Source organism: Balaenoptera musculus, chromosome 8, assembly GCF_009873245.2.
Source record: "Balaenoptera musculus isolate JJ_BM4_2016_0621 chromosome 8, mBalMus1.pri.v3, whole genome shotgun sequence".
NCBI classification, from domain to species: Eukaryota; Metazoa; Chordata; class Mammalia; order Artiodactyla; family Balaenopteridae; genus Balaenoptera; species Balaenoptera musculus.
Genome location: NC_045792.1, coordinates 37,619,618 through 37,674,586, shown reverse-complemented (window position 1 = coordinate 37,674,586; position 54,969 = coordinate 37,619,618). Strand labels below are relative to the sequence as shown.

The 54,969-nt window shown below is 44.1% G+C and overlaps 2 protein-coding genes across 2 annotated transcripts; both read left to right on the top strand.

Moving 5' to 3' along the window:
• The first annotated feature begins 10,782 nt into the window (after positions 1 to 10,782).
• On the top strand, positions 10,783 to 12,768 carry LOC118899486 (lysine-specific demethylase 4D-like). Its single transcript, XM_036861274.1, has one exon. It carries the CDS (start codon positions 11,203 to 11,205, stop codon positions 12,766 to 12,768), a length of 1,566 nt encoding a protein of 521 aa, XP_036717169.1. The 5' UTR covers positions 10,783 to 11,202.
• A 3,186-nt stretch (positions 12,769 to 15,954) lies between these two features.
• Positions 15,955 to 45,131, top strand: ENDOD1 (endonuclease domain containing 1). The gene is made up of 2 exons (XM_036859952.1): positions 15,955 to 16,545; positions 40,773 to 45,131. Exons 1-2 carry the CDS (start codon positions 16,243 to 16,245, stop codon positions 41,973 to 41,975), a joined length of 1,506 nt encoding a protein of 501 aa, XP_036715847.1. The 5' UTR covers positions 15,955 to 16,242; the 3' UTR covers positions 41,976 to 45,131.
• Positions 45,132 to 54,969: the final 9,838 nt, after the last annotated feature.

Sequence of the window (54,969 nt, the reverse complement as noted above, 5' to 3'; positions counted from 1 at the left end):
TAATACCCTTACATGACAAGCAGCATAATAGAGCATGTATAAAGAACATGAGAAAGAGAGGGATTGATTTCTAGTTGTTTAATTGTGTTTAGAGTTGACAACATGAATCGACATTGGGGAACATGTATAATCCTAGATAGTAACATAAATATTAAAAAATCCCATGAAAACCATAATCCTCACAGCCTCCCATGGAGGACATGACAGAGGTGTACAAGGGTAAGGATGACCTGGCTGAGGGACAAGTACCTCGTGACCAGGGTCATCAACTCCAGATCAAAGGGGACTCCAAGTCTAGTTGTTACTGTGACATCACACTGTATGTGTCTTGTTTTTTTGTTTTTAATTAACAAATAAATTTAGGTTTCAACCTTTTCAGGTATTGAAGCCTCCAAGGAATTGGTTCTTAAGCTCTAAAATGTGCTCTTCTGACAATTTCTCTCCTATTATATAGGCTCACCTCATGGATTTGCTGTGACTTAGAGGAAAGGCCAGGCCTAGGAAGCAGACGGGCCTGGCTCAAATCTGGCTCAGGACTCACTGATTATGCCATCTTGGACAAGCATCTGAACGCTCTGGTCCAGTTCCCCACGTGGCACACTGAGGAAATAAGATTAAATAAGAAGATGTGAGTGAAGGCACCCTAGTAAGCTCTCTGCTTCTGTCTCAACCACTACCTCACTCCAAGCTACCATCTCTCATCTGGATCTTTGTAAATGTTTTCCTTCATTCATTCTCGGCCACTCCAGTCTGCCCATTTCTGCCCAGAAAGCAAATGTGATTGTGTCTCTGCCATTGAAAGATCAAAAGCCTCAACATGATTTATAGAATATTTCTTTCCAAACTGCCAGACATGAGTCATTAGTGGGTCATAGAAACAACTTTGTGGGTTACCAGCAGCATATTTTTTAAAAGGGAACAAAATAGAACACAACAGAAATACTAGATTGCAATGTCAATTTTAAGCATAAGGATTATTACGTGAAGCTTGCTTTCTCAATATGTGTCTGGTTTTAGTATTTTCTGAGAGATGAAATAAGTGCACCTGTGCAACAAAAAGAGGACAATGGTGGGGGACAGGGAAGGAAGCTATGTACACTTGAAAAAGCTAAGGGGACAGAAATGAGCTGTTAAAAATTAGAAGTTTGATAGGAGAAATGAAAAAGACAATAGAAGTAGGTTTACAAGATAAAGATGAGAAAAAATTTCAGAAGGTAAAGCATAGTCATAAAGGGATAGAAAATTGGAAGAAGAAAAGACACAAAAATTGGAGGTCTGGTCCATGAGGTCTGATATCCAAATACAGGAGTTAATGTACAGAGGGAGAAACTAGAGGAAGTTGTCAAAGAAGTAACTAAAAAGCTTTCATAAAACTAAAGAACCAGAATTTTGAGACGGAAAACATTTAAGAGCACTGGGACAAAGAAAAGCTCTTATAAACTAATAGAGAGGAACACAGCACACTAGGCCTAGGAATCATACTTATATCTCCCTTATTCCTCGTACCACACTCACAAAACAATAAAACAAGTTAATAAAACAAACCCAAAACCCCAGTTAGAATTAAAGGTATAATTAAAATCAAAATTAAAAGTACAATTAACATATAAAAAGGAAAAACTCCATAAGAGAATATTTATCTGTCTCTGGATGGGCAAATAACTTTCCTACTTTCTAAACATAAAGGCCATGAAAGGTATTACAAAGGAAAAGACCGACTCAACATTTAATATATTAAACGGATATATATACGAAAAACATTTAAAATTAAAATTAAATATAAATTAAACAAATGGCAAACTGGGAAAAATCTATGAACAGATTAAACACAGGGTTTAATATGGAAAATATTCACATGAGCAAGTAAAATGTTCATATACCGTGTAAAATATGCAGAATACTCACATAATACATAAAATGTTCATGTCAGTCGATGAGAAAAAACACTAGAACCATATTGGAGAAAAATGGGCAAAGGATATGAAGCAATACAAATGGCTAGCATTCACTGAAGAAAAACAAGTCAATCTTAGTTGTAATCTAAGAAGTATAGATTAAACCTGGAGCTACACTTTTTCACCAAAATTTTTCACAATAGTTTTCTTACCAAATTATTAAAGATAGTTTTTCAGAGTAAAGTTAACGGTGAGGATGTAAAGTGATATGTTTCTGGAAAGTTTTGGAAATACATGTTAAGGATTTTAAATGTTTAACTCTTGCAATGCAGTAATTCCATTTCTAGTTATCTAATCCAAGGAATTTCATTATTTCACTAATATTTTACCAAATATACTGATCTAGGTACTGAAATATAGGATATTTATAAGGGATTAGTAATACTTGTGGAAAAGTAAAAACCAAAATAACTGTCCAATAATAGGGGGAAAGTTGAGTCACGTATCTCCATCCAATAGAATTTATTTAGCCATCAAATATGATGGTTATAATTATTTTCAATAAACGGTAAGTAGACTTTCTAACGTGAGAAGAAATTCATTAAACACAGCATTTAGATATTGGCTGTCAGCGGAAACAATGGCTAACGTCTGAGGCATTCTGTCAACAATCCTCATTTGAAAGAATAGCTTTGAAATATGCACGGAACATGAAATACAAGAAGGCTTTCCTGCTGTCCTGAAATTGCTGAGCAATCTGTACAATAAGCAATCGGGACAATGGCCACAGTGAGAGGACTTATTAAACTTACTTCACTTCTTACCTTCCCCAGTTTAAAACACAGACACACACACACACACACACACACACACACCAGGAAAGCTTAGAGGAATTATTTTTGAAAGACTCCTAATTTCCAGAAATCCATCAAGTCTAATCATTCTGATAAAAATACTTTTCTTCAATTGTCAGAATTGTCAAGTTTCCTTAGAGGAAGAATTTCTGTGTTACTGGGGATACCAAGAATAAGGGTAAAATGGAAGAGTAACTGAAATGTAAGGGTACTTATTCTCAACTAGTACCTGTGGCTCCAATTGAAAGAAACATGGAGGCGGTTTCACAGTAAAAGCAACCATCTGAGACCCATAGAGAAGACATTTGCCTGGAGCACTGAAGGATCACCGTAATTGTACCCGGCAAATTCTGAGTTTTGATTTGAGCACAGAGTTACACTTACAAAATCAGAGTGTTTCCTTTGGATGCTCAATATCTGAAGACTAATGTGTATCTAGATTATTTATTTTATATAGATGGTAGCCCGGCCGCATACCTCTTAGGATCCTTAGAAATGTAAAAAGGAAATAATTTAGTTTATAAAACAAATATAGGGGACTTCCCTGGCAGTCCAGTGGTTAGGACTCTGTGCTTCCACTGCAGAGCGACGGGTTTGATCCCTGGTCAGGGAACGAAGATCCCACGTGCCACGTGGCAAAGCCAACAAAAACAAAAACAAATATTCAACTCAAGGCTTGTTTTAGTTGTTTATTAAGAATTCACTAAGAAATGAGGGCTTGTGTGATATTCATAATCAGCATTTTAGGGTTTATTAGGGGAAAGACCCTTAGCATGGTATTTAAATTTTTGACATTAATTTTCCTTGTAAATTGTTTCACTCTTCTCTTTTCATTTCTCTAGAGGAAGTTTTCATATAGAATGAAAATTTTGATTATATATTTATATAGATTTAAATAAAATCATTGTAGAAGAATTTTTAAGATTAAAAATTACAGTGAGATGGGGAGATTATCACATGATACAGGTGACATGTACTTGTAGATCCTCAGGGTCTAGCTTGAGTGGTGACAGCTATAAGGAGGAGAGGAAGGCAAGCTGGATCCTTGGGTCCTTATATAAGGAAGGAGAGCACAGGAAGCCTCCCTGGGGTATACAGGTGTCCCTGGGGCCTCACAGTAGACTGTTGTGGGATCCCCTGACATCACCGACTCTATGTCTAGGGAGAGGGAGATGTAATAGCCAACGGTAACTAGGATACTGTATTCCCATCCTTAGAAAAAATGATTTCTAAAGGAGGAAGTTAATTCAGGAGAGAGATGATCAATTTGTACTAAACAAGTTGGTTTTCAGGGGCTCAGTGGCCAGTCAAGAAGGAAAAGCAAATCAGAAATGCAGGAGAAAGTCAGTGCTATTAGAGAAGGCTATGGCAATAAATAATATCTTTAAAGATAGAGAGTGTGATACTAAAGAAAGCCATGAACAGAAAAAGGAGATTGAAAGGGAGAAAGAAAAAGAGTTAAAAGAGAGATGAGAATTGAGCTTTGAAATAAGACTGCATTTGTATAGTGGAAAAAGAAGTGGAACCAAGGAGAAAGAAAAGAACCAGAGAAGACTATCAGTACCCTAGAGGTCAGAGATATTTTAGGAGGAAGGAGGTGTTCCATCAATCAATGATGTAGAGAGATAAAGTGTAACCCATGGAGGCACACTTGGGAGACAGTGTGATGATTGACAGAGATCAATTTCAGTGGAGAAGTGGGGTCAGAATCAGAAGACGAGAGAGATGAGGAAATGTTTTTGTAAACGTAGATTTTTTTTGCTTATGTTTTGACATGTTCGGTATTGAAAGGAAGGTAAGAGAAAGGATGTAGCTTAAATCAGGAAACAGACTGATGACTGATGATTTAAGTCTTTACAGAGGTGATAGTGATCATTTAATTAACCGTAGTTTTGGAATGCATGGGAGGTGTCAATTTAAGGAGTTTAAATGGCAAGATTAGCTCTGGAGAGGGGGAGTACCTTCTCTTCCCCTGAGATAGGAGAGTAGGGAGAAAGATGTTGTGTAACCAAGAGGAGAGAGACTGCAATGTGCGCCAAATGATTTTAGTTACTTATTTTTCTAATAAAAATTTTTGGAATGTGCACCATATAGAGTACCAAGATCCCTTGGAAAATTTGATGATGAACAAGACCTAGACAATGCTCTCAAAGCAGTTTTATATGGAAGATAAGACAAGCACAAAAATAACTCTAGAGATTGAGAACACAAGCTATTAAGTTAAATATAAATTTTTCTACACCTCAGTTTCTTCCTTCATAAAATGGGAATAATGATAGTACCAGCTATGTTTCAAGCATCCCATTCTCTTGCTAGCTTACATTTCCTAGGGTTCTAATACAAGTATTTCACCTAATGGAAACATTCACCCCATGAATCAAGCACTGTTTCATTCTCCATCATTGCCCTCATGTTCTCATTTCCTTTTTTACCCAGGATAAATTTACTGGTCCATCATTGTAATCACTCTCTTATCCCTCCATCCAATCCATCAAGACACTTGTTCCTCTCTCCTTGAGATATACATGGATGGAAAACCCTAACCCGGATGAAACCTTACTATTTGCTTTCTTCCCATCTTTTGGGTCCCCTTGTCGATGGAGGAAAATTCCACAGAGTCATACAATATGAGTTCAGGAAACACATCAAGACCAAGGCACACATAGGCTCTGCATTTCCTCAGCGTCTACATGGAGAGGCATCCCATGTTGAGGAGGGTTTTGTTCTAGTGGAGGCCCCTTCCCCAGTGCTCTGCCTTCATATAGGGCTTTGATGACAACAACTTTATTAGGAAAGGGACCTTCAGACTGCTTGGGGTATTAAGCGGCCTAGATATCATGCCAGCCAATTACAGGAGCTGTCCAGGAAAGCCAGCAGCCCTGTACGTTAGAAGGCACCTGGGGACCTTGGGCCCTTTTGGATGCTATAGCCCTCCAGTCATGGAAGGAGTCTAGGCTAGCCTATTGTTCAGGCATCTTAGGCTGAACATCTAGGGTCATGTTTGAACAATGCTTCTCCTTCATAACAATCTATCCCCAAGGCCCTTGAGTGCTCATCAGGTGTTTCTGGAATAGGAAGAGAGAGATTATTTGACTTCCACCCAATCTTTAGAGGCTAAGTGAACTGCATTTGTCACACTCCCTCAAGGATGAACTAGATTGTCAACCACTTCCCCTCCCCACCATTTATTACCAACAAATTCTATAGAAACCTCGAGATTGTTTCTTTGATCCTTTGACATTAAAGTTGGAAAAAGAGAAGAGTGTTTTAATCCTCCATTACCTACCTTCTGCATGTTCCATGGTGCATGAGGCTCCAGGGCAGAGGTACACAGAGCTACTACCGCTCACTCAAAGGGCCCCTGCCACCAGTATTCGGGTCTGCAGCAAACATTCCCTTGATGCACTCTTACAAAAGCTACCAGCAGGGGTCACAGAGAGCAAGCCCTTCCTTGGCTCTTTTTTTGTCCCTGATCCCAGATCCAAAGGAGAAATGTTTTATGTTGAAGCCCAATTGTGCTGACCTCTTTGGGGAGAGGGGTGGTAGAGGATTGGGCCCCAGCCCCAGCTTCCTCTTGTCTTGAATGGACCCCAGATAAGATATAGGGAACCTCTGGCACCTCTTGCAGACCATAGGAGATGTGGGGAGTTTCTATTACTTGGAACAATGGCAGGCAAGCTGATGTTTTGAAGTCTTATTGGGGAGACTACAGGGTGAGGAAGATGAAATGCCTTTGTTCTCTAAAGGCATTTGAGCTCTTCCTCACCGATTTCTTTAGCATGGTTTTCTTCTCCTCTCCCTGGTTCTTGTGCTGACCCAATACTAGTGGTGTTTAATGCCCTGACAACTGTGCTAGCTCCTCCCATTCTGGCAGCTTTCCCAGGGAAATCCCTCTGGACCTAAAAGGACCCTGAAATTTGTATAATATTTAGATCTCATTTATTTTCTTGTAAGAAATCTTAAAGGAAAAATTTCAGGTAAAATACCTGTGTTTTGTGGGCTGATAACTTTAAAATGGAGGCCTTTTAGTAGACAGTTGGAAGAGCCAGTTGGATTCCATTGTGATGCAATCAGCAATGTTGGAGTTACCATGGCGCTGATGTGAGTATATCCGGAAGAGATACATGGGTACTGACCATCAGTTCAAGTTTCATTTGGAAATGTTTTGTTGAGAGAGTACCTGTTTTCCTGGAAGGAAAATCGTCTCTACTTTTATCCAAAGCAAGACAATCAGAGGAGAGTTCCCTGAAAAGGTGATGTTTGGGCTGAGGCTTGAGAGTTGCCTGGGTGCAAAGACCCTCAGACAAGAGTATACCGGCCTTTTTTGAGACACAGCCAGGAATGTGTTTGGAATGAGAGAGCAAGGAGCAGGGTAGAAAGGGGTGAGGTCAAGAGGTGATGGTGGGCCAGATCACTTAGGGACTTTTCAGACATTCGGAGGATTCTAAGTGGGGTGGAATAGGTGCGCCTGAAGTTTGAGGACAGGGGAAAGTGAGAGAGAATATTTGAATGGTGGAAATTAGGGGAGCTTAAGAGGATTAGGAAACAGTAATAAGGGAGCACTTGAAATTGGGTTAATGAGATAGTTTGCTTTGGTTATTTTTTTGTTTTCTTATTTGTACACATATATTTTCTGTCCTAAATCATAACTATTACATTTGCTCTACACAGTTCAAGTTGAAAGTGGAGTGTACATGGTGAGATTTATTTTTCACATTGTTTTCAATATGTTTTTTTCTTTTCACACACACACACTGTATTTTATTTTTATAAGGGATAAATAAACTGACACCAAGCATTGCAAATGGATGACCACAACTAAAGCAACAATGATTGCAATTACCCAACACGAAACTCACTCATACTATGTCATAATATTGACATTCAGTCCAGTAATCCTCCACTGTAACAACTCCTTTACTTTGCATTGGAAATTGATTTGTGTATTTTTTGCCTCTGAGCCCTTGTGGGATTTCTTTTTTTTTTAATTCAAACAGAAAGTCACAAAAATTAAATCATCCTCATAAGCTGACTCAGTCCCACCTAATTAATTTTTTTTTCATCTTGATCTTTTGTTAGCACTTTTATGAATTCATCAGTTTTCCATTAGTGTTCTGAACATGCTTATTCATTCAGTTCAGCAGTATAGTCAGTTACCAGAAACCTGTACTTGTCAGAGTCTTTTCCATGAATTTCTTGAAGATGAAACCCTTTTATAGGAACATTTTTGCAAAAGCATCAGAGTACACCCAGAACTGTCTGTAAATGACAAAAGACTTGAAAATGACCACGGTTAAAGATTGGATGAAAGTTCATAATAATGCAATTGACAAGGAAATTTAGCTATTTCTGAGATATACATTTTAAAGTAATAACTAGAATTATGACTTATAACATTATACCATAAGATATAAGATTTCTGGAAATTTCATGTAATGTCTGAAACCTTTATATTAACATATTTCCATACAAATAACCCAAAGAAAGTTTAGTATTAGTTGTTTTTTGTTTGTTTGTTTGTTTGTTTATACTGCAGGTTCTTATTAGTCATCAATTTTATACACATCAGTGCATACATGTCAATCCCAATCGCCCAATTCAGCACACCACCACCCACACCCCACCGCGGTTTTCCCCCCTTGGTGTCCATACGCTTGTTCTCTACATCTCTGTCTCAACTTCTGCCCTGCAAACTGGTTCATCTGTACCATTTCTCTAGATTCCACATACATGCGTTAATATACGATATTTGTTTTTCTCTTTCTGACTTACTTCACTCTGTATGACAGTCTCTAGATCCATCCACGTCTCAACAAATGACCCAATTTCTTTCCTTTTCATGGCTGAGTAATATTCTATTGTATATATGTACCACCACTTCTTTATCCATTTGTCTGTCGATGGGCATTGAGGTTGCTTCCGTGACCTGGCTATTGTAAATAGTGCTGCAATGAACATTGGGGTGCATGTATTTTTTCAATTATGGTTTTCTCTGTGTATATGCCCAGTAGTGGGATTGCTGGATCATATGGTAATTCTATTTTTAGCTTCTTAAGGAAACTCTATACTCTTCTCCATAGTGGCTCTATCTATTTACATTCCCACCAACAGTGCAAGAGGGTTCCCTTTTCTCCACACCCTCTCCAGCATTTGTTGTTTGTAGATTTTCTAATGATGCCTATTCTAACTGGTGTGAGGTGATACCTCATTGTAGTTTTGATTTGAATTTCCCTAATAATTAGTGATATTGAGCAGCTTTTCATGCTGATGCATCTCTTTTTCCTAACTTTAATGAGAATGTTACTTTTGTTTCACTGTTAAGAATGATCCTTGCTATTTTTTACCTTGAAATTCTTTATCTTACAAAAAAAAGTTTCTCTTGATGCTTTGCAAGTAAGAATTTTAAAATCATGAATGGATTTTCCATTTCATCAAATGCTTTTTTGGCACCTATAAGATGATGATATTTTTCATTTACTTTGTTAATATTCTGAAATATATCATTAAATTTTCCAACGTTCAATCATACTTGCATTCTATTTGGTCATGATGTATTATTCTTTTACTATCTTGCTGCATTTCATTGGATAACATTCCATTTTATGCTTTCCTCTATGCTTATAAACAAAAATGGCCTGTAGCTTTACTTTTTATTGTCCTTTTTTCGTTTGGCTATCAGAGAGCAGAATAGCCTCATCTGAGTAGCTTTCCAACTTTTTCTATACTCTGAAGCAATTTGCACAATAAGAGTTAACTGTTTCTTGAAAGTTTTCTAGATTCACATGCAAAATGATGTGTCTCCTGGACTTTCAGGGGTCATACTTTGAACCAGCTTCTTATACTGGGGTGTTATTCAAGCTTTCTGGTGTTTCTTGCATCCATTTTGGATATGTTTCCTCTCCAGAAATTTATTCTTTTCTCTTATCTTTTGAAAATGTTGCTGTCAAGTTTCTCCTAAGATTCTCTTTCGAGATTTTAAAAATTCTTTTGTGCACTATTTCATTCCTAGTGGTTTATTTCCCCCTTCTTTCTTATGCTCAGTTATGCCCATGGTGTATTGCTATCATTAATTTCTTCCAAGAATATTTTTGGTCATCAGTGTTCTGTCTTGTATGTGTTTTCTTTTGTTAATTTTGTCTTTATTCTTTGTTATTTTTTTACTCCTACCCCTTCTTTCTCTTTTTCTATTTTATAGTTTCTTCAATTGAATGTTTAGTTCATATATTTTCAATCACCCTTCTTTTTCCTTTTGGTACAATGAAAGATATCATTCTGTTTTAATGCTTTTCACCCTAAACTATAATTTTAAATTTATTTAAATAATTTAAATAAATTTTAAGAAATTTGTTTCATAGAAATTTGTGAAAATCATCATAACTTGAAGAATTATGACAATGAGTCATTCTGATGGCTGTGTAACCAGTACCTGGGTTCAGAACAGAATATTCACATTATTCTAGAGACTTCCTCACAGCCCCACTCACAACCTCTCTCTTTCAAAAAGGTAACCACTACTCTGACTTCTAACATAGATTATGTTGGTACCAAAAAATTTCATCATCTTATAGGTACCTTTTTATCTTTATATAAATGGAAGCATAGAATAGGTATTCTTTTGAGTCTGGATAATTTTGCTCAGTATTATGTTTATAGAATTATTCTTTTATTTTCATGTAGTTTTTGTTGACCTCATTCCTGTATTGTATTCCATTGTATGAATATACTACAATGTACTTATCCATTCTAATGTTGACTGGCATTTGAGTTGTTTCCAGTGTTTGACTACTGAAATCATGTTGTTCTGAACATTCTTGGACTTGACTTTCATTGCACAGACATACACATATCCTAGGCATGAATCATAGCACATGGGTAAGTTCAATTTTAGTGGATACTGTCCAAATAGGTTTTCAAAGTGAATGTAATGATTTCCGTTCTCCTTACTAGAGTACAAGAATTTCCATTGTTCACAACACCATTTCTTGTATTGTCAAACTTATGAAATTTTAGCCTTTATTTGAATATGCAATTAAAGTCCATGGTGGTGTTTTCTTTGTAGTTCCCTTGTAACTATTTCCAACCATCAGTTTTCAACCTGTCTCTATTCTTTTTCTTTTTAGGTTTTGTTTTCAATTCTGCCCTGAAGACACTGCATTTGGGATACCCAGCCAGGGCTGGGTGATTCACTAGATCTCAAGAGGACAGAGCCAAGTGTCAACCAAGGACATCACAGACTTGCAGGCTCAGCCGGCATCAGTCCTGAGCAAGGCTTCTGCCCAGCGTGGAGTCCCCTGGAGAATCAGCAAGCCTAAGAAATATTATCAACTCATTGCATTAAAGTCTACTGCAGGTTCCTGCTGATATATTCCAACCCATTTTTGAAAAAGTAGTGTTTTCCAGCATCCTCACCTGCCCAGAACATACATCAGAACTTGGGAGTTTCCTGCTTATTAATGAAAGCTATGAAGTCTAAGTCCAACTGGGCCCAGAACCCAAGTTGTAGAATAATGGTATTTCATCCAACCAAAGAAGAGTTTAATGATTTCGATAAATACATTGCTTATATGGAATCCCAAGGTGCACACCGAGCAGGCGTGGCGAAGATCATTCCACCCAAGGACTGGAAAGCCAGACAGACCTATGATGATATCAATGACATCTTAATAGCCGCTCCCCTCCAGCAGGTGACTTCTGGGCAGGCAGGTGTGTTTACTCAATACCACAAAAAAAAGAAAGCCATGACCGTGGGTGAGTACCACCACTTAGCAAATAGTGAAAAATACCGGACTCCAGCACACTTTGATTTTAAGGACCTGGAGCGAAAATATTGGAAAACACGCCTCTATGATTCACCAGTATATGGTGCGGACGTGAGTGGCTCCTTATTCGATCAAAACACGGAGCAGTGGAACCTTGGACACCTGGGAACCATTCAGGACCTGCTGGAGCAGGAGTGCGGAGTGGTCATCGAAGGCGTCAACACCCCCTACCTGTACTTCGGCATGTGGAAGACCGCCTTCGCCTGGCACACGGAGGACATGGACCTTTACAGCATCAACTACCTGCACTTCGGGGAGCCCAAGACGTGGTACGCGGTGCCCCCGGAGCACGGCCGGCGCCTGGAACGCCTGGCCAGGGAGCTGTTCCCGGGCAGCGCGCGGGGCTGTGAGGCCTTCCTGCGGCACAAGGTGGCTCTCATCTCGCCCACGGTCCTCAAGGACAACGGCATCCCCTTCGATCGGGTCACTCAGGAGGCTGGAGAGTTCATCGTGACCTTTCCCTACGGCTACCACTCTGGCTTCAACCACGGCTTCAACTGCGCGGAAGCCATCAATTTCGCCTGCCCGCGCTGGATCGATTACGGCAAAGTGGCCTCGCAGTGCAGCTGCGGGGAGGCCCGGGTCGCCTTCTCCATGGACGCCTTCGTGCGCATCCTGCAACCGGAGCGCTACGAGCTGTGGAAACGCGGGCAGGACCGGACCGTGCTGGACCACACGCAGCCCACGGCGCCGGACAGCCAGGTCCTGAACGCCTGGAGGGAGGTCCGCGCGCCCGGGGGAGCCGCTCTCGGCCAGAGGCACCACCTGCCCCGCCGCGCTCTGCGCCCCCGTGTGCCTGTAGCCGCGGGAGGTGGGACCCGCCACCGAGTCCCTGTGCGTGCTGTGTGCCGGCGCCCCTCGCCGGCCCGGGGTTCTTGCTCTGCCGCCCAGTTCGGGGCTGCGGCCACCAGCACCTCCGTGGAGCCCGGCCCGACCCAGCCGCCGACCCCAGGTCCATCGGCCCCGGATCGCCACCCAGCTGGAAGATGTGGCCCTCGTCGTCGTCCTTGGGAACAGGGCGCTCAGGAGCCAGCTGCTCCCCCCAGGGCTAAGAGGAGGCTTTCGTTACACACAGCTCTGGACCCAGAGGCTCAGCCCCTGCCTGTGGATGCACCCTCGCCGGACAGCGCCGCCCCGCTCAGCCCTGGGCTCCAGCATCCCGCCACGGCTTCTGGCTGTGGTTGTGGCCCCGTCCCCTAAGCCCAGGGGATGCCTTTCTACCCCACTGCTCCTGCGTGGGGATCCTTTGAGACTGGTCATATTTACATTTCAGAGCTTTGGGTATTTGCAGGTCACTAGTCTTGCGTGAGAGTGCCTCCTGTGCTGCCGCTGGACGTGCTGGGTCCGTGGTGTTTACCAAATTCTCCAAAGTTTGTTCTTCCTTCCAGACCCTGGAATCTTTGGACACTGCTAACTCCTGTGTCACAAACTGAGGTTTCATGCACTGGACACTCTAGTGTCTCTGGGAACTAGGTCCTGCTGAGGTCGCCAGAGCCCAATCTACCTCACACTCCCATCCTGTGGGCCAGCTCTGGATGCTGCTGAACTTCTAAGGAATCCTGGGCTTTGATTACTCTCCAGTCTCTCTCCTTTTCCTCTTCCCCCTTCCCTTCCCACTTTTCTTGCCAAACTAGGCCCTCTTGACCAATTAGGTCAGTAGAGACTAAGATAATAATTGATAATCTTTCTTCTTTGATGTATTGAAAATGTGTTCTCTGCCAGTATGGTAACTAGAATGTTAAAATCTGAGTTTATTAAATATATTAAAGGTAACCAGAATGTTAAAATCTGACTTTATTTTTTGTGTTGTTCAGTCAGTCAACTGAGAGGTGGTCGTTTTTCCTGCACTTTTCTTAATAATTATATCAAAACATTTCAAGCAAAACTTATTTTTATGAGCTTGTTCCCTTGTGTGATGTTGGTGAGTGAGTTTGGGGTTGATTGTTGGGTTCCAGCTGGCTGGCTGGGTTCGGGGATTTGATTTGCAGGCCTATCGGAAGGATGAGTTGGTGGAAATCACCTGGCATGTGGCTGATCCAAGTTGCTAGGAGAGATGAGCAAACAGAGGACAAAAAGTGCCAGCATGTGAAAATCTTCTCTCCACGTCTCCACTGCCTTCTCAATGCTGTATGTGTATTTCACATCATTAAGTCATTGACACATCCCAATAAACCAATCCACAAATAAAGGAACAAGACAATTTCAAGTGGGCATATGTTCTGTGAAGAGATTAAAGGGGATGGGATGCTAGTGCAGAATGGGCAGTGTGGTTCCGGTGGTCAGGGAATACTTCATAGAGCAGCAGACCTTTCTGAGTCCCAAGTGACAAGAAGGAAGGTCCAGAGCTGACTTCCACTTGGATGAAACAACAAGTGTAACAGCCCTAACATAGAGCTTGGTGTTTTTGTGTGGATAGAGAGGAAGCTCATTTGTGTCTGGGGCATAGAGAAGGGGGAGGCAGGGTCCAGGGTATGTAGGACCTTGTAGCTCATGTTTAATATTTGAGTTTTTTTCAACTTGAAATGAGAAGGCATTGGAAGTTTAAAACAGCACTTGACATGATATAATCTGCATATTTAACTAATCACCTTAATTGTTCTGTGAACCCCTTGGGGGCAGGAGAAGTAGTTAGAACATCTAAGTAATACAGGTGAGAATTGATGGTTACTGATTTAGGCCACAGTGTTGAAGATGCACAGAAGTGGCCAAACTCAGAATAAAGTTTGGAAATTGAAAATGATAGTTTGGATGCAGAAGGAACATGTGACTCCAAGTCTAGTTGTTACTGTGACATCACACTGCATGTGTCTTGTTTTTTTTTTTTTAATTAAGAAATAAATTTAGGTTTCATTTCAGGGGCCAAACATAGTCAACCTTTTCAGGTATTGAAGCCTCCAAGGAATTGGTTCTTAGGCTCCAGAATGTGCTCTTCTGACAATTTCTCTCCTATTTTATAGGCTCACCTCATGGATTTGCTGTGACTTAGAGGAAAGGCCAGGCTTAGGAAGCAGAGGGGCCTGGCTCAAATCTGGCTCAGGATATGCCATCTTGGACAAGCATCTGAACGCTCTGGTCCAGTTCCCCACATGGCACACTGAGGAAATAAGATTAAATAATAAGATGTGAGTGAAGGCACCTTAGTAGGCACTCTGCTTCTGTCTCTACCACCACCCCAGTCCAAGCTACCATCTCTCATCTGGATCTTTATAAATGTTTTTCTTCATTCATTCTGGGCCACTCCAATCTGCCCATTTCTGCCCAGAAAGCAAATGTGATTGTGTCTCCGCCATTGAAAGATCAAAATCCTCATCATGATTTATATAATATATCTTTTCACACTGCAGGACATGAGCCATTAGTGGGTCATAGAAACAACTTTGTGGGTTACCAGCAGCATATTTTTTAAAGGGGAACAAAATAGAACACAGCAGAAATACTAGATTGCAATGTCGATTTTAAGCATAGGGATTATTACATGAAGCTTGTTTTCTCAATAGGGTCCGGGTCCTGCTGAAAAATGTTTGATGGCCTGTAGCCTATGATCCCTGGAATTCTGTGTCTCCCGCCTCCTTCAGCCCTATTTCTCATAATCTTCTCCCAGGTCTCTGTTCTCTACCCACACCCACCTTCCTTAAATTCCCCCAACATATCACGTTCCCTTCTGCAGGGAGACCCCTTAGCACATGCTGCTTTCCTCTTTGCCTAGTTCATGTCAACCTCTTGGTCTCAGTCCAGACAACACTCTTCAGGCAAACAACTCTGAATCCCCGGAAGGGCAGGTTCTCACAGCTCCACGTTCAGTGTGTGTCATTATTCCTTTAATAGCCTGCTTCTTTGATTAACGACAAGCTTTCCCACTAGGTTTCGTCTGCAGGACCGCAGGGACCCTATTCTTGTTTACCACTGTACCCAGTCGCCGAACCCATGTTGGCCCATAGGCACTCAAGAAAGAAATAATGAATCAACCAACCTACCAACCAGTGATGTTGGCCGGTCTCGTTTCTTTCTTGGTTTTGGTTTTGATTCTAAGCCTCGCAGTACCAAGTAAACCACAAGAGCTGTCCTATTTCCCTAGGTTAGGAATTTCCTAGAAGAGGATTTTTAACTTGGATCTCCTGGCTTCTGATCTGCTGAAACTTCATCAAAGTTGTGTCCGTGTATTGGCGGATGAGCATTTCGTTGGGAAGGGGAAGACTGATTTCCGTCGGATGTCACTGGGTCTCCCTGCCCATCAGACCCAAAGAGCCACAGTTCTGAGGGCATCTCACGCCGCCTCTTTGCATCCTTGAGGATCCCTGGGGCGCGCTGGCGCAGGAGGCTTCTAGGCTCCCAGCCCCGGGGACGGTTCTTTCCCGTTTCCTCCGATTAAGCCGACCCGGTTCATACCTTTTAGTCTTGGGAGCGCGCGTCCCCGAGCTTCCGACCGCAGACTGCAGAAACCAGGCGGTGCAAGTCCGGGCGCATCCCCGCGCCCGGCCCCGGGCCTGCGCAGCCATCTTCAGGGAGGAGGGTGCGAGGGAGGCGCGGCCTCGGGACGCGGACCCGCCCCCGTCGCCGGGGCCGCCCAGCCCGGCCCGCAGAGCGCTAGCTCAGCCGCGCCGCCCCCGGCTTCCGACTCCGCCGCGGCCCCGCTCGGCGGCCTCGCGCTCTCCCGGCCCGGCCCGCAGACGCGCCATGGGCCCCGCGCGCTGCTTGGCGCTGGGCGGCCTCCTCGCTCTGGCCGGGCTGTTGGAGGGCCGCCTCGTGCGCGAGCAGGAAGCCGGCTTCGGCGAATGCGACCGATTCTTCTACGCTGGGACCCCGCCCGCGGGGCTGGCGGCCGCTGCCCACGTGAAGATCTGTCAGCGCTCCGAGGGCGCCGAGCGCTTCGCCACCCTGTACAGCACCCGGGACCGTATCCCCGTGTACTCGGCGTTCCGCGCCGCGCGCCCCGCGCCCCTGGGCGCCGCCGAGCAGCGCTGGCTGGTGGAGCCGCAGGTAAGCGAGGCGCTTCCCAAGCCCGGCCTTTGGGCTGGCCTCCCAGGGCGCTTTGCAGCCACCGTGAGCGGTAGGGCGGGGAAGGGCAGCCCCAGCCTTCGGTGCCAGGGTCGGGAAACCCGGGTTTCCACCCGCCCCACCGCGCCCCCGGAGTTACAGACCGCCTCGTCCCCTGTCAAAGCCACGGCCAGAGCTGGGAGATTTGCGACCCTTCGCGTAAGCCTCAGGGCTCCGAGGCCCCCAGTGGGAGGTGGTTCTCTCTGCACTTCAGAGTAGACATCTGCAGTGTCTCATTCACTTCCTGAATAATGAGGACTGTGAGACGGAGACCCAAGAGACCACTCAGATCTTCGGGACGCGTAGACTGGGAGCTCACAGGTCGTTGCCACAATTCTGTGGGATGGGTGGGTGAGTGGGCATTTTCATGCCCATTTTACAGAAGAGGAGATAAAGGCTCAGCGGGGCGATGAGACTGGCATAAAGATGGGGCAGGTCTTTTGGCTAGAAGTTCACTGCCCTTCCTACTAGGGAAAAGCTTTTCTTCTGCAGAGGCCACCTGAGCCTGAAAAGCCTTCCCTTCTGCACAGGACATTGAGTAAATTCGATCTGAAGTTAATGTTGGGTTAGGACAATGAAATAAAGGTATGGATTTTTAGAAATGCGATGGGATAGTTACAAATAGTAGGGACATTGACTACCTCCTACTAATGGGAAGAACAAACCTGTTTCTCCTGGCTCTTCATATCTACATTATTAGACCACTTGGAAATCGTGTCATCTCTCAGGGTTTTCTGTTCTGTCTGGTGAGAGTGACCAAACACTCCAAGAGGCTCCCAGAGGTCCTGCTGAACCTGCCTTCACACACCCTGCCCTAGGTCTGCTCAGCCAGCCTCCCGTGGAGAACACCGTGCCAGGCTCCCCTTTCCCAGCGACCAAGGACACCCGATCTGGGGGAGGAGCTGAACACTCAGCCCACCCATTCTTTTTTTTTTTTTTTGAACTGGTTGACCTTGATCTTTTTTTTGTTTTACTTTTTTTAACTGAAGTATAGTTGACTTACATCAGCCTGCCCATTCTTGATGGGCACAGCTGCCTAGGCATTGTGAGCAGGGGACTGGCTTTCAGCTGTTTTATTCAGAGCCCTGGGTTGTAATTTCTATAATATCATTCAGTTATTTCTGGCTCTAAGACCTTGACCAGATCTCAGGCCATCTGCACCTCTGTCTCTTTACCTTCCCCACAGCCTGTTGATGTCAGGACCTATGAGATCAGGCATGTGAAAAAAGCCTTTGTAAAGTATACACGCTTAAGGCATATATTAACCTAAGGTTAGTTTGCCCCCACCTGCACCCCTAGAGCTCTCTGTGTTTCCCCCAGTTCCCCAGTATGCATGTGATTGCAGACCTGTGAGGAAAATAGATGACCTGGTCCTTTCTCACCGAGGATCTCATGGATGGCTTGGGGAGACAGAACATACATGTGAGGAAGACGTGGGATGCATGCTGAACAAATTTCAGTTAAATCCAGAACTACCACATTTAGTAGTCACCCACTGTGTGCCAGGCACTTGGGGTGCCAGGGGAACAGAGTGGAGCTCTGGGACTCAAAGGCTTCCTGGTCTGCTGGGTGAAGAGGTGGCAACACCTCTGATTAGAGCCACGCTGCGTGGGTTTAAGCCTCAGTTCTTCCACTGACTTGCTGTAACCTTGGGCTGGTTGTCTTAGAGGTAATAACAGGGTGATTTTGAGGATTGAATGAATTACTCCATATAAGGTTCTCGTGCCTGGCATATCGGTCCTAGCTGTTATTATGACATAAGCAAAACATCCTCAGTTTAAAAAGGTAGAAGTCTTATTAGATTTAATCCGTCTTGGAGGTGACGGGGTAAGCCTTTGGATCAGGGTGACATTTGTGCTTTGCCTGGAAGGATGAGGCGGAGTTCAGAAGGGAGACAAGGACGAAGACATTCCCAGCAGAGGGGACATGCTGCGTGAGAAACGCATGGCCGAGTCAGGGATTAGTGTGTGGGGCGTGGTTGGAGCAGCTAAACCAGTACAAGTGAGTAGATGACTCAGTGAGTAGATGACTCAAGTGCTCAAAATAAAGAGGAGTGATGGAAGGGAGGGGTCAGGTACGGAGGAGTGATCAAGGAAGGTTTGGGGCAGGGGTGTGGAGCAGAGCCATTTATGCGGTTATTGAAGGAGCCCAAAGGAGCATGACTCATTCAGCAGAGAGGAAATGGACAGAACCTTCACATAGGCAGTGGAGACCGTGGGCCCTGGTAATGAGGGATAGGACTGGAGAGGTAAAATAGGATGGGGAAGGAGGAAGGAGCTGGTGGGGTGGGAGGGAATAATTCCACATGGCAGCTTGAGAGGTGAGAGGTGCAGTGGTTCAGAAAAGCACAGGAGGCCCGAGTTCCCGACTGGGGAGGTGGGAAGGGTCCAGTGGCTGAGCACAGCTGGAAGGATGCTTTTCTCTGCAAGACAGCCTTGTGCTGCCCATCCCTCCCCACCCCAGTGTCCAGTCAAGTCAGCCAGGAGCCAGGGGCTATTAGGAAGGAGGCAAGGAAGGAGAGAGGGGGGAGAAGCCGCCCGATTGCCATGCTGTCAGGCTCTGGAGCACACTGCAGCAAACCTGCCCCCCTGAGGCCTGCCTCCCAGCCAGTGTGCCCACTGCAGAAAGATGCTCAGGGCTCAGCGTGGACTTCTGGCTGCTTCCAAGCACTCTGTAGTGCTGAGTCACCTTGTGCCCACATCACCTCTTTAGGAGGTTAGTGTCACCAAGAGCCCCAGCAGATAGAGGAGGAAGAGGCAGGGGACCAAAGGAGCTGGGTGCTTGCCTTCGGTAGTTAATCAGGTAGGGCTGTTCTGACCCTGAGGCTCCTGAAGCTCAATTCAGCAGCTCGCAAGGCTGTCCTGCAGTTTGCCTTTGGGAAAAAATAAAAACAACCGAAAACCTCCTAAATCGAAGATGATAGAAACTTAGTCACTCGTGCTTAAAAGCTTTAGGGTGTTTTAAGCACTCTTGTGCTTAAAAACACAGGGACCCAGAATTCCACCCTACAGAATGCAGTTTACAAGGGCCCCGTGCCCTGGCTCCTGTCTTTAGCTCCGGTCTGTCTCCTACCCTTCCCCACCCTCATGTACTGTTCTAGCACTATCTAGCTGCCTGGAGTGCCTCTCATAAACCATTCTGTTGGTCACATTTGTCCCTTTGCTCATGCTGATTCCTTTTGCCCCAAATGCCCTTTCTACACTGCCCCCCTCTTGCCCCTCTCTGCCTCCCTACTCCATCCTTTAAGACTGCCGAGGTGTCACCTCCTCCAGAAAGAACAGCCCACCTGAGTGAGGTCCACTTCCTGAGTTAGGTCCACCCCACAATGCTCCCTGTAATTTCTCTATTTTTGTACATACCACATTGTTTTATAACTACCTGCTTGTGGGTCCGTCTCTCCAGTGGAGAGACTGAGGGCTTGCATTTCTAGTGCCTAGGACATAGAAAGCACTCAGTAAGTGTTGAATAAACTCATTTGATGTTCGGAGGTTCAATCAGGCAGCAGTGGGTGAGATATTCTGCTTGAGCTTTCTTGGTGGAGAGCTGCCTGCTTTAGAAGCTTGCTTCTCAGCTAGCCAGCAGTCACTGTTCCAAACGTATTCCATATGCAGAGCTGGAACCTTCCTCTAAATCCACCCCACCTGTTCTAGCTCCGGCCTTTGGAACTACCCCAGATGATTTCGATCTCTTTAGCATCAGATGACAGGATCCCTCATCTGAGAGGCCTTCTGAAGGACATAATGAGAACTTTAAAAGGAAGCAGAGGGACTTCCCTGGAGGTCCAGTGGTTAAGACTTTGCCTTCCAGTGCGGGGGGTGCAGGTTCGATCCCTGGTCGGGGAGCTAAGATCCCACTATGCCTCCTGACCAAAAAACCAAAACATAAAACAGAAGCAATATTGTAACAACTTCAATCAAGACTTTAAAAATGGTCCACATCAAAAAAAATTTTTAAAAGAAGGAAACAGAGAAGACAGAGGGGATGTTGTGGGTTTTATGTGGAATGTGGTCACCTTTAAATTGAGAATGGGGAGAAGGCAAGAAAGAGACGAGACAGTGTGTCCCTATTAGCAGGACAGAGATGGTCCGGAGGGTTTGCAGTCAAAATTGAGAACTGGGTTCTGGTTTAGTACAGGGAGCCTCAAACCTTTTAGTTGCTCAGCTCATTTCCATTTAATGGAAGAATTTTTGGATAAGGTACTAGTGATGCCTTTGCAAAGGATGTTGTCTATTCACTCTAGAAGCCAACGTATAAGACCCTGTCATGTCATTTAAAAAAAACAATTTTTTTTTTTGGCCATGCCACGCGGCATGTGGGATCTTAGTATCCCGACCAGAGATCAAACCCGTGCCCCCTGCAGTGGGAGTGCAGAGTCTTAACCACTGGACCGCCAGGGAAGTCCTCAAGACCCTGTCATTTTGTAAACGTGAATATTGGAAGGAACTGGTTTTATATTCTGCTTATACTTCTTTAATCTTACAAAAATACTGTGAGGTAGATCTTATTCTCTTCATTGTAGAAATGAGGAAACTGGCTCAGAGAGGTTAATTGTTGTGCCCAAGGCCACACAGCTTGGATTTGAACTCATGACTAGTTGCTCCTAGTCCGGAGCAATTTTGATGAACCATGGAGATCTTTGACTTCCCATGGATCCACTGCATTAATGGTCATAGGACTTCAATTCTCATCTTTTATATGGAAATCTTAATTTCTACTCCATTTCTCTTTCCCAGCAGTCGTAGGACAAGTCAGAGCACATATTTTTCTCTGGAGCAAGTTACGGTACTTGCCCTGTATCGGCAGAACATTTTAGTGATGTTTTGTCCTGGAACAGTCTAGTGGTGATGGAGCTGTGCACCATTCTTTCAGTCCAGACTTAAATTTGGACAATCCAGGAAAGGAACTGTCATTTACTCATCCCTTACTATGTGCAAGGATCTTCACAAATTAACTCATTCACAGAACAGCTCTAGGTCCTATGACCCATGGTTTATAGTTTAGGAAACTGAGGTTCAACGTCGTTAAATAACTCATCCAAGGTCACACAGCTGCTACATGGCAAAGTCTGGCTTGGAGCTTATGGCTGTCCCACTCCAGAGCTCTTAGCTCTCTTTCTGCTCTACCATGCTGCTTTCCACTGACAACGTCAGTATTTTCTCTCCGGATTCCAAATTGACTGATTTGTTATCTTATTTTTATTTTACTGAACTAATCCAGTTCTTTGGATGATGTCTGGCTTGGCTTCTAACACACCATTCTGGAAATCTCAGTTATAGCTCATGGTGATTGAATGGAGCTTTGCTTGAGGAATAAAGATTTCATTCGTTGGGTTTTAATTCCTCTTCCCTTTAAACTGTCAGCTCTACAAGTGGAAATATGAGAAAATAAGTCCTCCCGTTTGCCAGTAGCTTTCACTGCCAGTGATCTGATCTTGCTCCTAGAATTCCTGTTAGTTCAAAAATGTTTTTCCTTCATGTTGTGTATCTTGTCTCCTGAGTGGTCACGTACCCCTTTGGTTAGTAGAACTTGACATCTATGGCAGCAATAATTCGTTGCCTGCTGACATATCTATTTGGCCACTGAAAGGAAGGAGAAATAAAAAAGAAACCAACTCGTAGGGTGAACCCAAAATAGAAGCACCATTTAGTATTCCAGTCATGCTTTTATTTACCCAGTGCCTGACAGACGTGTGGCTCATTCAAAGGAGGTCAAATGAGGGCATTTAATATATATTTATTTATTTTTTAAACTCATTTGCAGTTTTTTAAAATATTTATTTATTTATTTATTTTATTTTGGCTGTGTTGGGTCTTCGTTTCTGCGCGAGGGCTTTCTCTAGTTGCGGGAAGTGGGAGCCACTCTCCATCGCGGTGCACAGGCCTCTCACTATCGTGGCCTCTCTTGTTGCGGAGCACAGGCTCCAGACGCGCAGGCTCAGTAGTTGTGGCTCACGGGCCTAGTTGCTCCGCGACATGTGGGATCTTCCCAGACCAGGGCTCGAACCCGTGTCCCCTGCATTAGCAGGCAGACTCCCAACCACTGCGCCACCAGGGAAGCCCCGGGCATTTAATACTTTTAATCAAAACTGAAAATATGAGTACTTCTCCTTTTGCAGAGTAAATAGTTGGATGAAATAGGATTTGAAAACATAAATTAGATTACATGTTCCAGTTGACTTGCACCTTCATTTTAGGGGTGGTTGAATTGCCCAGGATGCATGATTGAACAGGGACCATGTAAGGAAAAGGCCACGGTTTATGTGTCTGAAAGACTGGGCATCCATCATAGCCTCAGGACACACGGAAGCACAGGGAAAGGAAAGCTGGGTTTATGAACCATAAAAAGGTCTTTTGTCATTCTTGGGTATTTCTATTGTATCTGGAACCATGGAACCCATGATAACATTGGACACCTCCTTCACAGCCAAGTGGACCGTTTGGGATGGTTGATGGTCTTGCTTCTGCACCTCAGTTGACAGACTTCACCCCTCTAATCCCTACCATCTGCACCCTGAGGTCCAAGCTGCGACCATCTTCATCCAGGCCTCTGCAAAACAGCTTCCTGACTGGCGAACCCATCCCACCTGGGTCTCCTTTAGCCTTTCTCCACCTGGAAGCCAGAGAAATTCAAAACATTCATCTCATTGTATCTCCAGTGGCCTCACTAGAAACCCTTCAGGGCTCCCCATTTCTCTTCAGATAAAGACAAGTCCTTATCAGGGTCTCCAGAGTCCTGCGTGGTTGGTCTCCCGTTCCCCTCCCGGCCTTATCTGGCGTCACACATTGCCAGGCCTTAACCTCCGGCCACTTTGGCTTCTTTCTATTTTGTTTTTGTTTTTGTTGTTTTTTATTTCTATGTTCTCGCCCATCATAGGCCCTTTGTACCCGCTGGGCTTTTTTGTCTTCCGTGATATTCCCACCTAGGTCAACTGCCCATAATACTCTCTAGTGGCACCAAACACACCTTTCTTTGCTAGTGTGGTACAATTATACATTTGTTTGTGTGACTAATTGAGTGACCCCGATTAGACTGTAAGTTCCATGAGGGCAGGGCTCAGGCCTATCACACTCACCATCGAATCCTCATTGCTTAACACACTGGCCAGCAACCTTTTCTGTAAAGGGCCAAATAGTAAATAGTTTAGACTTTTGGGCCATATGGTCTCTTTTGCAACTATTCAACTCAGCTGTTCTAGCACAAAAGCAGCCACAGACAATGCATAAATGAGTAGGTGTGGCTATGTTCCAAGAAAACTTTATTTATGAAACAGGTGGTGGGTCGGATTTGGTGCACAGGCTGTAGTTTGCCAACTCCTGGTCTAGCATGATGCCAGCACTGATTAAGTGCTTAATAAATGTTGAATTGTGAGCATCCAGCAGATACGGGTTGAACACCAGCAGTGAAATTTGAAAGCTGTGCAGTCTTATTCCTGTTATGGCATGGCAGCCTTAGATCTAGACCTACGGACAATTTCCATGAACCTTTTTAATGGGGTGCTGGTGGCGGTTCTTTATCATATTTAGGGTTTTTTTAGGATTATAAAAGTAATATGTGCTTATGGTAAAAAGATTCTTCTGAGCATTTTGGAAGTATATAAAGAAAAAGATCAACTTTTCACAGATAGCCAGTCTTCACAGTTTGTGTGTATGGGTGTATGTGTGTGCGTAACGTTCCAGAAATTTCCATTACATATAGAGAGACATGTGTACTCTCACATCCTTTATTCTAGTCAAGGCTTAGCACCCTTTTGGACTCTGTGAAGCCACATCTAATGAGCCTCTCAAACAGTCAGCACACTTTTCGATGAGCAAATCTGCACGGAAACATAAACAATTTGTCTCATTAAGCATTTTTGCTAGAAATAGAAGGCCTGGAGACTTGAAATGCAAAGTCTATTGCATCACCTTTTTCTTTCAAGTCTGTATCATGTATAACTGACTGATGGCCTGAAATAATCCTGCTTTCTTCCCCCTCCCCTCATTCCTGAGCACAGGACGTGTTATTCTTCTCCTCTTATAGAAGAGACAGGGGCCCAGGGAGTCACTGGTCTGCCCGAAGTCACAAGGCCAGTAAGTGACAGAGCTGACAGATGTCCTCATTTCCAATCTGGTGTTCTGTTCGGTCACTAAACCCTGCTGCCAAGTAGTCTCACCTTTAGAGGAACTTGAAAAGCTCACAAAACCCAAGAGAAGAGGTCAAAGAAATGGAAATGATTTTGCCTGGGGGCAGATTTACTAGCCTCAGAGGATATATGTGACACAACATTGAGAAGCAGATGCTGTCTCTTTTGTGCTAAACACAAGAGGTCTTAAGCTTCAACAGCTTGAGGAGGGTTGAGGTTGGATGCAAATAAATCATTTCCTGACATGAGAGCTATGATGCTGTGGAAATGGGTCCAAGGGCTATCAAGTCCCCTTCTCTAATGATCTTTAAGATGAAGGGTACATTTTGCCTGTTGGCTTTGGAGAAGGGCCATCTCTTATAGTTAGTTACAATCTTGTGTGGAGATCGGCTATGCGCCTTCCCCAGTTTTCAGATGAGGGTGATGCATAATTGAGTTGATAGTGGTACCTCATAGGCCGCTGTTCTGCACCCAGGGAGCTCTTTGACCAGGCTTGTCACTGCTCTTGCTTTTCTGCTTCCATATTGGATGCCCTTCTGCTCCTGGGGCCTCCCGTTCCAGGCCAGTCAGAGCCTAGGAGTTTCCTCTCACTCATTTACCTAATACATGTGGTCACAGCCAATCAGCAACAAGAGTTTATCATCAATTTGTTCTCTTCTCTGTCAACGAATTGGGGTTTAAGAGGTAGGCATGTAATTAGAGGGATCTTCAGTGGCAGAAACAAGCTCACCCTGTTTATTATCTGTTCATCCCTTTATTCATTCCTGGGCAGCAGGGGGAGAATGTTAGCGTTGCAAAGGCTGAGTCCCCAGACCTCGGCTGCTGGTTGATCCTTCTATCAGTGTTTTTATTGTTGTCAGCATCACAACCATTTATTGAGTTCTTGGGTCTAAGCCCAGAAACAGGAGTCCATGATGTGCCCTGCCCTCAGGTGTCCTGTTAACTTAGTCGGGAAGGCAGATCAGGCATAAGAAGTGGTTTACTTAACTCTCTCCCACCAGACTCTTAGGCCTGAAGGGGCAAGGATTGGGCATACGGAGCTGTTAAGAAGATTGGTTTTGTAGTGAGACAAAACTGGGCTGAGTGCCAGCTCTGTCAGTTACCAGCTGGTTGACCTTGGAAATGTTACTGAATCTCAAGGAGCCCCAGTCCTCATCTGTGGCCCGGAGCTCATAAATCGTCCCTACCCTATGGACGAGTTAGGGAGGCTCAGTATGACCGCGTTGTGTCTACACTCTCAATACGTGTATGTTAAGCATGTGGAATGAATAAGTAACCTTTGCTTCCCAGCCCATGCCTGCCTTGGAGACAACCAGGATGAGGGTTACCGTGCCCTTAGGTCTGACCCAGTGTTATTGCTGAAATGCCCTTACTTCCCCCGTACTCCTGCTTCATTGCCGCCTTGCCTGTGACGGGTCTCCGCTTTTTCTGAGTTCAGCTGCTCCAGCACTATCCTCTGTGTTCCTTTGCCCATTGATCCTCTCCTCTGTTGAAGAATTTAGTAGAAGTGCCTTCTCTCAGTCCCCGGGTGCCCCTCTGATCTGTTCGAGATCTTCTGCAACCAAGGCACACGTGTCTCTTCCTTTGTGCCCGAGATTTAATCCAGGTGTCTAGACGGTTCGGTTCCTGGCCTGCAAAGTCCCTGCCCCGATTCACTTGAGTTCTCATAAGAGTAAGACTCCTGAGGTTTCAGGCTTTTTGATACATGAATCCTAAGCTTACCCAGGCTTATTTAGGTGAAGGGCAGGACTGCTGTGCAAGATCACTGGTAAATTCACAGGCACAAGAACAGGCCTCAAAGGATCCAGAACAGGGAAGCTTCTAGAAATCAAACAGTCCCACAGAGTCCTCAGGATCTTTCTCCCACCCTCCTCTGTCCTTTCTCTCTTAACCAGTCCTTCTGCTTTCCCATGGGTCAGGCTGGCTGCCAGTCCTAGCGCCCATCTAGCAACCTTCACACCCTGACTGTTGTCAGGCTTTGAGCTTCTTGGATCGAGAACCCAAGAGAGCCATCTGGTAGGCTGCTGTCCCTACCAGGCTGGCTGTCCCTTGGTTATGCCTGGCAAGGAGGAGGGTAGGAGAGGGTCATGTGCTAAGAAATACCACTCTTTTAGAGATAGTGTCAGAAGTACTTGGTTAATTCAGAAGTAGGGGTTGAATGTGGTGCATTGGCTGACAGGGTTGGCATACCCGGTGGTTGGCTGGGAGAGCCCAGAGTGGGCAGCCAGATTAGACTACTCAAGGGACCCTCACTACTCAACAGAACCCATTCTGCGTACCAACCATGTGTGTAATTCATGCTACAAAAGGCCCCGAGGTGGGTGTGATCTCCTAGGACCGTGTGAGCTGGGGTCTTGGGAAGGATCTTACTGAGGCTATATCAACCAGGGTCTGGGAAGGAAACAGGTAGACCTCTCAGAGTAGTTTAACTGACAGAATTGAATGAAGAAACTATTTGCAGAGAATTAAGGGAGTCAACAAGATATGGTGAAGTACCCAGGGCCTAGCCATCGCAGGAAGCTGTCACCATCCCAGGCCTGTGGGGTCAGCGGGGAGCCTGGGGAGAGCTGTGACTGCAGAGGAACTCAGCCAGAGCCAGGACCACAGCAACCAGGTGGGGAGGGAGCAAGGGAATACATCCTCTCTCTTCCCCCCCTCCCACTGGCTGCCCCAGTCAGAAGCCAGAGGGCAAGAGAGCTCAGATGATGTGGTCCCTAGAAATCAGCCTCCTGGGACACAGAGCAGAGCACAGGAGCGAGTGGAGAGTGGATCTGGGGGGCCAAAGGAGACCACCCAACACAGGAGCGGTGAGGTTGGAGCTGGGCCCGGGCACCCAGCTAGGATATAAGTAGCGGAGGGGAATGGTGAAGGCCCCCCTCCACCAGTGTTGACATGGGCGGCAGTACAGAGGGAAGCAGGGCAGCATTTACATCACAACCATGTAACTGACTCGGTTGGGGGGCAGGGATTGTCCTTTTCTGGTTGAAGGTAAGGGAAGACTTGAGAGAGGAAGTTGGAGAAATTGGGGGTGGGTCGAGTCATGACTGTGCTAGTTTGTCATTTAACCCGGAAGTATAGGATGCTACTGAAGATATTAGAAAGAGTAGTGAGATATGACCCCAAAAGTATAAATAAGCAAAAAGAGACTTCTCACTTCACATATGAATAAGGCAGGAAATTCATGTTTATCCATTTTGGGGATCAGAATATTAGCTGCTCTGATGGGTGGAGAATCCGAATGGCCCTATAGTACTTTATTCTCTTTCTTGGCATTATCATTCCAGCTCTTGTGGTTTGTGGATAATACCTCTTGGAAAGTATTAATAGCGTGTGAATAAATTAAGCCCAGCTGGGCCGCTACCAGAAATGATGCAGTAAGCGATTGTGTTTCGCTGCTGTCCATGGACCCCCTGCATCAGCGTCACTTGGGGTGGTGGTTAAAAATGCACTTTGGGGGCTTCCCTGGTGGCGCAGTGGTTAAGAATCCACGTGCCAATGCAGGGGACACAGGTTCGAGCCCTGGTCTGGGAAGATCCCACATGCCGCGGAGCAACTAAGCCCGCGAGCCACAACTACTGAGCCTGTGTGCCACAAGTACTGAAGCCTGCGTGCCTAGAGCCCGTGCTCCGCAACAAGAGAAGCCACCGCAGTGAGAAGCCCGTGCACCGCAACGAAGAGTAGCCCCCGCTCGCCGCAACCAGAGAAAAGCCCGTGCACACCAACGAAGACCCAACACAGCCAAAAATAAAATAAATAAAAAATTTTTTTAAAAAATGCACTTTTGAGCCCCACCCCAGGCCTACAGAATACACCTCTGGTGTGAAGCACACAAATCTACGTTTTTAAATGATTTATTTTTTTATTTTTTGGCCGCGCTGCGCAGCATGAGGGATCTTAGTTCTCCGACCAGGGACCAAGTTGCTTCTAATACAGACTGAATTCGGAGAACTCTAGATTTAAGGAAATATCACTAATTTCTTGTAATAGCTGTCCAGACAGGGGCTTAATTCCACCAGAGACAAAGGAGAATCTGATAGGGACCCAGCCCAGGAGTTCTCCATTTAGAATCACCTGGAAAACTTTAAAAAAAAATCCCGTGCTGATCTCCAAGCACTAACCCCCCCCACTCAAGCTTTTTAAAGCTTCCAGGTGATTCTAAGAACCTCTGATCTCTGAACACAGAGGTGGAAAAAATTAGAAATGGAGATGTCTCAATTTAACTGACTTGTTTGAATTCTGTAACACATTGTCAAATGCTAAGAATAATTGCTCTGGAAAAGAAACCGAGAGCACAGAATGGAAAACTGGCTTCAGTGAGTAAAGAGGAAGATGACCAGGGGTGTTGTAACTTGAGAAGGTACCGGAGGTCTGGAGAGGTCTTAAAGGCGCCGGCGCACTTTCTCAGGCTCCCGGGAGGGAGGAGCAACCGGAGGAGTTCCACGGGAATTTGTTTGCTCTCCAGGCCACCCCCTGGCCTCTTCTCAGGCCTCCCTTGCCCGTACCCAGTGCCAGTTTAGGATTGGGGCATTTTTTTTTTTGAACGTCCCCCCTTTCATTTTTATTTTTTCAAATTCTGAAGACAAAGGAAGGTCTGAAATGGAAGTGGAGCATCGTTTCATTCCCTCCTCTGTTCCACCACCTTCCGACTTAGGAGGAGAGAACTCTTAGGCCGTTTGTCTCCCTTCTGCACGGTTCACCCCACGCTGTCTGTGCCGCGCGCCTACGATGTGCACGGCACAAGGACAGCTGGAGATGCTTGCTCCTCCCCAAAAGCAGGGAGGTGTGTGGGCAGCGTGGTGAGCCCAGAGGAAGGGTGATTCAGGGGGAGGAAGGCTGTTCAGGAAATGGAAAGCCCTGCATTTCTCATTCCTTAAAAAAAAAAAAAAAAGGAAAAAGCATCCTTCTAATTCTTCTAAAGCTGTTTCTGTTCCCAAGAGGATAAAGAATATTTTAGATGCCAAGCAGGGAGGATTTTTTTTTTTTTTTTTTTTTCTTGAATGGGTGGGTCAGAACTCTGTTTATGCCTTTCCTGAGAGCTGAAAGGCCTGGTGGTTTATTCCTCCCCAGACGTCCTTCCGTGGCTCTTGTGGCCCCTCTGGCCTCCTGCTTCTTTTCTGAAAGGCAGCTCTTTCCCAAGCTGGGTATTTTTCCTGGTGGGTCCTCAGATCTAGTTCATTCTGACTTGTGGGAGTGTGCAGAGGGCCTGTCTGCAGCGACCAGCCCCAGCTCTGATAAGATTATCTGATGTTCCGATTTCAGCTGCAGTTTTAGTTCCTTGTAAGGGGGGCCCCTCTGACCCACCTGGTGATGGGCAACAGGATGACAGCAACTCTTTAATATCTGTGTGTGTGTGTGTGTGTGTGTGTGTGTGTATCATAGTTCACACAGCAGAAACAAAATTGGAACACCCACTGTTCAACTTGTCTAATGATTTAACTCTTGTTGAAAAATAAAACAAACCCCAAAGGAAATAGCCTCTCTGTCCCCACAGAGTTAGATAGGAGCTCACTAGGTCTCCCCCATCACAGGCTCTTGTCTGAATCATTCCCAGCATGTGCTTATCTAGCTTCAGCCTAAGCTTCTGCTGAGGAAGGAAACTCCACCCTTCCCAGGGCGAATCAGTGCAAAGTTTCACCACCATTTTGATCATCCTTCTTGAGGACCAACTTTCCCAGGGGGAAAGCCTGGAGCAGAACTAGAGGACAGTTCGTTTTCTCTGGAGCCCCTCTTTTCTTGTCTGCAAATTGGAGGACATCCTATGTGCACGTGTAGGTTATTGTGGAGCTCAAGGGAGATCATTCTTTCAATGTGTCGAAATTAGCTCACTGGTGTAAAGGGCAGACCCTTCCCCACCTTGTCTTTGGAGATCAGCCTGCCCAGCGGGATGGTTCCCTCACGTTCCACAATCCTCAGCACTGTCCACACTCCTGGCAGCAGCTCAGCAGCAGCAGGGCCACCCCTGACCCCTCCACCTGCCAGCTGCTGGCACAACGCACCCAGTCTTCTCCCCGTCCGCACGTGCCCCGAGCCAACCTTGCTCCTCACTGCACTTGCTTAGTCCCCTCACATCAGCAGGGCCGTTAGCTGTCACCTGCAAGCCTTGGCCCCGTCCCATCCGGACACTGACAAGTGCCGAAGCTTCGTGTTTGTGTCCTGCAGACCACTGCCCCTGTCCCCAGCATCTCCTCCTTACCCCCCCACCCCGCACCCCAACCAGTGACCAGTTCCCCCATGGCAAATCTGTACCAGGTGACATTGGTCCCTGAGGTGTGCGTGGATTTTGCAGCCCAGGAACCCTCAGGGACAGGGGCTTCTGTTCACTGCCCCCCCCCCCGCCCCTCAAGCCCGTCACCTTGTCATCGTCCCCGTGAGATGCTCTCAAGCCCCAAGGTGCTCCCTTGTACGGAGACCTAGGTAGCCCCACCCTCCCAATGCCCCCTCTTCCTTGGATGCAGGTGGGGGGCTGCAGGACAATCTTTGCTTAAACCTGTAAGCCCTGCTTCTCCAGCTAAGGCTGTGTTCCTCTCCTGCCTTTATGTAAAAACTTCTCAAACGGAGGTCTGTCTGCAGCCTCCTCTTGCCCATATCCACTCACTTCCACCACCTGTCTTCCTTCCTGAGCCCCCTGTGGAAATCGCCCTTTGAAGCCTCACTAAGGACTCTTTAATCATCAAAGCCCTCAGGCTTTGTCTCCATCCTTCCCTTTCCTCTCCGAGCAGGTGCCACACACTGTGATCCTCCTCTAGGAGAAGCTTTGTCCTCCCTTGACTTTGATGTGACACTAGAAGATTAATTCTCCTAGGCTCCATCAGTTGCCCAGTTGCCCCTTCATCCCCTCCCTCCCCTCTCCCCCATCCTCTAGCATGGCTTCCCTGTGGCTTTTGGCCTCCCTTCCTCACCTAGAGGCATGGGCAGGGCTAGGAGCTTTTGATTCTGCGATGCTGGGCGTAGGCTTGGCTGTGCCACTTATGAATTGGGTGAGCTTGTAGCTGTCACTTACCTGAGTTTTAATTTTCCCATGTGTAAAATGGAGATGATGATAATACTTAACTCTGTAGGGTTGTATGAAGAGCCAATGGGATGCAGCAGTGCAGTGTTTTCTAAACGATAGTCATTTGCAGACCCGCTTCACAAGAGTCGACCTATACTACTATTGACTTGAAATTTGGTCTTTGCATTGACTTTAAATCAACTCATTGGAAAATAAATTTAGTCTTATCCTAAATAATCATATCCATGAAATCATGTGTAGGAAATGCTGGTTATATCTTCCCAGAACACATTAAACATAAATGCATAACTATTAAAATATCAATAGAAGCATCCATTGGTTCACTTCTCATTGTCCATAAGGCACCACGGGGTTACATGCACTGCAGTGGAAGTCTTTTTTTTTTTTTTTTAAGATTTATTTATTTTTATCTATTTATTTATTTTGGGTGTGCCAGGTCTTAGTTGTGGCACGTGGGATCTTTGTTGAGGCACACGGGATTTTTTTTTTTTTTTTTTGGCCGCATTGGGTCTTCGTTGCTATGTGCGAGCTTTCTCTAGTTGCGGTGAGCGGGGGCTACTCTTCGTTGCGGTGCTCGGGCTCTAGGTGCACGGGCTTCAGTAGTTGTGGCACGCTGGCTCAGTAGTTGTGGCTCTTGGGCTTGGTTGCTCCACGGAATGTGGAATCTTCCCGGACCAGGGTTCGAACCTGTGTCCCCTGCATGGGCAGGCAGATTCTTAACCACTCTGCCACCAGGGAAGTCCCACATGGGATCTTTTAGTTGCGGTATGCAGACTTCTTAGTTGTGGCATGTGGACTGTTAGTTGTGTCATGCGGGATCTAGTTCCCTGACCAGGGATCGAACCCAGGCCCCTTGCATTGGGAGCGTGGAGTCTTACCCACTGGACCACCAGGGAAGTCCTCTGCAGTGCAAATCTTATGTGAGTCACACCACAGTGCCCGGACCCCAGAAAGTGTGTGCACCAGGTTGAGCCTTTGTTACTCCTCTGTGGCCAACCTAGCCTTTGTGCCCAAGCTCCAGTTCTGTATCTCCAGCTGCTATCAAATATTTCTGCCTGTCAATGTAGTCTCCTCTAAAGATCAGCCTGTCCAGTTTCCCTCCACTGCCCCTCATTTCTGGGTGACCTTGGCTCCAGCCTTGGACATCATCTTTTACCTTCCAGGGACCCTCCTGCATCAGCCTTCACATCCCGACGCTCCTTCCTTCCAGAATCTCGCACATGTCCTTCCCTATCCATTCCCTCAGCTGCCTTGTGGTCCAGGCTTTCCTGGCCAGTGCCGCCAGGTGTATATCACCCTGGAATTTTACATCCCTAATGACGCTCCAGCCTCAGAAGCCATCAGGGAATGTACCCTATGTACAGGTCAAATTTAGACTTGGAAGCATAGCATTGAAAACACCCAGAAAGCAGAATGGAGCAGTAGTGCGTTAAGGTCGCTGAAGTCACACCACGTGGGTTCGCGACCTCACCCTCCCTCACCGACAGTGTGACATCCGCACGCTACTCAACGACTGAGCCTCAGTTACATCTTCTACAAAGGAGGTAATAGGGATCCTGTTAGGATTTAAAAAGATACGTTCTGTAAAACACTTACCATGGTGCCTGCTACACAGAGAGTGTTCAGTGAGTCGCAGCTATAATTATTCTATGATCAGTTATCTGTATGTCAGATCATTCATAGTCTGGCCCCCTGCTATCCCTTCCAATTAAACCTTTCACTTTTCCTTACTCAGAGTCGCATTTTCACAGGCTGCTTGTCTCTGCCCTCCAGCCTTTGTGTAGACGTCTCGTTAAGCCTTACTGACCTTTCTGTTTTTCTAAGTTTATCAAAATCTTGCACATCCTTCTAACCCTGCCTCAGCTTTTGTTTTCTCCAAAAAGTAAGATATCTTCTCTGACCTCATTTATTGTGCCCTTCCTTCCTCTGGATCCGATTGCTCTTTTTCTTCATCACATTTATTTGGCACTTAACTTTATCTGCATTGCACTGTTGTTTTTTCTTGGTTTCCTATTTAACTTTGTATGTATCCGTATCTTGTTTCCCTAAGTTGCTCGTGAGTTTCTTGATGTAGAGGCCTATTTTGAGGCATATGAAACAGTGATTAAGAGCTGCAGCTGTGGGGATGGACTTCCTGAGTTCATGCCGTGACATCACCACTCACTAACTGTGTGACCTTGAGTAAGCTACTTAATCTTCACATGCCTCAGTTTCTCTACCTGTCAAAATGTGATAATAAAAGTACCTAGTTTTCATGAGTTTAGATGAGTGAATACTTAGTGCAGCCACTTACTGATTTAGTACAAGTGAAATTCTTAGAATAGGGCCTGGCATGTAGTACTTGATAAGTGTTGGTGGTGTTATTATTACCAGTCCTACTGCTTTCTCCTACAGTAGTGATCACACATAAATATGCTTAATACATATTGTTGAATGGGTGCCTATTTTCCCTCCAGCTCTCCTCAATTTTCTATTGGTCTACTTTTCTTACATGCATATTAGCAGGAAAATTGAAAGTCTCCTTTCATTTAATTCCAAAGCAAAAAAAGAAATCCCTTGGGTTTAAATAGCTTTGGCTGTCTGGTTAAAGGAAACAGACCAACTCGTTGAGAGAGAGAAACAGTTGGTTTTTTTTTTTTTGGTACTAAATTTGAAGAGGAATTTTTTTATAAGATTATTTATGGGGCAGGATGCTGGTGGTTGGGGAGCACTCATTCTTCTAAAACCTACCTAGCATGTTGTGATTAGGAAAAAAAATTTTCCATTAAACCCAGGAACTGTATCAAATTATATCAGCAGCCCAGGAGGACTAGGTCAACAGGGAGGTGGATTACACAGAGAGCTTTGTGCCTGTCCCTACATCCAGCGATTCCGCTGGGAAACCAAAGAGAAAGATTAGTGGTGCTTGCAAAAGGGCAAGTGCAACCCAGAAATTGTAATCTGAAATTACATCTTACATCATAGTTGTATTTTTGTCTTTTGGGAGCAGTGTTGTCGGTAATTTACTGTAATTACTATAACCAGATCATTAAACTATGTCTACAGAGAGCATGGAAAAAAACACCTGCCCTTTGTGTGACAGTGTCTCAAAGAATATATTAGACTTTTAAATCAAATATTCTTATTATTTTTAGTACAGTGTTCCATACACGAATCAGGTATTTTAGTTACAGACACACTTCGCCATTCCTTCAGAAAGTGAGAGTCTACCAAGACATAATGGTTGTTTTGTAGAGTTAGGAAGCATGATGATGAGGCGGAGCTGTTATACCAATTTTATTTAGATTTTCAGATGACTCTTTAACAAATGACATTAGAACATTAGTCATCTTGAGATCAAAAGAAAGTTTTGTCATAAGTTAAAAAACTGGTTTTAAGACAGGAAGTAGAAATCATCATGGGCATTTCTCTCAGTGGAGATTAGTTAGCAGACTATTATAAGGGCCTGGGATTTAATATGTTTTATAAATTATATGGTAAAGTGATTTCATAATGGAATATCCATTTTTTTAATGACTCTAAGTTGCAAATACAAAATCAATGGAAATAAATTTCAGCAAGACAGAAATGCCTACATGAACAGACAAGAGAACTATAGGTGATAGATAATGCAAAGGAATTGGTAAAAATAAACAAACAAAAACCAGACAGAATCAGATTGTTTGTAAGCTGGCTGATGTGATTTGGCAAAGGTCTGGGAGTCCCTATATCCTATCCTTAGTGAGAGATTTCAGCCTGTAAAGTTCTTGACACATCAGTAAAGGTGTTGGAAGATACTGTTCTACTTACACCAAACAGGTATCCAGTAGGTGGTCTAAATAGAAAAAAGGAGAATTAAGCAAAGTAAGTAAATTTGGGGATGATAAATCCATAATAAGTTATAAACGGAAACAAGGCATACTTTAGGAGAAACTTTATAAACCTTAGACGGGGAAAAACAAAGCTTCTGGGCAGATGTGGAATGCCTCTCCTTCCACTACAAACACATAGAAATGTTGTATTAAAAAATATTATATATATGTATTTAAATTAAATTCATATTTCAGCAAAAAAGTAAGAAGAATTTTCAGGTGCCAGAAATATATAAGAAGTCAATAGGCAAAGCTGTGTGTGGGAAGTCACAGGGATGGTAGGGGCTAGGGCTCTAACCTGCCTGGGGACAGGAATCAAGATTACATAACCGAATCATGACATGGGTCTGGAACTAGGCTCGCCAGGTTAAGCTGGGGGCTGGCAAACTGTTGCAGCACTGGTGAACCAGGCAGGAAAACTACCTGCAAGTTGTTATAGGAAGTAGTTGCCCACATCATGTCATTAGTGGAAATAGTCACCCTCCAGAAATAAGCTTAAAGCCATCATCTTTCTTTTGTATGGGTCCAAATGTGCACTGCTTTCTCCATGTGGAAACCCTGAACTGAGAAAAATAACTCAGAAACTAGTCCAGAATCATTGAACTCTTTAGGGCTCTGGCAGAGGCAACTGTGAAAGCAGTCCTATTAGATTTGTTTTTGTTTTCATTTTTGCCTTTTTTTTTTTTTCAACAAAACATCATGGACCTCTTATGAAGACAAGCTTATGAGCAAAAACTGCAAAGCACTTAAGTATACACACCACCTTGAAGTCAACCAATAGGAGCAACAAAATAAACTGAAAAACCAAATAAAATAGACAGATCTTAAAGGGACTTTAAGAATGTCTAAACTATTGAAAGATAAAAAAGAATTCCTCAAGAGAGGAAAAAAAATTAAAAAGGAGACTATGAAATAGAACCAAATAGAAATGCTAGAAAAGAAAAAAAGATTCATTGAAATGGAAAACAAAAAGAAAAAAGAAAAACACCTCAACAAAGTAGGCAGTAACTAAACATAGCTAAAAGATTTAGTGAATTGGAAGATAGATCTAGGGACTCATCTGGAATGCAATATAGAAAGTTAATAGGGTATGAAGTATGAAAAAGAACATAGGTCACAAAAAGGATAGAAGGAGAGGCTTTGGTGTAATTGGATCCTCAAAGGAGAGAATAGAGGGTTCATTGAAGATCAGTATGTGGTCTCATAAGACATTCTTTGGTATTTTTGTCAGAGATTTAAGACTGTATTAGATAAGCCTTGGGAAATTTCTCTGTTATTTATTTTATGTTTTAATTTTGACTGGTAGCATCCATACTAATTGTATACATTATATACATTAGTGTATTGAACTGTGGCCAGACAAGACAAGCCTAGAATGCCTGACACAGTCTTCCTCCATGAAGTTTTGCTGTGTTTACTGTTCTCTGTTACAGCTGCTGATGTAGAGAAAAAAAAGCGAGTAGCCAAGTGAGGTGCTAATAGGAACAGTGCTTCTGGGGGAACCAACCAGATGACCAGTTTCTAAGGGTAGTAGTACTCTGGAAACTACTCTGGCCAGTTGCCTGCTGCCTGTGCTGCCACATTTCTGAGACTGTGAAGCTAGAGGCTCAGCCTCCATGTGCTCTGGGCAAAGGCAGAAAGGAAGCATGAGGGCCAGCCTGTACGTGTACCATTTTACCTTCTCCTTTCCACTCTCTTTCCATTCTGGGGACTGCAACCCCAGGGGCTCAGACATCAGCTTCTCTCCCTGCAACCTTAAGGAACTTCATTTATTCTGTGACACGGAGAGAAAAGGAGACTTCAGTGTTTTTTTTTTTTACTCTCTGGTGGAGAAAACTGGTACAGCAGTGTCCTTTAAGATGGGGGAAAATATGGTTTAGTAATAAAGAACATGTGCCTTAAGAATAAGAAGACTGACCTCAGTTCAGATCCTGTCCTGCTTATTATTGGATATCTTTGGCAAAGTTACTTCACCTTTCCGTGTTTTAGTTTCCCCGTTTGTAAAATCAGATAAAAAATACCTTCTGTAGGATGTTATATTGAAAGCATTTACTTGGCAGTTAAAAAAAACTTAGTTCTTGACCTCCTGTTATATCACTATGTAGGTACAGAATTCAGGCATTCTGTCTTGATTTCAAACACTACAGTCTACCTTATCATCAAACCATAGGGCCAAATTTGGGGTTCATAAGAATACAGTGACCATGGATATGGGGTTCTGAAGAAAGCAAGGGGAAGGGGACAGAAGATGTGCTCTCTTCTGCCTGCACATCCAGAGCATATTGTTTAGTTTCTGCTTTGCCTAGGGAGGCCCAGGGCAGGGAGGTACACAGGGCCCATTGTGGAATTGGGCCCTGGCCTTCCAACCCCTTCAGTTCATACTGGCCCATTTCCCATGTACCTGTGAACTGTGGGCAGAAAAGGCTTAAACACGGCAGCCCCTTTAACTCAAGTGGCATGAGAAGATGCAGAAGCAACCAGCTCAGTCTCCTCTGACCTTGGCAGCTGGGAGACCATGCTCTGAAGTTTGGGAGTAAATCAACCCACAGTCCTGGTTTCTGCCTAAGAGCAGGATATTGTGTTGTCTCTTACACACACACACACACACACACACACACACACACACACACACAAGTCTCTCTCTCTTTCTTTTTGTCTTCCCCCTGTCTTTTTTCCCTCCCCTTTTCTCTTCCTGCCTGGCTCTCTTTTGTTCCTTCCCCTTGCTCATCCAAGAATCTCTTTTCTCGTGTTCCAGCCTGCCTTCTGTCCTTGTAGGCATTATTTAATCCCTGGGTGGCTCTCGGGCAGAAGACGAACCACTGTGTTGACCTGTGCTCTGTCACACAGCTACCAATTAAAAAACCAGCTCCAGACTTCCGCTGGATGGGATAAAGCAGCTACACCAGGCTAAATGCAGACACAGTTCCCTGGTAACCATGGAGAAACATGCATCCTAAAATTTCTGACCTTCCACCCAAGACTCCACAATCTTGGCTCTGCCTTATCTCATCTCATGATTCAGGAATGAAGTTGATATTTCCATGGGGTGTATCTTTCAGCTATAGAAGAGCAGCGGCAGCAGCTCTACAAAATGAATGTGCTTCTTATTTCTGTCCTGTGAGGATGTGGTAGGAGTGGAGAACATCCAGGAGCATTTCTAATTCTAAGACTGGGGGAAGGGACAGAACAACCTTGAAGGGTGAGGCTATGGCTTACTTCATCATTAGACTTCAGTGAATATTCCTGCTTTCATACGAACTTGCTCATCTGTTGCCCTGCTAACCCTACACATACATGCATGAGCATGCCTACATTTGCCATTGCAGAGCTGGAGAAATGCAGAGTTGGTTGCCCTCTTGACAGGAGGTGCAACAATCACATGACCTTGACTCCCTTGGGTTTAGAGACAGATTTAGCGAGTCTAAACCTAGGGAATCAATTAGTAAGAATTTACTTATTTTAATTAGTTTCTTTTTTGTTTTTTCCTTTTGAAAATAACATATAAATAATTTGTGGGTTGATGTGGGTAGGAGAGGTACAGGGAGAGAAACAAGAAAATAGAGGAAAAAAAAAGTATCACTTGCACCCTCGGGAGTCAAACAACCATTGTGGACATTTTCATGTGTTTCCTTACAAAGTTTTTTCATGCCTATTTTTAGAATTTAAAAAATTGTTATCATTTAATTTTATAATCTGCCTTTTCCTTTCAACATTATAACACATATTTCCCCATTATTACAAGTGCTTTTTAATGGCTTTGAGATATTTAATGGATATAGCACCATTTATTTAACTGTTCCCAGTTTTTGAAAATGTAGGTTGATTCAACTTCCTGCTATTATAAATACTGCAGTGATGACCATCTCAGATTAACAAGAGTGCCTTGAGATTCTAGTATGTGTCAGTCCTTGACTGGGTGCTATATACAGGGTCCCTGGTGTCAAGGAATTTACAGTCTAGTTTGGGAGCAAAAAATAGAGTTCTGGGTTAATCCTGAGCTCCTTCCTTTCATCTTTTCAGATTGGCAAAGTGAAAGTATGTATTATACTGCTGAATTTAAAAAGAAAAGAAAAAAACCAGAACCAAGAGGGATGTATATATTGATCATTATTGATATATAACACATAGCTAGATTGGCCTGGACAGAAAATGCGTTGTTAATGATAGCAAATATTATGAGGAGATGAAATTCGAAGAGAAGTTGGTCAAATTTTAGCTTGGCCTGGGAAGTATCTAATAACTGACAATAATCTATACATTTTCCCCTGTTTGGTTTATTTATTTATTTTTAAAATTTATTTATTTTTTAATTTATTTATTTTTGACTGCTTTGGGTCTTCGTTGCTGCGCACGGGCTTCCTCTAGTTGCGGCGAGCGGGGGCTACTCTTCACTGTGGTGCGGGGGCTACTCTTCATTGCGGTGCGTGGGCTTCTCATTGCGGTGGCTTCTCTTGTTGCGGAGCACAGGCTCTAGGTGTGCAGGCTCGGTAGCTGTGGCTTGCGGGCTCTAGAGCGCAGGCTCAGTAGTTGTGGCGCACGAGCTTAGTTGCTCCGTGGCATGTGGGATCTTCCCAGACCAAGGCTCAAACCCGTGTCCCCTGCATTGGCAGGCGGATTCTTAACGACTGCGCCACCAGGGAAGCCCACGCCCCCCCGCATTTGATTTAAATGCTCTGATTAGAGTTGAATGTTTTTCGTATATCCCAAAGTATGTAAATTTCATTTAGGAATATGTTCTTTAAATTGCAGCTAACATTGGTGGCTGATTATCTGAATTAGTTATGATTTTTATGAGCCTGCTGAGATTTACTTTTCCCCTTGTTTTCATTTTTAAAATCGATTTGAATCTCATGGAAAAATATTCCTAAAAAGGGCTATGAAATTTATAAAACCACAGCAGACTGAAAACCAATGTCCTGATGGTATATTTGTGAGTGTGTGATAGGGTATTACTGCAGGGCAGGAGTGGAGTGTACACAGAGAGTGAAATAGGAAACAGCCTATTTGAAAGATGCTTTCAGACACCAGGATTGTGGGATTACAGTGAAGTGTGTGTACACTTCCAAACCTAAGCCTTGGAAGTGTTGGTGTAATAAGGACTTTGCTCGAGTCTTGGCAGAATGATCCAAGGACATCCTGTCTGCTGTGAACAGGGACGCATCTCAACCTTGCTTTCTTCTTTCAGATTGATGACCCCAACAGCAGCCTTGAGGAGGTGATGGATGAGGCTGATGCCATCAGCTCTGTGAACAATCTGGGAAGCAAGCAAGCCTTGCATGCAGATTACCTGGGTTCTGATTACCAGACAGGACAGCTGTACCCGTTCTCCCTCAGCAGTGACCCCGACACGGCCACCTTCACTCTCACAAATGCAGCTCCAATGACCCCATCCTTCCTGAAACGGTGGTACGTGAATCTCAACAGCCTAATGGACCGGGCCCTGACCCCACAGTGTGGCGATGGGGAAGAGCTCTACATCATCACAGGTGCTGTGCCCTCAGACCTCAAGGTCAAAGACAAAGTGACCATCCCGGAGTTTGTTTGGCTGGCAGCCTGTTGTGCTGTCCCTGGAGGAGGCTGGGCCATGGGCTTTGTCAAAAACACCCGGGACCGGGAGGTCATAGAAGATGTGATGGTGAAAGAACTTGAGAAACTGCTTCCATTCAAGCCTCAGCTGTTCCAGAACAACTGTGGGGAAAGTGAACAAGACACAGAGAAGATGAAAAAAATCCTGGAAATGGTCAACCAAGTCCAGGATGAGGAGCGGAGGGTAGACTCTGAAGGGGACTCTGGGACCCTCTCCAGCACAAGGAGTACGAAGTCCACTCTGCTGCCTCCAGAGGCATCTGGGGAAAAGAGTAGCCTTTTGGGAAAACTCTTGGGCTTCACTGCTACCCCATTCATCAAGCTTTGCCAATTAATTTATTTCCTGGCAGTCAGAATCCTGAAGTACCTTGTGTATTTCCTGTGGTATGTCACCAAACAGGTGACTCATGGTCTAGAAAGTTGTCTTTACCGCCTGGGGTCAACCACCGTCTCCTACTTCTTGGCCATCGGGGAGGAGTTGGCCAGCATTCCCTGGAAGGTACTCAAAGTCACGGTCAGGATCACCAGGGCCATTCTCCGGATCCTTTGTTGCCTGCTGAAGGTTGTTTGCCGTATCGTGGGCATCCCTGTCCGAGTCCTTGTGGATGTGGCCACTTTTCCTGTGTACACCATAGGCGCAGTTCCAATTGTGTGCAGGGACATTGCAACGGGCCTTGGTGGCATCATCTCTCTGTTCTTTGACACTGCTTTTGGCACCATGGGTGGCCTATTTAAGGTCATTTTTAATGTCGGCAAGCAGATTGGCTACAAGATTACTTTCGACAATCCTGGGGAGTTATAGAAAAAAAACTGAGTGCCCAGTCACAATGAATTTGATTTTTTTCTTTTCTTTTTTTTTAAATAGAGAAAGCTAGAATATTTTGCCTATATAATGGGTTTCTGTTCACTGTCAGTTATCGTAATATTTTGGCCTTTGGTGGGGGGGTGTCTGCCTGTTTTTGCAAAGGAAGATGATACAATTTTGACTTCACCCAAGAGGAAGTGTTCAAGATGAGATTATGTGTAGGTCGCCTGCTGTGATGTGGGTGAACTTCCAAGCCATCACCTTCAGTTATTCACTCTGATACAGGTGACCATGTGAGAGACTCAGGTGTTCATTTGTGATAATTAAAAATTACAGGAAAGGAGGACAACTTTAAACCAAAGGCTTTCCAAGAAAAGCAGAAAGGAGTCTTGTTCCTCCTATTACTCTCTGAGACTTAAGGCAAAACTGATATAAATACTCCTGGCCAATTTGTTATCATTTTGCTTCTTTTTCTCCCCAACTCAGCTGACTTGGTGAGGTAAAGACATGCTTCCCTGTTGAAATAACTTTCTTAGGACATAGAATCTGCTATATCCCTTAGCTTTCCATGGCTCCCAAGGACCTGTAAGGTTGTTTTGTATTTTTTCTTCAAAGTTGAATTTTGCTGCATTTTTTTCTTTTAGGTAATGATAAGCATTTTATGGCAAACGTGGAATAACAAATTCTGAATGCAAGGACTAAGATTGTTTGCCCCTTGAATGCTATAGTACAGTCCTCCCAGGTAAAAAAAAAAGGGAGTGCACAGGTCAGACCCCTGCTCTGAGTAGGTGCTGTAGGTCCAAGGATATCCTTAGCCAAGCTTGGATTAACTTGACATATATTAAATCTCTGGCTGAGAAGACAGAGCTCAAAGACCTACATGTTAAGCTAATATGAAAATTCATATTCTGCAACATACTAGATCATTCTTTCTTACACTTCAAACAAGTACCCAATACCAAAAGTAGAAAGTAGTAAAACACTCTGACTTCTGTCCTTAAATGATTGCTTTAGTATAAAGGTATAAAAAAGAGCCCCCAAATAAAAACTCTTCTGGCCATCTCGGGAAAAAAAATCCATATACATATATATAACTTTACATATGGATAACCTTGATTCAGAATCATTATCTCAGGAAATTATTTTTTAGTGTGTTTGAGGCTAGAAAACATAACTTTCCCATTAATTCAAGTTCTATGTGAGAGCTAATCCCCAATTTTTTGATCAAGCACTTGTCATTTTTTTTTTTCTTTTTCTCTTTTTATTTTAAAACAACTTTATCAAGGTATAATTGGCATACAATAAAGTACATATATTTAAGTGTATAGTTTTGACATATGTATACATCTGAAGCACTTGTCATTTTAAATCTTGCACTGAAAATGATTAACAGGAGGAAGCTGCAGCTCCCAGACTTTGCTCTGCCTTCCACAGCTGAGATGGAATCACCTGGATTTTTCTGAGTTTTCTAAAGAATTGTTGTGGGGTATAATAGAAAAGGACCAAGGGTAAACTACTGATTTTGGGATTGCAGGCCACCATGCATCTGAAAGTTTGATGCAGAAACTTGGGGTCCAGAAAGGCAACAAGGAGAGAAGGGTGGGTCAACCATTTGCATCAAGTTGGTGGACAAGAAATGTGAGTGTAATGAGAGTTACATTTTGTAGAGAAATAATTGAATTGGACCCAGAGTGGAAGAGCAACCAGCAAGCTGCCATCCTGATCAATTTGTGATGCAAGGTAGGGTAGTATGACACCAGACTGCGAACGTGTCATGGGGAGCTATGCACCAGATTACCTAAGACTCTTAAGCAGTATTTTACCAACACTTCTGTTAGTGAGCATAAAAATCTGTAGTCGGGCTTTCCTTCGTTTTAGCAGCATGAAAGTACATGGAGGAGCAAGGGTTTGCCTTGGTACTGATGGGTCAAGAATCCTGCTGGATGAAAGAAAGGGAATTTCAGAAGGGACCAGCGAGATGGTCTGACCAAAGCCTCATTTGATGAGGAAGCTGAGGCCTGATGCTAGCTGATGGCATATCAGGAGCCAAGGTCTTCTGCATATGTCCCGTCACACCTGGGATGTCAGATCTGTGGTCCAGCTGCCTCCCTGGACCAGGGCAGGGTTTTCTCCCTCATCCATCAAACAGACTAGGCTCTGAAGAATCAGATGGGTTTGGCCTATATGATGAAACAGCTAGCCATCCGTGCATAAGATCATGCTTACTGCCTCCCATGGACTCGATATCCCCTCAGAGTACTTACTTGCATACTGAAAGACCCAAAGAGGGCATCCATGGTAGCTTGAGTCCCTTGGCACCATGGAAGGAGCAAGGTATTTGAACTGCTGCTTGAGAACCATTTGAAAATGTCTTCCTTTTCAGTTCCAGTTGTTTAGCGTCTTATTTATTTATTATGGTGTGGCCTTTTTTGAAATCTGGAAAGGAAAAAATATCCCTAAGTTTAGGTGGCTGAGACCCTTTGCTCTGGACCACTGGTATTGGCTGTGCCTCTGGTTCACTGGCTCCAGCAGGTGGCTGGACTGCTGGCCTGTTCCCGATGATCTACTTTGGGCTTTTGGGTGGGAGTTTGGGTTGATGAGCCCCATCTCTGGCTTGAAGATTTTTCTGTGGCTCCATTATAGTCTCAGGCCTCTGGGGACGTCAGCCAACTCTTCATCACTGTGGAGCTGATTTTCTAGTCTGGATCAGACATGTCTTTGGACACTTTTCTTTTCCATTGTGCCTTTTGAGTGTTTGCTTCTCAGCATCAGCACTTGCCCCTAAATGCAGATGACGGTGTCAGGAGAAGGAACTAGAGCGAAACACTGGTCATTCATTCAGTCAGTCATCCATCAAACGTGTATTTGAACAGCAAAGTTGCAGAGGTCGACGATACATGGACCCCATGTTTGAGGAGTTCAAACATCTAGTGGTGAGGACATGGTGCAGTTAGTTGATCCATGTACCACATCATGGTAAGCCTGCAATGGTACTAGCAGCATGAGCCCTGGAGCACAGCAGGAAAAACCACGAAACCATGGACATTGGGGAATCCTTTACAGAGGGTGTGACAAAAGTCAATTTGACATTTTAAAGCTATGTACAATGCTGTGCACCTTGCAATGCTCAATAAAGTAATTGTTGACAATGCATCAACCATTCTGGAAAATATCTAAAGGGGGAGAATCCTGATGGTTGTAATGAGGTTTGGGGGGTTATCTGTGATTTTAATTTTTTTCCCATTTTCTTCTTGATCGACATTAACTCAAGCTGTTTCCACGCCCATCTGGATTTTTTTTTTTTTTTTTTTTTTTTTTTTGAATCACATGTGAGAAAACAGAGAAGGTTAGATCAGTGAAACAGGCCCTGGAACTTCTTTACCATGTTGTTTCTCTGAAAAGCTATTTGGGACATGAAATATTTGAAGCACCCGGGGCTTATTGCTTCACTGACTCTGAATCACATAACAAGTTATAGAAACACTCTGATTTTTTTATTCATTAGGACCCCCCCCCCAACAGTGTGAGAAATGACAAGCAGTCTCTGGAGGGAGGTGGTCCTCTCTGTGGCCTTTATTAGGGCACCCAACCCTGGGGTGGAGGTGGCAGGAATTCTTGGCTGCCTTCCCAGTGTGGGCAGGGTCTTATGTGTGATTCTGTGTCTTGTTCAGCATTTCTCCTAAACTCATCACACAGTACGAGCTTTTCACAATGTTACACTATGAGCCATATAGTGTGGACTCCTTGACCTTTATAAATGGGTTCTCAGACAGAATTCTCATTGTCTCTTTCTGTTGTTATTTACTCCCAGATTATGGCTTGATTTCTAATAATTACACTCGAAACCTATTGCTTTTAAGCTTAAATTTCAACAAAGAAAGCACCCATGACCACTTGTCCTCATTGATTGTGTGCAGTGAGTAGGAGTTCACAGAGAGATGCTCTCAGGAGGGGATCAAGGTCACTCCTGGAGGCTGTGTTGCCTAATGGTTAAGAGCGCAGGCTCTGGAGTCCAAATGACTTAGGCTTGAATCCTGGCTTCACTGCTTAACAACCATGGGATATTGGGCAAGTTACCACCCAAAGCTTTAGCTTCCTCGTCTATGCAATGGGGCTAATTATTAGTACCTACCTCAGAGAGTTGTTATGAAAATTCAATGAGTTAATGATGATAAAACATTTATCCCCATGCCTGTCACATGGTGAGTGCCCAGTAAATGTTAATTGTTGTCGATATAGCTATTGGTCATAATATCCATACATCTTGGATGAAATGATGAAGTTGCCTTAGACCTCAGAATGTTTCTAGATCAGAGCTGGAAGGGTTAAAGTACGGTCTGGGAGTTGAGGTTATGAATGAAAATGAAGGAATCCAGAGCCTCATCAGTGGTGTCAAGATACCTGAAGAGACAGGCGACGGCTGGACCTAGAGTCTAGAGAAAGGAGATTCTGAGAGCAGGAACTCTGCATGTTTTTTAGCACCTATTCAGGAAGGGAGGCATGAGCGTTTCTGGTCTGTCTCTGGAGTAGAGAAGCATTTCCCCTCCAGACCCTTCCTTGCTAAGTCCATAGTTTTATAACAGACTCAGCTTCCCAAGAACCCTATTACTTGGAAGAGAGTTAACTAGACAGAGAGCATGTACACATTAGCGGCTGAAAAGGATGATGACCCTCCCTGTAAATAGTCAATACTATTTATTCTTCAGTCTCTTATGAGTTGAGACATTATGAATTAGTGCCCGAAGACTAACTGATCCTCAGTATTGATTAGATAGAATTTCTGGGCCCTCATAGTTAATCCTTAGACCTTGCACTAGAATGACCACCCTCCTTCCTCCACCAACTCGCTCTCACCAGGTACAGCCTCCAAGAGGCCCTGCCCATCAGCCTCAGTGCCATCCTTGGGTGATTTCATCCCATCCAAAGCAGATGCTGACAACACATTTGTACTTTGGAGGCTCGAGTAGGATATAAAACTGCATGCTCTCTCTGAAGATGGCATACCTTTCAAAAATGAGATTATTTTTACAAAGAAGAATCCATACTAATCAAATGAACCAAAAGATAATTTTGGTAAATAATTAAGAAATTATAAGAGGTCTACTTATTCTCTGTGTCCTAACTTGGCCCACTTAATGGATCACTCTGGTTCAAACATTAAAATTAGAAGGGTCATGTTGGCAGATGCCCAGAGCTTGTGGACTTAGCTCCTGAACCACCCTTTTCATTGGCAAGTTCCACCCCTCTTCTTGACCACTTTGTCAGGTATCTTTTCATCCCTCTGCCTCCTGCTGTAACTGATGCACGTATTAGGTACCTTGCGAGTTTCTAAGATTTGACCCTTCAGGACCAGTCTTGATTCATTTTATCTTGACCTAGTTACATCCCCAGAGAGATCACTTTTCCAACCAGAGCGCCTTCCGATGGACAGTTCCTCGGGCAGCCCTAGCCAGGAGGGGTCCTGCCTCATGGGCACTTACACAACCTGAAGGCTCCTGGGCAGTGGGAGAGGTTCATGAGGGTAACAAAAGGACTTTGGCTCATACAACAACCCAGAGCTAAACTTACATGAGTCTACCTGGCCTGACACCCTTCTCCAGGGAAGACCTGTGAACCTGAGCCAGAGGGCTGGTGTACACTTGTTTACTCTGTAAGCAAGAGGAGGAGAATGTGTGATGTATAGTGGAACCTTGTACAGGATAAATAATAGCTTTGAAAAATAGGAAAAAGTATAGAAAAAGTATAGAAAAATGTAATTCATGCTTAATGAAAAGGGCTTTGAGAGTAAAATAATTTGTTGGCGGTTGGGATAAGGTGATACCTAGAGATGTTTCAAACCAGCTCTCATTAAGATTCTCATATATGTCTATAAGTCCTTCCTAAATACAAGTTTGGACACTCCTTGCCCATCTAAACAAGTTTATTGGTTTTCTTTTCATCTGAAGGTGGCAGACTCACCTACATAGAACCCTAGAGTTTGCAGCAGTACTTTCATCTGCAGGGATTCGTCTGATCTTCCCAAACATTGCATACACTGGAGTATTGACAGGTGTACCCACAGTCGTCTAGACTTTGACAGCAGGAGTCTAGAGTTCCTTAGGGAGTATTTCTTCCTCTTTTGGATAGGAAAGGGCACACTTGCTAAGATGGAACAATATTCAGTTAAAAAAAAAAAGTTTCTTACGTTTATTTATTTATTTACGTTTTACTTTGTGGGTGCAGAGAGAAGTTCCATCCAGTACTGTGTGTATCAGTGCTACTCTGATTTGGAATGTCACTATCTAGAACCATCCCAAAGACTCCGTGTTATAGGAGAGGCCATGTCCTAACAAGAACTTCCAGGATTTCAGGCATCTTTGGAAGAAAAAAAAGGAGCTCAAGATCAAATTTGCCCTGAATTCTGCACTTCAGTGCTTCTACAAAGAGTTACGGTATAGGGCTTGGGGTTGGTTTTGTTTGTTGTTCGTTTGTAAGCCTGCACTCTGGATTCTGTAGACCCGGGTTCAACTTTTAGTTCTCCTATGACACTTTTGGGAAAGTCTCCAAACTTCTGTGAAATTTAATAGCTTATCTATAAAATGTGGTTAATAATAATATCAACCTCAAAAGGTTTATGTAAGAACCAAATGAGGGGAATTCCCTTGTGGTCCAGGGGTTAGGACTCTGCGCTTTCACTGCCGAGGGCCTGGATTTAAGCCCTGGTCCGGGAACTAAGATCTTTGCAAGCCGCGAGGCGAGGCCAAAAAAAAAAAAAGAAGAATCAAAAGAATCAAATGGGATAATATGCTTTGTAAACTATAAAGTATCACAGAAATATAAAGATTTATTATTATAGAAGGCTCCAGGTTTGGTTCTTTTTTCTGAAAAATCAGTGCATAGTTCTTTTTTACAAAAGGTGAGTAGACACAAATGAAAATTAAAGCAGTTATCCAGAAAGTGTACATGGCTTAGCCAAAAATTGGGTTTGACGGTAAGCATTGTACACTATGCCCTGAAAAGGCTCTGAACTTCAGGTCCTCAGAATTCTGCCTCTTGTCTATCCTTAGGTCCTATGTTCTTCTTCTTTTTTTTAAATTTACTTATGTTATTTATTTATTTTTGGCTTCATTGGGTCTTCGTTGCTGCGCACGGGCTTCCTCTAGTTGCCGTGAGCGGGGGCTACTCTTCATTGTGGAGCGCGGGCTTCTCAGTGCGGTGGCTTCTCTTGTGGCAGAGCATGCGCAAGCTTCAGTAGTTGTGGCACGTGGCTCAGTAGTTGTGGCTCTCAGGCTCTAGAGCACAGGCTAAGTAGTTGTGGCACAGGGGCTTAGTTGCTCCGCGGCATGTGGGATCTTCCTGGACCAGGGCTTGAACCCGTGTCCCCTGCATTGGCAGGCGGATTCTTAACCACTGCACCACCAGGGAAGCCCAAGTCCCATGTTCTTAAAGTCAGTGAAATCCGTCTTCAGTAGACTGCTCTGCACTCACCTCATGCCTGTTTTCTTTCCTTCCATATGAATCAGCTGAGTCCCTCACATATTAGGCATTAAAAAGAAGACACCATATGAGTAATAACTAATAAATAATAAGTAATATATAATAAGCGCTGAACAAGAAATGGGTGCCAAGGGAGTCTCTGAGAACCGGCGGAAACACCCAGACCTCCTCTGGCAGCCTGCCAACGGGAGGCCAGCCCGGGCCTGCCACTGTCACTGTCCCCAAGACACCAGACAGCAGCTCCTGGGATTATGATTCTGGAGGTTGTCTCAAGTCTCTGATTCCCCAAGCTATTTGTTAATGAGGCATATCCAGGTGTATCCTGTTCATGGCATTTAGAAGGAAACTTCCAGGGAAGTGAAAGTTCCAGGAGTGAGGAACCAGTAGCCTGGTCAAAGGGGAGGGGACCCAGGAGATCTGAGTTTACTTCCTGTGAGTCACGGCGCCTTTTCTGGATGTCATCACAGGACCGTCTTTAGGCTCTTGCCAAATTGCAAGTAATAAATCTTTGCTTTTCAACAAGTACTTTCACGTCAATGAGTCACAGAGATTAAGTTTTATCAATTTCTCTCTCCTATTTGAGGGTTCCCCAAAAGTCGGAGAAATCTCCTGGGACATTATCGGGATGACAGCAGAATATCATCAACATCGTCATCATTATCACCGTCATCATTATTATGATTGTCATCAGTTCTTCCCCGACTTGCAAAATTGATGAGCGGGGTTACCCTTAGGTGGCAGCCAACCTGAGATCATTTAAGAAACGTCATAACACTCATGCTCTCAAATAACCACCCTGCTCCCTCCCCCAGCAGCCTGCAGTATTGCCAGAAATCTCCCCCCTTGTCTCCCTTCCCTTAGGCTGTCTCTTTCCTATGAAAATACAAAGAGCAGCCCATTGTGTTAATACTAGCAACTTAGAATAAATGATCCTACGAAATCCTTCCCACTAGCTGGATCAACTCCCGCAGGCAGTAATTGTTTTGCCAGGTGAGAGGCGTGGTGGGAAGCACTGTGCTGAGAGGGTCAGGAAGTGCCTTAGACCAGCTTCCCACGGGGCTGGAGCCTGGCCTAGGCGAGCCCTGTATTGTGAGGGCTAGGGACAAAGTGAGGTGTCCTCTAAGATCTTAGAAATAATGCCAACAAATTGCTCTCTCCTTGTCAAATAGAAGATCAGCCCATAATAGATCAAAGTAGAAATATACACCTGAAAGAAGGCTCATCACCTGTAGTGTGCTAGTTAATGGTGAACAACCAGCTTGCTGAGGGGAAAAAAAGACCCTGATTTGTAATGTTTGCCAATTTCTCTGGTATAAACACCCTCACCATGCCTGATTTCCAGCTGCCAATGTAACATCACTGAAAGCAGAGTGGGGAAGAACACAGTCTGCTCTCCGGAGCTGGCCACACACACCACAACTCCAGAATCCAACTGAGGGCATTACGACGTGTATAGAAAAAGCGTTTCCAGCACAAAAGGAGGTGCTCAGTCATCGTATGGCAGGGAAAGAAAATTTGCCGAGACAGACACTGACTCTGCCCAGATGAGTACTCTCCAGGAGAGAACAAGGCTTGGCAATTTGAGCTTTGGATATTTCCAAATCCAAAGACTACATAACCTGCCCTGCAAAATGAATGCATCATTATTTTTGGCTCAACGCCATTAAACTTCGACCTACCTAACACCTCTTTTTCTATCCCATTCCCACCAAAGAAACTTTTGATTGTGACCTGGCTTCGGATGATGGTTTGCCTCCAAGGCGAGTGTACACCGAACACATTGACTTCAATCCCCCTCGACAATGCTTTATTTCAGCAAAGTTTTTACAAAGTGGCTTTGAATTATGTTTCTATTTCTAGTGTAGCTTAAGAACATAATGTATTAAGATGCTGATGGAAGTGTTCCAGTCTACAAATCAGTTCTATTTTTCAGTGTAAATTAATAAAATATCATAGTGGTGTCCCACTCAATCTCTCATGTGTCCTAGTGTAAATCCCTTTCTAAAAGCCCATCACTTCTGGAAGCTCATTAGAGCCCACATCTGAGCTTTCAAATATGAGAAAATACCTCAGGGTGCAGTGTCCAAACCAACAAAGAGAATTCTACACAGCCCTGGTTAGCTTCCCCTGAAACACCATGGCCACCTTTCCATCTCCTTCCTCAAGACTCACTTCTTAGCACTGTATCCTCTCTCCATGAATCAGATATCCTGAGGATGTATTGAAAATCAGTGAAAACTCATTTGCTGCCATTGTACTTCAAGATGGCAAAATGCATTTGTCAGGATCCTTTTGTTGCATGCAACAGAAATCTCTTTGAAGCTAGCCCAGTCCCAGATTTACTGGATCATGTAACAGAAGCTTGGAGAGGGACTTTTGATATCAGGGACTCACATGATGACAGAATTCTATCACACTATGTCGTCCTTATTCTCCCCTAGAGTAGATGGTCTTTCTTCGTACAGCATGGAGCACGGTCACAGGCAGCTCTGGATATTTATCCTTATGGCCGCATATCTAGAGAGGGAAGGAAGCTTCTCTGTTAGCTCTGACTAGGAAAATCCCCAGGGTGTTATTTTTTTCTTTTTATTTTTTTTGCCCAGTTGGGTACATTCTTTCTTGGGCCAATCACTGTGGCCAGGAAGACAGGATAAGATGATTGACCCAGTCTGGGTCATGAAGCGTGTGATGTTGGTGGTACTTGTCATAAGAAAGATGAAGGAGGGGGTGTAGGACAGACACCTACAATAGACCCACATGGACTGACTCACAGCTTGATTTAAGACAGAGTGATGCCCTTTCAATATATAAGGTGCGCTGTGATTTATAAGGTCCTTTCACATTTATCAGTGGACATCTGAACCACACCTATTTTGATTTCTGACTTCTCTTAAAAAATAGAAGCTCTGGTAACTCTGGGCCAGCATTTTTCTAAGGCCATAATCATCTAGAGCTGATTAGACAGCTTGTCATGAACCCCATTTTTTCTTGATCACCTCTCTGAACCACTTTGCTCATTTAAGTTACTTGCTTTAGCTCCTATAGCCACCTGGGTTTGCTAATCCCTAACGTCATCTCATTTCATTTATATTTATCCTGTGAGCGCTAATTATCCAAATTGTATAGATTTTAAACCAAGAGTCAGAGATTCAACTGACTTTCCTAGGATAACACAGTTAGAAGGTGAGATTCAGAACCTAGATCTTAGATTTAAGGTTGTTCAGGATTACCATATAAGGTTGTACAGGTTGTGCACTGCACATTGTGTCTATGTGAATGGAGTCCTCTAGAGTTGTGTAGTTAACACTATATGTGGAAGCCCTAAGACTATTTTCCCTTTCATTTCACCACAGTTATAGTACTGTCAAATATTTGGTTAAAAGAAGTCAATTGTCAATTCCTTCAAATGTGTATTATAGAACAAATACTCAGATGACTAACAGAAATGATGAATGATCAGCTTGGAACAAAGACCAGCAAGTCTTGACATGGATAGATACTTCATCCAACTTATGGAAATGATGCAGTTAAGTCTGCAATGAAGAGCTTGCTCCCTAATGGCCATAATTGTGTTAAGGGTGATTTCTCTGTCTTGCAATTTCCCTTACTTTACAAGTAATCCAATCATCTCTCCCCAGATTTCAGTTTCCACATAATTAAAATGAAAGATTTGTACTCAATTTTTCAGAAAGACAGTAGTGCTTAATCCCGACTGAACATTAGAATCACCAGGGATCTTTTATTTACTTTTAACAGATGCTTAGGTCCCATCCCTAAAGATTTGAACAGAAACTTGACCAAAAAAGATATACATATGTTGGGATTTCCCTGGTGGTGCAGTGGTTAAGAATCCACCTGCCAACGCAGGGGACACGGGTTCGAGCCCTGGTCCAGGAAGATCCCACATGCCACGGAGCAGCTAAGCCTGTGAGCCACAACTACTGAGCCCGCAATCCTAGAGCCCGTGCTCTGCAACAAGGGAAGCCACCACAATGAGAAACCCATGCACCGCAACAAAGAGTAGCCCCCGCCTGCTGCAACTAGAGAAAGCCCGCGTGCAGCAACAAAGACCCAATGCAGCCAAAAATAAATAAATAAATAAATTTATTAAAAAAAAAAGTTCTACGTATGTCAAAAAAGGAAAAAAGCACATGAAATATGCTCTCAACATCATTAGTCATTATAGAAATTCAAATTAAAATCACAATGAAATGTATTATACACCCACACCCACAAGAATGGTGAGGATGTAGGGCAACTGGAACTCTCATTAACTGTTGATGGAAACGTAAACTGGTACAAGCACTTGCAAAACTGTTTGGCAACATCTTAAGATGTTAAACATATACCCACTCTATGATTCAGTCACTCCACTCCTAAATATTTACCCAAGAGAAAAGAAAACATACATCCATACAAAGACTTGTACATGGGTGTTCAGAGCAGCTTTGTTTATAATAGTCCCAAACTGGAAACAACTCAAATGTTCAGTGACAGGTGAATAGATAAAGAAATTGAGATATATCCACACAAAGGAATGGAATACTACTCAGCAGTGAAAGAGGATTGACACACAACCACATGGGTAGATCTCAAAATAATTCTGAGTTAATGAAGCCAGACCGAAGAAAAAGAAAATACCATATGATTACATTTGCATAAAATTCTTGAAAATGGAAACTAATCTATAGCAACAGAAAGCAGATCAATGTCTGCCTGGTGGTGGGATGGGAGAGGATTACACAGGGCATGAGGAAACTTTAGGTGGTGGTGATGTCTGTATTCATTATCTTGATTGCGGTGATGTATACTTATGCTGACAAATTGTTTATTATATACCAATAAGATAACGTATACAATACAATGTATATCAATACAACTACAAAAATACTGATACCTGGATCTCAGGTGCAAGATTCTGATTGAATTGGTCTAGGCATAGGTATTTATTAAAAACTTCATATACAATTCTGTTGTACAGCCAGGGTTGGTTTTATGATTTTAGGTCATTACAGTTGTCCTGTGCCAGGTACTTTGAGAGAGTCCTTCCCTACTTTGTGGACTAGAGACAAAGGAAGGGTCCCACCAGAGCTGATTCTCATCCAAAAGGATGCAAAGTGCTCAAATCCATTGCCTCAGTGCCCAGGGGTCAGGTCTGGCTGCTTGGAAGCTGGAGCTACCTTGGACTTTCACAGAATAGAAACATCCCTTCACCCCCAATGTTTATCCATCTCCTCCAGGCAGCCTGATGCCTTCTTGTGACTTCCTTTCCTTTCAAAGCTGCCTTGGGTGAGAATGTTGATGGTATTTAACGTAGATAAAGATGTCAGTTGGGAGGGCTTGTATGTGTAGGAACGGTGTGATTTGCCCCAGCAAGCTGCCTTCTAGTAACACTTGTCGGTACAACCTTGGGCAGGATGAGAGGCTGATACCAGATGCTTAGGCTTCAAAGCTAAGGCAGCAAAGTGTGGATCCAGAATCCCAGGAAGCGGAGGAGAAATCCCACCCCCCTCCC

Excerpts from the sequence above, each read along its gene's own strand:
- LOC118899486 (XM_036861274.1), top strand. The coding sequence starts at position 11,203 with ATGAAAGCTATGAAGTCTAAGTCCAACTGGGCCCAGAACCCAAGTTGT.
- ENDOD1 (XM_036859952.1), top strand. The coding sequence starts at position 16,243 with ATGGGCCCCGCGCGCTGCTTGGCGCTGGGCGGCCTCCTCGCTCTGGCC. Across the intron at positions 16,546-40,772 it reads GCTGGCTGGTGGAGCCGCAG|ATTGATGACCCCAACAGCAG; the intron begins GTAAGCGAGGCG and ends TTCTTCTTTCAG.